The sequence below is a fragment of the Myotis myotis genome, unplaced genomic scaffold (genome assembly GCF_014108235.1).
Source record: "Myotis myotis isolate mMyoMyo1 unplaced genomic scaffold, mMyoMyo1.p scaffold_m19_p_19, whole genome shotgun sequence".
Taxonomy (NCBI): Eukaryota; Metazoa; Chordata; class Mammalia; order Chiroptera; family Vespertilionidae; genus Myotis; species Myotis myotis.
The window spans coordinates 4,664,736-4,733,325 of record NW_023416323.1 but is presented as its reverse complement, the minus strand read 5'-3'; the positions used below and the strand labels follow the sequence as shown (position 1 = coordinate 4,733,325).

Sequence of the window (68,590 nt, the reverse complement as noted above, 5' to 3'; positions counted from 1 at the left end):
TCTCACAGTTTTCTCACAAAAGAGAAAACCGAGGCTCAGAGAAGAGGAATAAACAGCCAAGGTCACACAATTGAAAAGTGGCAGAGCCATGATGGGAATCCAAAAGCCTTTAGCCATAAACCATGTTGCGTCTATAGCACCACAGGGGGCAGGTGTGCCGGAACTTCTCACTGCTGACCCAGCTGTTCCCAGGGTGAGGCAAAGGGCCAAGATCCACATGTCAAGGAAACAAAAGCAAGCCTGATACTACTCCCCTCCTCTGAAGCCCACAACTGGGTTTCCCTGAGTCCCTGCAGCATCTCCTTGGCTTCCTGGCATTAATCCTTCACCCTGTGCCAATTTAGGCAGCGGCCCCACTCTGACCCACAGGCAGCTTATCTGGGAGTCCTGATCCAATGGGTAAGACACCAGGAAATGAAATTCCTCTGAAGCTGAGCCAGAAAAATGATTCCTGAACAACTAACTGGCTCACTGGATGGGAGCCCCTCCCTACGGTCACTCAGTTTCAGCTCCTGTGTGTTCCTCTCGGGGCTTGTCAGGCAGCTTTGGGATTGGACAGACAAGGCTTTTGCCAATAAGGCCTCTCTGACAGAACTAGGATAGAAGAAGCCCTGGCACTGTGCAAACCCCAGGCCAGCAGGAGGGCCCATGTCTGTCCTGCATCGCCTGACCCAGGGCCACATTTCCACATGCCCACATGGAGGCAGATTTCTCAGCTCTGGTGGTAACAGCTACCATTTAGTGAGTACCTACTCTGTGCCAAGCACCATACCCAGTGCTTTAAGTGTTTATCTCAATCAATCCTTGTTCATATTCTGTGAATTATACAGTCTGGTGCAATAGTTAAAGACACAGGCTCTGGGGTTAGACTATCCAAATTCAGAATCCCAGCTCTACCACTTACAAGTTTACATTAACTTGAACTTGCTATTTAACTTCTCTGTATCCTAATTTCCTCATCTGAAAAATAGCCACTACACTAATACTTAATTCCTAGAAATGTTATGAAGATTAACTGAATTAATAAGTATGAAGTGTGAAGTGCATGTTAGCTAAACTATTATGTGGGCATTATCTCCATTTTACAGGTGCAGCAACTGAGTCTTAGAGAGCTTAAGTCACTTGCCAAGGTCACACAATTAATAAAGAACAAAGAGTGGATTTAAATCCAGATCTGATTTATCTGACTCCAAAGGTACATGGCCACCTGATACATTCCAGTGCTTGAAACCTCACTCCTCTCTCTCTCTCTCTCTCTCTCTCTCTCTCTCTCCCTCTCCTGTATTTAGGGAGCAGCTGGGATGGTAAAAGAACTATAATAGGACCAAAGTAAAAAAAATGTACAAAGTCCAGAGCCAACCCTAAAAATGTGGGATATGGAAAACTTTTACTCACTCTACCCCCAGTTATTTTACACAAGTAACCTCAGACTAAAATGAATATCGAAGGCAGTATTGAAAATGAAAATAAGTCACAAAAAGACATCACAAAACCTTAGTAGAAAGAGTTTTTAACAAAGAGGGGAGTCCCACCAGAGTCTGGTAGAGGAGACCTGGGTTAGTATGGCAGCCTCAGAAAAAGATTTGGCACCAGTTAATCTGGGCATTTTGCTCATCTTTCTCTCTACACCACCCTTAGCTATTGCCCAACGTCCTGGCCTGAATGAAGTAGTTTAGCTCCCTAGAGACAATTCTGGAAGGTCTCAAATTGTCTTGCTGCTAATAGTCTTAAGAGTAGCTAATGAATCCTGTTTCCAGGCCCCAAGGGACATACACTCATTCTCCATCATTGGGGATGCTTGAGGGCATGCTTTTGGTGAGGAGCTGAGAGACAAACTAAAGGACAATCAGAGTTGCCATCCTAAGGAGCCCAGTTTCCTACTTTAGTTTGTGCTCCTAAAAAGGAGAGTCAGAAAATACACAAGCCTGGACTCCTGCCCCACTCTCCTCATCAGCTAATCCAGCATCTGGCCTCCGTCTGACCTCACCTGCCGGTTCTGGGAGTCTGTCCCCAAAGGCTTACCAGTGAGACAGATTTGGGTATTGAGGGAATTAGGCCCAGAAAGCCTTGTTCAAGAAAAGACCAACTATTAGCTCTTGAGGACAGGAATTGAATTTCCTAGCACCTGACAGTTGGTAGGGAGGTGACAGTATCAGTGATATTAAATTGTTTTTAAAGGTCTGGAATGCCTACATGTTGGTTAGAAACAAGCCACAAATTTGACCTGTTTCCTGCTTGTCAACTTGTCTCTAACCTTCCCAGAAGAGGACAATACCTGTGCCACAGCAGCTCTCAAATCCCCTGGATATACTCACAAATCCAAGGGTGGAGATGGCTAAATAATAAACATCCAGTTTCGGAGAACTGACCTCACACTTTGTTTCATCCTCCACCTCCCCACACCCTCATATATTACACACCCAAAAATAAAACAAGGTGAATTTCAGACCGGATTAAGGAAATTTCTATCACCTTTCTAATCAGCTCTCTGACAACACAAGTTACCAGAACATTGCACAAAAAGCAGAAACTAAAGAGAGCAAAACCAGCTCCTGTACCTTAACCAATAAAGAAAAAAAAGATGGAAAAAAAAAAAAAACAGTTCCTGAATCTGCCACTTCCCCTCAGCAGTAACTGCCGTTGACTCCACACTTTGACCCACATGCACACACCCAGGCACATGTAATACACATTCATGCACATTCATAGCGCCCGCTCTAAATTCTTAAGGGACAGAAACATACAAGACATTGAGACACCTCTCCGATTCACATGTGTTATGCAGGCCCCTAGACAATATGGAGAACATAACCCCACCCCACCCTTCCCCATAGATGAATGCTGGGAGCATGCAATGTGTCTCTGTGTGCCTGTATGTTATGTCAGGTTTTATGGGGAAAGAGGAAAACATGAAGCAGAGATGCTGATGGTTGTGAAAACAATTTCCTGCTATTTGTTTCAGAGAATCACAGGCAGGAAACAGCCAGGAAAGTTATCAAAACAATGATAACCCATCCTGAAACTGAAGCTCAGGGGTAGGTTGTAGAGGAGGTAGAAGAACAGGAAGTCATATCACACCAAAACATGAGAAGTCCGTGCAAGGGCAGAGGGCAAGGTCCATGTTCCCCAGGGCCAAGGCGACTCCTGGCTCAGAGACTGTCCTCACCACACCCACACTGGGCATCTTCAAGCCACTGAAACACACAGCTGTGCAAGAGGAGGTACAAATAGAACTCAAAGCCTGCTTGTTTGGAGGGAGGGAGGACTAAGAGACACAAAAAACAGCAGCATGCAAGGTCCTGTCACACCTGCCCTGCCTCCTTGCTACTAATCATAGAATACGAACTAACAAGCAAAACAGAACAGGAAAGACTGTCTCACCCAACCCAACAATTTGCATATAAGAAAACTCAAGTCCAGAGTGGTCAAGTGACTTTCTCCTGGTAACAGAGGAAAATGGTTGCTTAGCTGACTCAGAACCAGGTCCCCTCACTCCCAGCCCAGGACTCTCCCCACCTCTGCATCTTCCAGAGGCCACAGTGTGTGAATAATCCTCCAAAGTGAACTGTGTAAAAACTCTCCATTATCCTTATTCAAGGTAGAGGGTGTAACTGGATCAGCCCTCCAAACTTGCTAGAAGACAGATTCCCATTTCCTACCGTTTATTGGCATTGCCTGGCTCAGAGCCTTAGGGAGATAAACCCTCTGTGTCAGAAAATATGTGGACACAGAAGACCACTAAATATGGGGATGCAGGATTTCCACTAAAATTCCCAGGCTGCAACTCCACTGTCCCCACTGCTACTCTCCGTTTGTCCCTGCTCTTGAACAGACTGAGGTGAAGGAGCTAAACTCCATGGGAAGCTCCATCTCCATGGGAGAGGATGGCCTGGTCGAAGAGGAACCACAGTGCAAATGCTCCCTCCCAGTGCACATCCCCCACTGGGCACCAAACCACACCCAGGCTCAGCTGGCCTCCTCCAGTCTCTGTACCAGCCAGGTGGTAAGCTACCCAGGGGACAGGCAGAGAAGTGAAACCCACCCCTGGGGAGGACTGTGTGTATGGGGGGAGGAGATATAAGAAAAGAGAAGCAAATGAAGGTGAATGGACAATGTGTATAAAAGACACTAACTAAAAATGCCTCCTCTAGCATAAATGTCAGCATGATCTCATCCATTCTCAGAATGAAATGCACCCTCCAATAGCCCAGAGAAAGAAAGAAAGCATAGACCACATTGTCAATTTCACAGAGAAACAAGACCCAAACTGGGGGCCATTAGAGAAGTCAAGATTCCATTGCCTTTGAGAAGCCAGGCATCCAGCCCCAACTCAGGAAGTTGCAAATATCAGTGTTTAAGAATTTCTGCTTTCAGTTGATCCCAGGTAAGATCTATAGTTCTTCAATGTTTAACAAACATACCAATCTGATACAGATGGTCTGAGTGAGACAGCCTAGGAAGCCAGGACTAGCAGAGTAGGGAAACTGAGACAGACAGCTAAACAGCAGTTTGCAGCCATCTAGGAAATCTAGATGCCAAACAGTTTGCAGGCATCTAGTAAATCCTATTTTCCCTAAACCAGGGGCATGAGGGTTTGTGCCAGCCAGTGTGGCTCAGTGGTTGAGTGTTGACCTATGAACCGGGCAGTCATGGTTCAATCCCTGGTCAGGGCACATACACGGGTTGTGGCATCAATCCCCAGTAGGGGGCATGCAGGAGACAACCAATCAATGATTCTCTCTCATCATTGATGTTTCTATCTCTCTCTCCCTCTTCCTTCCTCTCTAAAATCAATAAAAATATATTTAAGAGTAAATGGCTTGCACTTCTCCCCAACCAGAGAGTGAAAAGCTTAAATTACCCTAATCAAGGAGATAGACAGCAGAAATCCAATCAGTGCCATTTGCCAACCACACCCAAGGACAGATGAGGTTAAGAGAATAATTCCATTTTGGTACATCAGCATAAAACCTAGAATATTCTATTAAGATCTTCCCATAAGAATTCCCCTAAACACCCAACCTTTAAAACCCCTCAAAACTAAGGTCCCAGTGCACACTCTCCACACCCACAGGCATGCATCTCCTAAACTCTAATGGACCCTAAAAGGCTTGCAACCAGGGCAGCAATGGGTAGTTTATCCCAGGCAAACCTGTCCCCAAGTCCCCCTTTTCTCTGACTTCTTGGTGAGCCAAAGCAGACCAGCCTCGGCTCATTTCCCCAGCCCTTTCTTATTTCACGTCCCCAGCTTTAATAAACGTCCTCTAAAATTCACCTGGATTCGTGTGTGGAAATGTGCCTGCATGAAATCAAGCACCCACACACTACTGGCTGTCCTGAGGCAGACCTTCTCAGGGCCAAGTCCCCTTTCTGGTATCACATTCCCATTGGACTGCTCAGTGATTAAAGGCAGATGCTATGAAGTTCTCCAACTTCAAATTCTGGCTCTAGCACACCAGCTGCAAGGTTCTGGCAAATAACTACCCTTATTCCCATCATTTGTAAAATGGGGCTAATAAAAATTCCCACCTCCTGTGCTGTTATGAGGATCAAATGAGGTCACCTAGTTAGTGTTTACCACACTGCCTGGTAGGTAATAAGCACACAATATTTGTTGGCTATTAGTTATATTAATATACAATTAGTTGTACTAGTTGTCAATTGTACTATAATTAGTAACTACACCATATTTGTTGGCTATTAGTATTTTACATGCCATCCTATATAATAAAAGGCTAATATGCAATTAGACCAAACTGTGGAACAACTGTAACAACCGAACAATTGGTCACTATGACGTGCACTGATCACAAGGGTGCATCTGTGGAATATGGCTGGCATTAGCCTTGGCGGGATGGTGGAGCAGGTGAGCAGGGGCACCAGACCAAGGTGGGGCGCTGGTCGCTGTCATTAGGATGAGCCTCTGATGGTTACTGAAAATTCTTTGCTCCCATGAGCCACGGTCCCACCCAGCACTCACACCTGCTGCCAGTGCCGGAGCTGCTGCTCACACCTTCTGCCAGTGCCGGGCACCGTCCCGATCACTCGGCTCCATCAGTGGGTGCGAGTGGTGGCTGCCAGCCCTGATCACCCCTGAGGGCTTCTCTACATCCCCCTGCTCCTGAGGGGCAATCAGGGCAGCAGCTGCTGCTCACACCTGCTGACAGCACCAGCCCTGCTCACACCCGCTGCTGGCGCCAGGCCCCAATTGCTCCATGCCATCAGCAGGATGCCAGTGGGTCCAGCGCCATCAGCATGTGGGAGCGGTGGCAGCGGGAGCAGGGCTGCCAGCAAACAGGGGACTGGGGGCTGCAGTGGGAGGGGCCGGGCAGGGTTGCAGAGGATGGGCTGAGACCCGCCCCTGTGCCTACTGCAGCTTTGCGGTCCACAGCTCCTTTCAAGGTGCACGAATTCATGCACTGGGCCCCTAGTATGTTATAAAACTCATTACTTCCAAGAAATTGACAGATCAAGCAATTTTTAATCTATCAAAAGGCTTCCAAGAAGATTTCTAGACCTAGTAACCTAGTTATGAGCTTAATCCTTCTAAATTACTTCTTCCCCTTTGCCCTCCTAATTCACCCTTACTCCTCAGGGTGTTCTCAACAAAACTTTAAATTTTCATGTTAAAGTGTTTTATAGTGTGGGTTTTAGTTGCCTGCTCTTCTCTATTATCTTTCTCCAAACATCCCTCCTTTCCTCCTCCCCTTTCTACCTCACTCCTCATGGATTCACAGCCCCCATTTTCTAAAAGACTAGTAGGCAGCCTGGCCAGTGTTGCTCAGTGGTTGAGCATCAGCCCATGAACCAAGATGTCACTGGTTCGATTCCTGGTCAAGGCATATGCCCAGGTTGCAGACTTGATCCCTAGTAGGAGGCATGCAGGGGGCAGCCGATTGATGATGTTTCTCTCTTATCAATGTTTCTATCTCTTTATCCCTCTCCCTTCCTCTCTCTCTAAAATCAATAAAAACATTTTTTAAAAGACTTATAGGCAGTTAATATATGACATACCCACACATCCTCACAGGCTAAGAATGTCTTATCTGGCCAAAACCCTGAAAAGTCACTCTGATCAACAAAGAAAAGATTGATGAAGAGTAGAACACAGCCCTGGGCCTTGTGACAAGGAGAGGAAACCAGGTCCAGCAGACTGCATAGGCACAGGCTCTGGTCTTCCTCTACTTCCCTCACACAAGCCCAGCCTCCTTCTAGAGCTTCTTCCCACTACCTATATAGTATTTCCACCTGGATAGTCCACAGGCATTTTATCTCAACATCCAAAACTGAATTTAGCGTCCTTAGGCCTTTGAAGGGATGAAACAGGTTCTAGTGAGGAAGAGAGGGGAAATGCACAGCCAGGGCATTCCAGCTGTATGTAGGGCTTGAGTTTATCTAGTCAAATCTCGTTTGAAGCAGATAAGGCTACAGCCTAGAGAAACAAATCTACGAAGGGTCAGAGCTTAGTCACCAACACCAGGACCCAGGTCCCCTGGCCAACAACTCTGCTTTTTCTGCCAATAGACATAGAAGACTCTCCCAAGCTCAGTGAGATTCCCACAATCTTCCCCTTTCCTTGGACATAACTCAAGACCCCCTACCACACCCTACAAGCCTGCAGATTCCAAAGTGACATGGAAGGAACAGAACAGGAAGTTGTGAGCTTTGGCACCAGTTCAACTCTTGGGACAAAACACAAGGGCCTTTGACCATAGGGAAAAATAGGTTCATTGTCTTAGTGGGTGGAACAAAACCACAGCAGAAGCAAAGAAACCAGTTTTGTGCCAGAGATCAAGACGTGGCCCTAAAACATCAGGGTGGAGGTGGGGAAGGGAGAAAGGAACACATACTTTAAGAAAATAGAGGCAATTTTAAAAGTTCTTACTCACCACTGGGTTTGGATGTTTTGTTTCCCTCACATAGTGCTTTGTATAGCCTGTGAGTCCCCCTGGATCTAGGAGGGCCAGGAAAAGGCGTGGCTCCATAAAGGGTGGAGGAATTAAGATGAGATTTAGATGACTCCATTATGATACTGTTAGTAGAGAATGGAACCACTCTATCATTTCCCTAATTGGCGAAAGAAAAAAAAACAAAACTCAGAGCTACACATCCACCTTTCAACAAAGGAAACAAACCCTCCTACAAAGTACAGGGAACTGGGTTTGGGGACTGGGACCTTGCCCACCTTAGTGTTGCAAGAAACAGGGAGGGAGCCCTAACCAGTTTGGCTCAGTGGATAGAGCGTCGGCCTACAGACTGAAGGGTCCCAGGTTCGATTCTGGTCAGGGGCATGTACCTTGGTTGCAGGCACATCCCCAGTGGGGGGCGTGCGGGAGGCGGCTGATCGATGTTTCTCTCTCATCGATATTTTAGCTCTCTGTCCCTCTCCCTTTCTCTCTGTAAAAAATCAATAAAATATATTTTAAAAAAAGAAAAAGAAAGAAACAGGGAGGGAAAAAGCTGAAAAGGTTGGGCTTTCAATGACAAATTTCATGAGCACATTCTCCACAGCCTCAAAGTCTGAGCTACTCTATCTAATTCCAAATTGCCAGAAAGTTTATTGGTTTGCCCCATAAAAGATCTCTAACCAGCCCTAGCTGGTTTGGCTCGGTGCATAGAGAGTCAGTCCGTGGGCCAAAGGGTTCTGTGTTCGATTCCAGTCAAGGGCATGTAACTCGGTTGCAGGCGCCTCCCTGGCCTGGGCCCTGATTGGGGCTCATTCAGGAGACAACCAATCAATATTTCTCTCTGTCTTTCCCTCTCCCTTCTACTCTTTCAAAAAAAAAAAAAAAAATCTCTAACCATATTTCTTGATGCCTAAAGACTCATTTCTTTGGGTTTGATCCACTGAAGTGATGGACCATTTCTAACAAAAGACAAAGTCTCATGTTTACCCCCAGAACATGTTGTGTCTCCTTCCTATCCTTGCATAAGCTGTTCTCTAGCTATACATCCCCGTGCCCTTAGCAAACTCAATGGTATGCTTCTCAGAGATCTTGAAGGGGCTCCCCCAGGCAATGGAATGGTTCCCTCTTCTGTGTTCCCACAGTTCTTTGAACATACCACTGTTTAAAACATTATGATGTAATGTTATTTAATTTTTTTATCTTAAAAAAATTAAGATAAAGTATGAAAGAGAAAATAACTATTACCCAGATTACATTTCTCACCCACAATTTAGACTTACTCATTGTTTAACATTTGGGCATATTTCTTTCAGTCTCTTTTTCTGGGTGACAGACTATAACTCCTGGAAGGCAAAGATTATACACTTTCCCCCCTAGTTCTTATAGTTCTGGAAGTCAGAAATCCAAAATGGAGGTACTCCTTCTGGAGGTTCAGGGGCAAATCTGCTTCCTTACCTTATCGAGTTTCTAGGGACCACCCACATCCTTGGTTCATAGCCCCCTTCCTTCTTCAAAACCAGCATTGGCCCCAGGAGTCTTTCTCACGCTGCATCATTCTGACCCTGATTCCCCTGCCACCACCCTTGTGGTTACATTGATCCCGCCTTCTCAAAATCCTGCAAAATCCCTTTTGCCACATAAAGTAACATGCATAGGTTTCTGGGATTAGGATATGGACATTTTGGGGAGGCCGTTATCTGCCTACCCTACTTCCTTTTTAAAACTTTACTCACAATCCAGCCGGTGTGGCTCATGGCTGGGCATTGACCTATGAACCAGGAGGTCACAGTTTGATTCCTGGTTGGGGTACATGCCTGGGTGACAGACTCCATCCCCAGTGGGGGGGGGCGTGCAGGAAGCAGCCGATCAATGATTCTCTCTCATCATTGATGTTCTATCTCTCCCTCGCTCACCCTTTCTCTCTTAAATCAATAAAAATATTTTTAAAATAAAATTAAAAAATAAAACTTTACCCACAATAAAAGTTTGCTTTGCCTTCCTTCTCTTTCACTTTTTTTTCTGATACAGAGGCAGGAGCACAAGCTTTGAGGTGAAACACACAAGCTCTGTCACTAACTGGTTGGATGACCCCAGACCAGTCACTTCACCTCCCTTAGAGCCTTTTTTCCCATCTGTAACAAGGATAACTCTTTTTTTTTTTTTTTAATGTCTTTATTGATTTCAGAAAGGAAGGGAAAGAAAGAGAGAGATAGAAACATCAATGATGAGAGAGAATCATTGATCATTGATCGGTTGCCTCCTGCACACCCCACTGGGGACAGAGCCCAAAACCCGGGCATGTGCCCTTGACCGGAATCGAACCCGGGACCCTTGAGTCCGCAGGCCAATGCTCTATCCACTGAGCAAAACTGGTCAGGGCAAGGATAACTCTTACTGACAGTAAAAGAGTAAGTTTAAGATTTATAAGGCATGAAACATAGTGCCTGGTAAATGATGAACCCTCCATAAACATACCTTCCCTTTTGCCATCCCATTTTCTTTCAACCTTGTCCATTTCTCCTCCGTCTTCTTTCTCTTCAGTGACTTACTCAGTCTAACCATTCAGCAAAGAAGGCCTACTACCCACTTCCTGTGATTCTGCTTGAATACTTCTTGGGATGGAATGTGACATGTACTAAAGCAGTGATGGCGAACCTTTTGAGCTCGGCGTGTCAGCATTTTGAAAAACCCTAACTTAACTCTGGTGCCGTGTCACATATAGAAATTGTTTGATATTTGCAACCATAGTAAAACAAAGACTTATATTTTTTATATTTATTTTATATATTTAAATGCCATTTAACAAAGAAAAATCTACCAAAAAAATGAGTTCGCGTGTCACCTCTGACACGCGTGTCATAGGTTCGCCATCACTGTACTAAAGGAATATATATATATTTGGAGAGGTCAAAGTCTCTTTACATTCGCATAAAACTTATATACAGTTCCTTGTAACTTATACATGCCAGCCCCAATTCTGCCCTGTTAATTTATACATTCATTTTTCTTATTTCATCCTTCATCAGTCTTTCTCTTTACTCCTTATAAATAAGGATAGTACAGAGACAAAAGGAATGTCTGGGCCACAGTAGAGAATTCCGTTAGCAAGAATGCTATTTGCGGGAACTCTTTCCCCTCCCCACGAGGGAGTCTGTGCTGTGGGACTCTTTCCTCCTCCCACGTGGGAGTCTATACTTGCTCCTAAATTTCCATCTTTGCTAAACAAAACAAAACAAACAAACAAAAAGAATGCTATTTGCAAGACAGTCCCTGAAGCTTGTTTCTAGGCGTGGCTTTCAGCAAAACCATTTAACTCTAGGACACATTCACAGACCCACAGGAATATAACTGTGACAGAAGCTGCACACCCTCTGGTATTTCTGCTGTTAAATTAAGGCATGTTGAATTTTCCAGAATATTGTCCATGACTTAGTGCTACCTAATCCTTTCATTCCTGCAAGTTAAGCCTTCCTCTATCATCTTCATCTCCAGCTGGCCTTCCAGGACCCTGGCTAGAAAAGCCTCTCTACTCCAGATGACCAGGGTGGCACCTCTGCCTAGTCCCATAATTATAATAGTTCACACTTACTCAGCACTCACTATGTGCCAGGTACTATCCTAAGGGCTTTATATGTAGACTAGAGGTCCGATGCACGAAATTCATGCAAAAGTAGGCCTTCCTTCCTCCAGCTGCCGGCACCAGTTTCCCTCTGGCACCCTGGACCTGGGCTTCCTCCGCAGCCCCGGCTTCGTCCGGAGGGTCGTCCGGAAGGACATCCAGACTAATTAGCATATTACACTTTTATTATTATAGATACAGTTTTCACACACCAACACACAATGCCATGAGTATTATCATTCTGTTTTAACACATTAAAAAACTGAGACAGAAAAATTAAGTAATTTACCTAACATTGCACAACTCCATCATTTAACCTCATCTCTCACCCAAATAAATGTTGATAATTTAATCTGGGCAGAGAACACACTAAGATTTCTGAGATCTCCTGAATGAAATCCAACTTTCATTTTCAGGATTTAAAAAACAGTCAGTACTTTGTTTTCTGCCTTGCTCTTCACTTGTGCACCCATTCCCTAACACCAAACTCACAGTTACACATCCCATCACAAAAGCTTTTTTGAACCTCATAATTGTGTTTATGGGCCTCAATATCTTTTGATAAGAAACAGAATCTGGTTCCCGGTCACCATGAAATGTTGTTTTCACTAAATTGTCAACTATTTGCACAGCCATTCTCTGGCCATAAAAGGATTGTACTAGGGAAAGAACGCATCATGAAAAGGAAGCAGGAGGTGGGAGAGTCCCTGGAACAGTCACAAAGGGGAGGAGATTCCAAATCAGACACAGTCATAAAACATACCCAGCGTTTGTGGCCTTTGAACAATTGCAGCCCCACCTGTCTCTTTCCAGGCCTGTTGGCCTCTGACTTCCTTCTCAGTCTGCCCTTCCTGGTCCTGTGCTCTTAAACCAGTACTAACGGCCGGAGACCTGGAGCCAAACCACTGTGTGCTGTGTGGGTGGAGGTAGCAGAAAGGGGAGTAAAGTGTTCAACTCAAAAGGGACCTGACTCACCTATGTACATACCAATTGGGCAAGAAACAAGTTATTGGAGGGTTGCTATGCAGGACTCATGGTTTAAGGAGTTTTATTAAGGAGCCATACTTCCTCAAAGCCATCTGACTGAGAGCAAAGGACTGGGTGTGGGAGGCATCACAGCTTTTTCCCTTTAGAAACCCATTGGGTCTTCAGTCTACCTCTATTGGGTTACCTTCCTCTACCCATGGGTCACTTATTTATTGAGTTAGGTACTAGGGGGGAAAAAGCTTAGTTGAAGTCCTTAAAGCCCCAAGCACTCAATTCAATTCAAGAGTGTCTAATTATGATGACCAAACACAAATATCTTTTATAGGCTCTGCAGGAAATTTTGACAGAGCCTTTGGACCACCCACAATCCCTTTGGGGACCACTGAGCTACAAACAAGAGGAGGAAGAACATCCTGAATGTGGCACCTTTGTGTTTGTACCTCATCTAATGTGACCCTTTGAAGTAGGTACCATTATCCCTATTTTGCAAATGAGAAACCAAAACTCCAAGAAGTCAATTAACTTGTGCCTTATCTAAGAAGCTTTCTTTAACATATATATACTTTTTAAAAATTGATTTCAGAGAGGAAGAGAGAAGGATGGAGATAGAAACATCAATGATGAGAGAGAATCATTGATCGGCTGCCTCTGCATGTCCCACACTGGGAATCAAGCCCAAAACCTAGGTACGTGCCCTGACAAGGAATTGAACTGTGACCTCCTGGTTCATAGGTCAATGTACAAACACTGAGTCATGCCAGCCAGGCCAAGAAACTTTTTTAAACTACTAATGCCAGGATTGATTAAAGATGGAACCAGAATCCAAACTTACATGTTTCTGAATCTAAAGTTCATGTTTTCATGCCACACTATCCTACCTACCAGATTTCAAAAGAAAAGATGACTGCTTCTAACAGAAATACAAAAGATTTCAATAAAGAGACAGAATCTGAAATGGGCTTTAGAATGAAAAATAATTCAGGAAGCTGGGCAGGAAGGCAAGAGTTTTATAGGAAGAAGGGAAATAATTATGATAAACTCATACATGAGAAAGTAAAATGCAGTTCAGGTCGCATAGACAAAGGGAGCAGATTGGGGCCATGCTTTGGGTTTTTAATGGCAGCCTAAGGAATTTGAACATTATCCTACAGATGATAAGAGTCACTGAAACACTTTGAGAAAGCCGGAAATATGACAAAATAGCATTTCAAGAAGATTACTCTGACAATATTAGGCAAGATGACTTAGGGAAGTGGTTCTCAACTCTGGCAACTCATTAATTACCCAGAAGTTCCCTTTTCTCTTTTTTTAACTTTTCATTTTAACATAATTTTAGGCATTCAAAAATGTTCCAAAAATAGTCAAAGTTTCTATATATCCTTCATTCAACTTCCCCAAATATTAATGCTGCAGATAACCACGGAACAATTATCAAAATGAATAAATGAACATCAATGTAATATCATGAGCTAATCTACAGATCTTATTCAAATTCCTTTGACCTTCTCACTAACGTCCTTGTTCTAGACAAGGAGCCAATCTAGGCTCACACATTGCAGCTAGTTGTTTTGGCTTTTCAGTCTTCTTTAATCTGGGCCAGTTCCTCAGGATTTATTTTTCCTTCAGAACCTTAACATTTCTTTAATATATTGGTCAGTTATTTTGTAGAATGACCCTCAGGTTGGGCTCCTCTGATATTTCCTCATGATTAAACTTAGGTTATGTACTTTCTCGGCAAGAATACCACGGAAGGGAGGCTGTGCTTTCTCAGTCTGTCACATCAGGAGGCCTGTGATATCAGTATCTCTCATTACTGGTCATGTTAACTTTGAGCATTTGGCTAAGGTTTCTCCACTGTAAAGTGACTATTTTACCTGGAAGCTTTTTTAAACTACCAACACCTGGGCCACACCATAGGCCAATCAAATCAGGCTCTCTGGGGATAAGGCACAGGCCTTAAATGCCCAGCTGGTGACTCTAACCAGCATCCAAGGTTGGAAACCACCAGTTTAGACAATGGAGATTAAAATCCTGGAAAACTAAAAGGAACCCATTCCTTGGGCCTCCCTTAAAAAAAAAAACAACAGTTTGTTCCAGGCACAGATAAATATATCTGGACTTTGGCATGAGCCCGTGGTCAGGAAATAGAAAGGCCAAAAATCCCCTGATTGAGAAGACTGTTGTCCAATAAAAAGAGAAGGCAGGACCCTAAGTAAAGTGTCCAGCCCTCCTGGTCTGTTTCCGCTCCAGGCCTCAGAGAAACCTTTGCTTCAGTGAAAGCACGCACCATATAATTTTACTGTCATAAGCCTGACATGAGCTCCTAATAGCCACTGAGGGAGGGAATTATGGATCATGTGATAAAAATATATGCCATACATGCAAAGATAACCACTTCTGGGTACAGCTGAACGAGTAATTCACAGAATCTAGGTCAGAGGTATGTGATCTCCCTTAAATACTCTTTCCCTCCCCACTTAGTCTTTTTGTCCTTAATCTCTTCTGAAGTAAGAGAGTAAGGACCTTGCTATGAATGTTACAGAATAGGAAGGTGTACACGTTTCCTGTCCAGGCTGATAATATTGTGCTCAGCTTCCTTAGTGTTATTAACTTGGGGTTTCCATAAAGAGAGTTCATCAACCCCTCCCGGGGAGGAGCCATGTGATAACATGCACACCAATTTAACCAAAATGTGGAGGCAGGAAGGAGCCTGACGAGAACTAGCCCTAAGTATTCACCAACTACCAGGATCTGGGGTTGCTGGTGCAGGAGCTGCTGGAAGGCAGTAAGTGACAAAAGAGAAGGTAGCTCTAACACTCAGGGAGCACTAAAAAGACAATTAACTCAGTTATCCCTCAATTATTACACAGCCAATTATCCCTCAAGCCTCTCTAACGGTCTCACTGAGAGGGCTGCCGCATACTAGTAATTAAACACGAATGCATGGGTGAAATAATTTATAGAAGAGTGGGACCAACAGGTCAGGAGTGGCTGGGAAAGGTTTTGAGAAAGAGACAGGATTCAGGTTAGGCCTTTGAAAGGTTAAGTCTTAGGAAAACAGAGACAAGGAGAAACACAAGCACAGGGAGCCAGGTATCAGGCACCATTGTAGATGCTAATTTCGAAGGTGATTTCAGGAATAAGAGTGGGCCTGCATATGCCATTTGTTCCTCTCAACCACTGTATGGGGTTATTTCAGAGGAGGACGCTGATCTTTAAGAAGATGAATTAACTTGCCAAGCTGGGTTGTGGACCTAATGAGATTAGAAAGTAGGTATGTCTAACTCCAGAATCCTTGCCAGTACCGTTACCACTGAGAGAAGCCTGAACACAGTATGTTTAGGAAACAGGAAATAATGGGGGTAATTACAATGGAAGACAGGGCTAAGAAACAGGAAAGTTAGGTAACCTTTCTAAAGTGGGACCATTTGTTGCACAGTCATGAAAACAAGTCATAGACATTTGAACTTGATCTGTGGTTATAGAAAAGCAACAGAAGGTTCTGGGTAACCAAAGTGACAGCTTGAGCAAAGACCAAAGAGGATGACGGTAAAAATGGGAGTTCTGGGTTCCTAAGTTAAAAAGATACCAATAACAAGATTAAAGGAGGCTACATGATGTAGTGGAGTGAGAATCGGATTAAGTCAGAAGCTTGCGCTTAAATGCAAAAAGTTACACACTAAAGTCATGACTATGCCCTGACCAGTTTGGCTCAGTTGATAGAGTGTGAGCCTTTGGACTGAAGGGTCCCAAATTCTATTCCAGCCAAGGCCACATGCCTGGGTTGAGGGCTCAATCCCCAGTAGGGGCCATGCAGGAGGCAGCCAACCAATGATTCTCTCTCATCATTGATGTTTCTATCTCTCTCTCCTTCTCCCTTCCTCTCTGAAATCAATGAAAAAAAAGTTATGACTACGTTAGGCAAGTCACATTCTCCCTCTAGATTTCAGTTTTTCTTCATTCATTAATTGGGTGAAGTAAGAATTAATCTCTAAATGACCTCTAAACCTTTGCTATTCAAAGTGTGGCCCACCAACCAGCAGTGACAGCATCATCCAAAAGCTTATTAGAAATGCAAAATCTCAGACCCCAAAAGAAATCGGATTTGTGTTTAAACAAGATCCTCAGGTGATCAGTAAACACATCAAAGTTTGAGACACTTCTCTACAATGTCTTTCCGTTCTAAAATGCAATGGTTTCAGACTCATCTCAACTGTCATTTCACCAAGAAGGGGGGTAGAGGGGGAGAGGGGAGGACCTGTTCGTTTTCATTTGTGCCATTTTTCTAATTCCGGCTCTCAGATTTGCCCGCATCCAGGTGGAGTTCTTAGAAAATACCAGTGGGACAGCGCTGCCACCTTGTGGTTGTGATTAGTAAATGCACTTAATTTTCAAGTTCATACCAGTAAAGGAGAGTGGAGGAAGATTGGCAGAGAGGGTGAAGTCCATGTTACCAATTCACAGCCACCCGTAATGCCTGGAAGTAACTATCAGACAGAGTTCAGCCTGTATCCTGGAGTAATGTCACATTTCAAAGGTCAGTTCTTATAAAACCTAATGAAATGTAATATTAGTGGGAAACCAGGGTTCCAAACCAAGCTCTGCCCTTGTAACCTTCAAAACAAAAAAATCACTGTGACAGTTATTTTCAGACATCCAACCCCTGCCTGAACTCTGCCAGTAAACTTGTAATTTTCCAAGGAAAGTTACTTTACTGTGACAGTTCTTTCTCATCCTGAGCCAAAATGTGTCTAATGAATACTCACCAATCCTAGTCATACTCTCTGTAGGCACTGAAACAGGTCTGATACCTTTTCATACAACAGACCTTTACCAAACATACAAATATTTCTGAATAACCACCATGAATCCCTCCCCTTTTCTCTTAGCCATTTCCCAAATGAAATATTCTAAAGTCCCTACACTTTCTGCCACTTTATTGTGGGAAAGTGAGGTGTGTCAACCACAGGAAACTCCAAATTCTAAGAGTCTTCTAACCACAGCAGCAGAGCCACAGGACTACCCATTTCCCCATTCGGAGTACTGCATTTATATTTAGAAAGCCTAATGCCATATCAGCTGATTTGAGGATACTGGTTTTTCCTACTGTGCTCAGTCCCATACCTGTGTAGATGTATACATTTTATTTCATTTCATTTTAAAAAATATTTTTATTAGTTTCAGAGAGGAAGGGACAAGGAGAGAGATTAGAAACATTAATGATAAGAATTATTGAACAGCTGCCTCCTGCACACCCCCACCGGGGATCGAGCCCGAAACACCGGCATGTGCCCTTGACTGGAATCAAACCTGGGACCCTTCAGTCTTCAGGCTGACACTCTATCCACTGAGCCAAACCAACTAGGGCCATTTTATTTTTTAAGAAATATATAGCTTGCCCTGACCGGTTTGGCTCAGTGGATAGAGTCTTGGCCTGGGGACTGAAGGGTCCCAGATTCGATTCCAGTCAAGGGCATGTACCTTGGTTGTGGGCACATCCCCGGTGGGGGGTGTGCAGGAGGCAACTGATCAATGTTTCTCTCTCATCGATGTTTCTAACTCTCTATCCCTCTCCCTTCCTCTCTGTAAAAAAATCAATAAAAATATTTTTTTTAAAAAAAGAAATATACAGCTTGTACTGGAGAGACAAAGATGAATCAGACCTGGTTCCTGCCCTCACTAAGCTCTAGGTTATGGAGAGAACCAAATTCAAACCCAGACCATTATAGTTCAGTGAGAAACACCCTGATAGGGGTAAACACAGGCTTTTTGGCCCATCTGATAAACCTCTGTGAAAATGTCCATTTTGGGTTTTCTGGGCTCACTTTTCCTCATTTCAAGCTCAAAGGGGAATAAAGAATACAAATTCCCCGATGGTGCTTTTTGCAGTCGTGGTTGGATTGGACGTTTCCTTCTGGCTCCTCCAAGGTGTTTGTGGGCTGCCACCTCATTCTGAATGTCCCCTCTCTCCTGTTAGAGTTCACCACATTTGCACATGCAGAAGCCAGGCAGCTGCACACGAACAGAAATTCTAGCAAGTCAGGAAATGAGTTTGTCCTGTTGCTTTGAGGCTAACTGATGCTAGCCTGTGATATTGAACAAATCCTATCTTGTTCCATATGGGGATCCCTGTTCGTGGCGTCAGATATGGGAGAAATGGCCTTCTCTCTTCTTGCGACCAGCGCAGAGAGAGAGAACTCGGGGGTCGATGAAATCTTGAATAGAACGCGATGAGGTTTTAAGGAAAAATGAATAAAACAAGACTGAGACAGAAATAGAGGAAAGCTGGGACCAGGTGTGGCGTCTGCTCTCTGATAGATGAACAGGGCCCAGAGCCAGCGCAGCAACTTTTATTTATAGCCAAATACTAGGAAGTTTTACTAAGGGTAAATAGAAGGGGGAATGTGTGCATTCTTGTAGCTTCCTCCTAAATAGTCACTTCCGGATGGGTCCGAATCACATTCATTCCTGGTGCTTGACTAGATTTAAAAGAGAACCCATTTCCTGGCACCTGGTTTTGAAGGGCAACTGAGGCATTCCCACCTCTTGGTTAAATATGCCCCCAAGATAAGGCTCTGCCTTCATCATGGGTTCAGTTGACATGAATTTAAAAGAAAGCCAGCGCCTTCCCTGGCAGGGGGCCTTCCACAGTTCCCTGCACTTTAACTTCCATTTCTTTAAAATGGAGCTGTTGGATTAGCTGTCCATGGGTGTATGTGTATTGTGAGAACTCCTCAGAGGCAGTATCACACCTTCTTCCTTTGGTAGCCACCACCTGAAAAACACTGGGCACTCATGTTCCCTGAATGTATGTATGAATAAATGATTGTTACTAGAGCAACATGAGTAATGGACTCAATCAACAAATATTTCCAAATGTTTACTAAGTACACTGTAGAGGGGGAAAACCAAATAACCGTGGCAGAATGGTATTTTTCCCCCACTTTCCCCTTCTCTCCTTCCTGGAGGGAGGCCTTTGTAAATCAGACTGTGTTGACACAATGTTCTGGAGATGGGCTCTAAGTAGTTGTCAATATTAACAAGAGAACTTTGTCTTAGGTGTGTTTTATATTGTGAAACAAACAAGAAAAATACTTTAAATTCCATGTGTTAATGTAAAAAAACCCATTGAAACCTGTAAAGAATTTTTGTGAGTTTATTTGAGTCAAACTGTTGACATATGCTGGGAAGCAGAACCTCAACGAATAGAGATAATGCTCCGGAGAATGGCGGGGTTACATTTGTATTTATAGATTTGCAATCAAAGGAGGAACATAGGTGGGTTACATGAAATTCATTGGTGATAGATTAAGGAGGAGGGATAAAGCAAAGCAGGGAAACTCCTGGGATTGGATAAAAAGTAAAATGATGGACACATACTTAGGTGGGTGCAGGATCAATTAACATGATAATGAAGGAATTTGTGGCATCTGTCCTGGCACCCAGCACATTTGGTTGTGCCCCAGGGGCTCCAGAAAAAGGGAAGTTACAAGTTACGCAGACATTTCAAGAGTATGTTATCATAGATGCAAAAAGACAGATAGGCTCAGATAAGGTAAAGGTTGACCTTTTCAGTGAAGATACTGGCCTAGGACTTAACTGCCCACCATAACTGCTTTTAGTTAAAGTTTAATTTCAGACCATCCTTTGTGGTTACTTTAGGTCTCTGAGTTTGCAAGACTGCCATGCAGGCCTCCCCTGAGCTTGTCAGGTCAGCATGTGGCCCCTTTCGTCCACACATGGCTGAAAGTTTTATTATCTTATTTTAAAGAGAGGGTTTGCCATTGCTTGCAGGGAAGGAAGAAGAGAAGGAGAAAGAAGAGGAAACTGGTTTTGAGCCATGGAATCTAAACCACCAGCAGGTAGTTTTAAAAAGACATCATGTCCATCCCTGAGTTCTGCAAGCATTTTTTTTTTAATTGTTTTATTGCTTAAAGTATTACAAAGAGTATTATATACGTCTCCTTTTTTTTTTCCTCCCCTTGACCCTCCCCTAGCATTTTTATACACCAAGAAGGAAGAAGAAAGATGTAAAGATTTACATTAGCTACAAAGGGAAGGACTAGTTCTGGGGTAGGCTCGGCAGGGTCTGCAAGAAAGAAATGTCTGGCCCTGGCTGGTTTGGCTTAGTGGGATAGAGTGTCGGCCTGCGGACTGAGGGGTCCCGGGTTGCGGGCTCGATCCCCACTGTGGGGGCGTGCAGGAGGCAGCCGATCGGTGATTCTCTCTCATCATTTATGTTTCTATCATTCTCTCCTTCTCCCTTCCTCTCTGAAATCAATAAAAATATATTTAAGAAAGAAAGAAAGAAATGCCAAAACCGGTTTGGCTCAGTGGATAGAGCGTCGGCCTGCGGACTGAAAGGTCCCAGGTTCGATTCCGGTCAAGAGCATGTACCTGGGTTGCGGGCACATCCCCAGGGGGTGTGCAGGAGGCAGCTGATCGATGTTTCTAACTCTCTATCTCTCTCCCTTCCTCTCTGTAAGAAATCAATAAAATATATTTAAAAAAAAAAAAAGAAAGAAAGAAATGTCTGCTCTTGTGGATTGGCTCTGGGCAGCAGATTGAAAAATTCATATGCAAATAAGCAGAGGCCCTGAGGCTCTATGGTGCTGGCTATTCTCTCTTTTATATAATCTTAGAAATAGTCACCTGCAGATTAATCCCAAATTCCAATAGACGTACAGAAATGTGATCAGTCTTTTGTCAGAGCTGGTACACAGCTATTAACAGGCTAACTGTTCAGTCTCTCTCTCTTACTCTCTGGCTGCTGTAATTTTTATTTAGAACAGCGGTTCTCAACCTATGGGTTGCGACCCCTTTGGCGGTCGAACGACCCTTTCACAGGGGTCGCCTAAGACCATCCTGCATATCAGATATTTACATTATGATTCATAACAGTAGCAACATTACAGTTATGAAGTAGCAACGAAAATAATTTTATGGTTGGGTCACAACATGAGGAACTGTATTTAAAGGGCCAGAAGGTTGAGAACCACTCACTGATTTAGAACATCTCAACATTGTGTTCTTGTCAACATCAATGGGCTTGAGGGATCTCAAGCCCCCTCCTGTGGAACATAGGACCATACATCCCACCCCAAGTCCATGGAGAGGGAAATCAGCCAGAGTGAACTGACTGGGAGCCAGGACATGGGGAAAGCAGAGAGGTAAACAGATTGAGGGGAAAGGGAGGAAGGTCTGAGGAGCGCCCTGATCCTGCCGCTGCCTGGGAGTGGACCTATGGACAATTCAGTGAGAAAGTAGAGAACCCCCATCAGTTTCCTTGTGTATGCATAACCATTCATCACTAAAATTTTCTTCCTAGTAATGGATTGCACTTTCACATGCTTTTTAATGTATCAGGCCTAGTTAAAGTGTTACAAAAATATCTCTCAATTCAACAAACATTTATAGAGTACTCCCAGTGTATCAGGCTCCATATAAGTTCAGCAACACACACACACACACACACACACTATATTATATATGACACCCCTGCCCTCAAAGACCCATATCCAATTAGCTTCACGTTTCTTCTCTGCACTGCCCTTCTCTGCCCTCCATCAACCCAAATCCTACCCCACCCTGAGACCCAGCTCCAGTTCCACCTGACCCAGGCCACAGTGAATTCCTGCCACTTCTGAAATTTGGTTTCACTTATATCTCAGGTTTTATGAAGTGAATGCCATCTCCCTGGTTAGACTTTTGCCTCCTAAGGACAGAGACCATTGTTAGAATTTTCCAGAGAGAAATCACTTCAGCAGTTTATATCAGACCAAGCTCAGGCCAAGCCTTAACCAGGCAGGGATAATCTGAAAATTGAGACGTTAAGGATGATCAAACAAAAATCAAAAAGGATTTGACTCATGCCTTGCCTCTTCCCTCCTCTTAAGTGAAATAAAGTCACACTACCTTTTCTCACTCATGCCTGGGAGCTTCCTTGTTAACTTTCCCTGGGTCCCATAATTATCAACCAGCCTTCAACCCTGGCCTCTCCTCTTTCTTTGAGCACATTTCCTAAAGTCTCTGGAATGGCTCAAGGTAACTGCTAATGTTCTATAATCCTTAGTGTTTACTCTAAGTAGTAGTATCTTCTGGTTTTGCTTGTATTTCCAAACAAGGTCTGGAGCCAAGAGCTCCAGTGGTCTGGGCAAACACCTTCCCTCCTGTGGTTCCTGTTTCTCAAACCCTCTTGGACCTGAAGTCCTGAGGGTCTTCCATCAACCCAGCTCCCTCTCCTTTAAACTGGAGTAACTAAGCCACCTTCCTGACCAACAACAAGGAGGCCTGGTCTGACCCACTGCTCCAGGGTTTTTGGCAAGAGAGTATAGCCTCTCCTCCTTGATCATGTCTGCTTCCCACCTTATATAAATGGGAGGAAATTGTAAACAGTGAGGACAGGACAAGTTCCCAGGCAACACCACCACTATTGTGATATTGTGTGCCAAGGATGGGAGCGGGAACACACAGAGGAGAAACAAACGTTGTCATCCTCTCTTCTGCCAACCCTGCATACTCACTTTCCTACCAGATATTAAGCTAGTAGAGTCTCTGAAAGGTATAAGGAAGTTCACAGGAGCAAAAAGACTTAAGGAAGAAATCATAACACATTAAGAGGTATGGAGGTGGGAGGGAGGAGGGGAGGGAACAAGTATAGTTGCCAAGTTATCAGTTACTTCTTAAATTCTTAAGAATGTTTCATGTCTTTTGTTTGGCCAGTTTTACCTCCCAGATTCCCGTAAAGCACATGGTCCAACCTGTTACCTAACAAAGCCAGCGTCACTTACCTGTTCTCCTCAAATGGGAACACTGGCCTAGGATTAAAGCACAAACCAACAAGCCAAGTACGGTGGCCTGAGTCATCCCAAGAAGTCCGGAGCCTCTAAGTGGGAACCTTCCATACCCTCTTCAAGCAATTTACAGCAGCACCAACAGTCACAATGAAAGTTCTAATCTCTTTTCTCCTGTTGCTGCCATTAATGCTGATGTCCGTGGTCTCTAGCAACCCAAATCCAGGTAAATACAATTAATTTTCTATAAAAGGGGGAAGTGGGGGGGAGAATGTGGCAAACAAAAAAAGAAAATTTGACAAAAAACAACCTGCATTAAAATGTAGCTCCTTTTAGCTACAGGATTTGAGGTAAGTTAGCCTATCTCAATACCTATTTCCTCATTTACAAAAGGGAGAAAACTGTACTTACATCCAAAGGGTGTTGTGAGAGTCAAATGAGATAGTGTATATGAAAATGTCTGAAACTGTAGCTGGCAAAGAAAATTTTTAAAAATTGGCTCAGCAAAGATCTGATCTCCTACATCTCCCCCAAATCTCTCTTCCAGCGAAATAATGAATTTCCCCACAGCCAATCTTGGTGGCAGTGGTGTAAAGGTGTTGAGGGCAGTTGTACATTTGTAGAAAATAAGGAAGTGCTTGCTTATATTCTTTAGAGTGCACTAGACAACCCACCAACAATTATAATGCGATTTAATGGCAAAGTAATAAACCAGAAAAATCATAGCCATACCAACCCCTGTTCTGACAGCTCTTGATTAGGGTTATTTATTTATTTTTAAATATATTTTTATTGATTTCAGAGGAAAGGGAAGGGAGAGATAGAAAAATCAATGATGAGAAAGGATCATTGATTGGCTGCCTCCTACATGCCCCCTACTGGGGATCGAGCCTGCAACCCGGGCTTGTGCCCTTGACCAAAATGGATCCTGGGACCCTTCAGTCCAAAGGCCCATGATCTATCCACTGAGCCAAACCGGCTAGGTCTTGGTTAGGGTTTTTTAAACAGTTCCGGTCATTCAGCTCTTAGCAGAAAAACCATGCAGAAGAGAGCTCATCCTCATGGATGTTTATACTTGAGAGAATCATCTCCCCAGGGCTACTTTGAGTGAAATAGCTTTGTTACATACTCAGCATGAACTTGGTCCTAAAATCAAGAGTTCAACTCCAGCCCTGGCCAGTTTTTCTCAGTGGTTGGGGCCTCGGCTCACAGACCAAAGGGTCATGGTTTCAATTCCCAGTCAAGGTCAGGTACCTGGGCTGCTGGTTCCCCAACCCCAGTAGGGACAGGTGCAGGAGGCAATGAATCGATGTGTCTCTCTCGAGTCGATGTTTCTCTCTCTCTTTCCCCCTCCTCCATCCCTTCCACTTTCTCTAGAAATAAAGCAATGGAAAAAATATCCTCCAGTAAGGATTAACAAAATAAGAGTCCGACTCCACCCCAATTTTTTCTTCCTTATAGAGAGGAGCTTTCTGGAGGCTACTGGCCCCCATGGCTTAGCCCACCATTTTGGAAGAGGTTTTTCCATTACTATGGCAGACACCAAGGTTAGAGTCCTCAACCTAGAGTCCTCAGCCTGGATTCAAAGCTCCAGCCATGCCCTGGCCAGTTTTGCTCAGTGGACAGAGCGTCAGCATGAGGACTGAAGGGTCCTGGGTTCGATTCCAGTCAAGGGCACATGCCTGGATTGCAGGCTCGATCCTCAAGAGGGGGCGTGCAGAAGGCAGCCAATCAATGATTCTCTCTCATCATTGATGTTTCTAAATCTCTCTCCTTCTCCCTTCCTCTCTGAAATCAATAAAAATATATTCAAAAAAGGAAAAATAATTACAAAGCTCTAGCCACAACCTGCCTTTCCAGTCCACCCCCTCCAACTCACTACCAAATGCTCTATGCTCCACCTAAACTAGACTTTGTTCCCTAAAAAGGTCTTGTGCTGCTCTAGCTGATTTGGCTGAGTTGATAGAGCATTGGCCTGTGGACTGAAGGGTCCTGGGTTTGATTCCAGTCAAGGCACATGCCTGGGGTTGTGGGGTCGAACCCCAGTAGGGGGCATGCAGGAGGCATCCAATCAATGATTCCCTCTCAAAATTGATCTTTCTCTCTCTTTCCCTCTCCCTTCCTCTCTGAAATATATATATACTAAAGGCCTGGTGCACGGATTCATGCACCGGCGGGGGTCCCTCAGCCTGGCCTGCACTCTCTTGCAATCCAGGACCTTAGGGGATGTCGGACTGCTGGTTTGGGCCCAGTCTGCAGTCCGACATCCCCGAGGGATGTAGTAGTGCATGATCCTGGTCCCACTGCGCCTGCCACTTCTGCTGCTCGGTAGTGCTGCCACGAAGGTGGGAGAGGCTTGTGCCACCACAGCAGCGCTCACCAGCTGTGAGCCTCATTTCTGGCACCTGTTGGTCAGCTGAACAGCGCTCCTGCTGTGGGAGGACAATGACCACCAGGGGGCACCACCTGTGTTGAAGGTATGCCCCCTGGTGGTCAGTGCACATCATAGCTATCGGTCCACCAGTCACTTAGGCTTTTATATATAGAGATGCTAAGTGTCCTTCCCACCTTCCGACTGGTCACTATGATGCACACTGACCACCAGGGGGCAGATGCTCAATGCAGGAGCGGCCATGACGTGCACAGAAAAAAATGGCACCTCGGACCTGGCGCCCAGAAAGCAACACTTGGCTTCTCCCAAGTGGGACACAGGCCCCACCATCACCCTGGAGTGACAGCCCACTAAATTGCAGCCGACACTGCCTAGACCCCATGGTGCAAAATGCAGCCCACAGCCCAGCCCAGCCTGGAAACAGTTGCTGTGGATGCTGGTTAATGATGTCATGTAGCAACACCTGGCTTCCTCTCCCTAGCGACTAGCCTCCTTGGAGTTTCAGGAACACAGGTGAAAACATTTTACCCTTCAAACAAATGTCTGTGAAGTGTTTTCCCATGCCTCATCTCATTTGATCCTCACAGAAGTCCTGGAGTAGGTAGATAGGAGACTCAGTAGAATTCTATTTTCTTTTCATTAGCTGGAAAATGGAGATTTAGAAAGCTTAGAAACTTGACCCAACTAAAAAGAAGTAAGAAATGGTGGACCTTGAAATCACCTGAAAAAGTTGGGGTGCTTCACTGGGCTGGAAAAAGTTTAGCTAAATCAGAAAGCAGGTCTAATTAAGCAAGTTTATTCTATATATATAAAAGGCTAAGTTGACTCACACATGCACAATACAGTGGGGCCTTGATTTACGAGTGTCCCGACTAACGAGTTTTTTGAGATACCAGCTGTCTATCAGCTGATTTTTTGCATTGAGTTGACAGAGTAATTTGAGTTAACGAGCTCCTTAACAAGCTCAGTCTCCGATCAAATTAAAATCATAAGTCAAGGCCCCACTGTACATATAAAGCTCTCATTGGTGCCAATCTCACATGTGTGTTTCCATTTGTCATTGTCAATTGTGAATTTGGTTGACACTTCCATTATAGAGAAAGGGCAAATCGTGATATTAAAACATTTCTTCTAATTAATTTCCTTTCAATGTGCATAAATTCGTGCACCAGGCCACTAGTATCTTATCTAATAAAGAGGTAATATGCAAATTGACCATCACACTGTCACAAAGATGGCAGCACCCATAGCCACAAGATGGTGGCGCCCAGTCCCCTCAGCCCTGCCAGAGTCCCCCACTCCTTTCAGCCCCGCTGAAGGGATGGCAGGTGCATGGTGCGGCCGGAGTCCCACAGTCCTTTCAGCCCAGCTTGGGGCGGGGTGTGGGCAGCAGGCGCATGACACAGCCAGACATTCCCTCAGCTTCCAGCCGCCCAGGGCCGGCCCAAGGTGCAGGCAAACCTCAGATGTCAGCTGCCCAGCCGCCCAGGGCTGGCCCGAGGCACAGGAAAACCTTGGATGTCAGCTGCCCAGCTGCCCAGGGCAGGCCCAAGGCACAGGCAAGCCTCAGATGGCTCAGGTAACCAGGGCCAGTAGAGGCTTGCGCTACCGGCAGTGGCAGCAGCAGAGGTGTGATGGGGCATTGCCTTCCCCTGATTGTCAGGTCACCTCCTGCCCCTGAGGGCTCCCAGACTGTGAGAGGGGGCTGGCCCAGCTGAGGGACTCCCTGTCCAGTGCATGAATTTTCTAGTGTACACTAATAAAAGACAAACATGCAAACTGACCGTACCTTTGCTACACCTTAAGTCACGCCCGCCAGCCAATCAGAGCGACTATATGCAAATTAACCCAACCAAGATGGCGACTGGCAGCCACAGAGCTGGAGCAAGCAGGAGGCTTGGTTGCCCCGGTGATGGAGGAAGCCAAGCTTGCCGCCTGCTCTGGCCAGCTGTGGCCTCTGCAAAAGGCAACAAAGTTTCAATTATAGAAGCTAAATAAATCCCAGATACCTGCTTCCAGCCAGCCTCCACTGGGAGCTTGGGTGGCTGGGGGCTGTGGCCAGCCTGCAAACAGCCATCAGCCCCTCACCCAGAATGGCCACACCCTCATGGGGTGAGGGTCCCTGCCGGGGGGCTTGGCCAGCCTGCAGACAGCCATCAGCCCCTCATCAGGCTGGCCAGGCACCCCAGCAGGGACCCCCCACCCTGAAGGGGGTGTGGCCAGCCTGAAAATGGCCCTCAGCCCCTCACCCAGGCTGGCCAGGCACCCCAGCGGGGATCCCACCCTGAAGGGGGTGTGGCCAGTCTGAAAACGGCCCTCAGCCCCTCACCCAGGCTGGCAAGGCACCCAGTGGGACCTCCACCCTGATCCGGGACACCCTTCAGGGCAAACCAGCCGGCCCCTACCCATGCACCAGGCCTCTATCCTATATAATAAAAGGGAAATATGCAAATTGACCCTAACAGCAGAGCGACTGGGAATCACTGGTCACTATGACACACACTGACCACCAGGGGGCAGACGCTCAATGCAGAAGCTTCCCCCTGGTGGTCAGTGTGCTTCCACAGGGGGAGCTCTGCTCAGCCACAAGCCTGGCTGATGGCTGCCAGCACAGCAGTGGTGGTGGTGGGAGTCTCTCCCGCCTCCTCAGCAGTGCTAAGGATGTCTGACTGCCGCTAAGCCTGCTCCCCTCTTGCAAGTGGACATCCCCGGAGGGCTCCCGGGCTGCCAGAGGGATGTCTGACTGCCAGCTTAGGCCCAACCCCCCAGGGAGCAGGCCTAAGCCAGCAGGTGGTCATTCCCCAAGGGATCCCAGACTGTGAGAGGGCACATACCAGGCTGAGGGACCCTCCCGAGTACACAAATTTTTGTGCACCGGGCCTCTAGTATATATATAAAGATCTTGTACTTTTCCACCAGCTCAATTTTGCTCATACACCCAACTTCAAAACCACCTCCTCTCTACAGCCTCCCTTGATTCCTCCCATGACTAGAAGTGAGTTCTACCTCCTGTGTACATGCTTAGCCCTCAGTTGACTCTCTTTGCACTTATCATATTCTACCTTACACTAAAGGTGTTGATCTGCCTCTCATACCTTTATCTCCTCACCTTCTAGACTATAATCTCCTTGTAATCTAGTGTATTATTTCCATATCCCTCAGTAAATATTTGCTAAGTGAAAGAATAAATTCCCAGTTACCCTTGAACACACTACCCTAAGGTTTGATAGCAACTCTATTAACATTTGGAACTGGATAATACTTTGTTGTAGGGGACTATTCTGTGCATTGTAAGATGTTTAGCAGCATCCTTGTGACCTCTACCCACTAGATGCCAATAGCAGCCTCTCCACCCCTTAAGATAGCCAAAAATATCTCTAGACATTGCCGTGGCCCATGAAGGGTGAATTCACTCCCCAGTTGAGAACCACTTCTATATACAAATAGTTCTCAAGCCTGTTCCATGTTTAGACTTTTTTTTTGGAATTGTCCTTAATCTTTTTTTTTATTAAATCTTTATTGTTCAGATTATTACAGTTGTTCCTCTCCCCCCCCCCCCATAGCTCCCCTCCACCCGGTTCCCCTCCCACCCTCCGCCCTCACCTCCCCCTCCACTGTCCTCCTCCATAGGTGCACAATTTTTGTCCAGTCTCTTCCCGCATCCCCCACACCCCTTTCCCCCACCAAGAATAGTCACTCCACTCCCTTTCTATGCCCCTGATTATATTATAATCACCAGTTTATTCTGTTCATCAGATTATTTATTCACTTGATTTTTAGATTCACTTGTTGATAGATGTGTATTTGTTGTTCATAATTTGTATCTTTACCTTTTTCTTCTTCTTCCTCTTCTTAAAGGATACCTTTCAGCATTTCATATAATACTGGTTTAGTGGTGATGAACCCCTTTAGCTTTTCCTTATCTGTGAAGCTCTTTATCTGACCTTCAATTCTGAATGATAGCTTTGCTGAATAAAGTAATCTTGGTTGTAGGTTCTTGGTACTCATCACTTTGAATATTTCTTGCCACTCCCTTCTGGCCTGCATAGTTTCTGTTGAGAAATCAGCTGACAGTCGTATGGGTACTCCCTTGTAGGTAACTGACTGTCTTTCTCTTGCTGCTTGTAAGATTCTCTCTTTGTCTTTTGCTCTTGGCATTTTAATTATGATGTGTCTTGGTGTGATCCTCTTTGGATTCCTTTTGTTTGGGGTTCTCTGCACTTCCTGGACTTATAAGTCTATTTCTTTCACCAAGTAGGGGAAGTTTTCTGTCATTATTTCTTCAAATAGGTTTTCAATATCTTGCTCTCTCTCTTCTTCTGGCACCCCTATATTTCGGATGTTGGCACATTTGAAGTTGTCCCAGAGGCTCCTTATACTATCTTCATATTTTTGGATTCTTTTTTCATTTTGCTTTTCCATTTGGGTGTTTTTTGCTTCTTCATATTTCAAATCTTTGACTTGATTCTTGTGATCCTCTGGTCTGCTGTTGGGAGTCTGTATTATATTCTTTATTTCAGTCAGTGTATGCTTAATTTCTAGTTGGTCCTTTATCACAACCTCGAGGGTCTCACTAGATTTCTTGAGGGTCTCATTAAGTTTATCGGCAGTTTCTAGAAAATTCTTGAAAAACCTTAAAAGTGTGGTTTTGAACTCTATATCCAGTAGTTTGCTTTTCTCCGTTTCTGTCATTTGTGTCCTGTTTCTTTGTCTTGGCATTTTTTATGCTTCGCTGTGTTGATAGAGTGGCTTTCTGTGCTGGGTGTCCTATAGGACCCAGTGGCTCAGCCTCCCCAATTACCTGAGGTAGACACTCTTGGTGCACCCCCTTGTGGGCTTTGTGCACAGTCTTGTTGTAGTTAAGCCTTGATTGTTGTAGGTAACACTGGGAGGGATTGACCTCCAGGGCCAGTTGGCTGTGAGAATCAGCTGTTTCTGGAGTGGGAGAACTTCTGTGCTAGAGACACCCCTCCGGGACAAGACTTGCTTCAATGGGGCTTTGGTGCTCACTGAGTCTGCCCCCCAAGTGTGTCCTTTATGGATCCGAGGAGCTGCAATCTTGATGGTCCCACTCTGACCACCAGGCACACTGGCTCCTGGATCTCTAAGGAGATGCTAATCTAGCCTCTGCCTGAGGCTACCCAGCAGAAGCCAGCTGTGAAGCAATGCAAGTTGCCGTGGGGCCTTGGGCCAACTGCAGTTTGTTAAGTACTTTTCAGATTGCAAAGGGCCGGGCCTTTCATATGCAAAAGCCTCCTTGCACGGCTTGGGCGGGGAGGAGTCCCAGGGGATCAGCAGGGCGGAGAGAGCAGTTATGGCTGCTCTCAGTCCTGCCCTCAGAGGCCCCGCTTCTCAGTGTCCTGGCAATCGCTGCGAGCACCTTCAAGAGAAAGCTGCCCTTGAGTTCCGACCGATGCCAGACAGTCCAGTTTCTCCCGTGTGAGTCTAGGTCCCCAGAGACTCGCCTGGAACTGGAGCTCAGAGCTTGAGACTCCCCCCCGATTGAAAAAGACAATCATGTCCTCAGCCTCCAGCCCTCTCCGCATGCACCTCCACACCTTTTTATTTTACTTCCGCACCGCACCTCCTCTGAGTCTCGGTATGCTTTTCTCTTTCCTTCTAGTTGTAGAATTTCCACTCAGCCAGCCTTCCTGTGGTTCTGGATGATGTCCGTTCCGTCTTTTAGTTGTATTTTTGAAGTGGTTGTGCAAGGCAGCAGTCTCCGGTGTTTACCTATGCCACCATCTTGGTTTCTCCCTCCACGTTTAGACTTACCTACACTTCAGCCTTGAAGCCAGGGGAATCTAGATCCAAATCCTGGCTCTTCCACTTACTTTGAAACCCTGGACAAGTTGCTTCACTCTTTTGAGTTTCAGTTTTATTATATTAAAATGAATAAAAATGATGATAGCACATAGAATTTTCGTGAAGATTAAATAATCTATAATGTGTACCTAGAAAAAAGTGAATAAATGGATTGAGTAAAATTTCTAGCCCAGTCAGTGTGGCTCAGTGGTTGAGTGTCAACCCGTGAACCAAGAGGTCCCCGGTTAGATTCCAGGTCAGATTCTGGTCAGGGCACATGCCCAAGTTGTGGACTTGGTCCCCAGTAGCAGGGGCATGCAGGAGGCAGCCAATTGATGGCTTTTTCTCATCAATGTTTCTATCTCTCTATCTCTCTCCTTTCCTCTCTCTCTAAAATCAATAAAAACTTTTTTTGTTTAATTTATAAAGTAGCTCCTAAAGCACAAAGGCAATGAATCAAGAAAGCTCACTGTACTGCCAAGTGACGCTATTAAAAACCTTATTGCCGAACCGGTTTGGCTCAGTGGATAGAGCCTCAGCATGCGGACTGAAAGGTTCCGGGTTCAATTCCGGTCAAGGGCATGTACCTGGGTTGCGGGCACATCCCCAGTAGGAGGTCTGCAGGAGGCAGCTAATCGATGTTTCTCTCTCATCGATGTTTCTAACTCTCTATCTCTCTCCCTTCCTCTCTGTAAAAAATCAATAAAGTATATTTTAAAAAAAAAAACAAAAAACCTTATTGCCGAACCGGTTTAGCTCAGTGGATAGAGCCTCAGCATGCGGACTCAGGGGTCCCGGGTTCGATTCCGGTCAAGGGCATGTACCTTGGTTGCGGGCACATCCCCACTGGGGGGCGTGCAGGAGGCAGCTGATCGATCTCTCTCATCGATGTTTCTGGCTCTCTATCCCTCTCCCTTCTTCTCTGTGGAAAATCAATAAAATATATTATAAAAAAAAAACTTATTAAATCAGTGGAGGCCAGGCTCAAGGCTTGTTTCCCAGCCAAGCATAGTATTGCCAGAGCAGGCTAACTCTGGCTAGAGAAAATGATGCTCCACCATCCCCCCCAAAAAAAATTCTCAAAATAAAATTTCATACTTTATCTCTTAAAATAACCACATACAGGCAAAATATGCTTTTGACAGGAGGGGGTAAGATAAGTAAGAATATAGAGAATGTTAGGAAATAAATTACTTATTATAACAGTTTACTCATTATTTATAAAATTACTTATCTATAATAATAAAAGCATAATATGCTAATTAGACCAGATAGCTGAATGACCTTCCTGATGTCATTCTGGATGAAGCCACAGCAGCAGGGGCTGAGGCAGAGGCAGTTAGGGGCAATCAGGCAGGCAGGCAAGTGGTTAAGGGAGATCAGGCAGGCAGGCAGAGTGGTTAGGGGCTGTCAGGCAGACAGGCAGGTGAGTGGTTAGGAGTCAGTGGTCCAGGATTGCAAGAGGGATGTCTGACTGCCAGTTTAGGCCTGGTCCATCAGCAGTCAGACACCTCCCAAGGGGTCTCGGATTGCGGGAGGGTGCAGACTGGGCTGAGGGATGCCCTCCCCCCAACCCCGTGCATGAATTTCATGCACTGGGCCTCTAGTTAATTATAAAATTACTTATAATATTAGCTGACACTCCTATATGCAAGGCATAACCTATTTTGTAAATTCTTAACTTTTCACATTTCAGATTTTCAAAAATGTTGTAAAACTAATCAGAGTATATCCATCCAGTTTTTTTCAAATAACATCTTACATAACCATAATATGTTGACACAACACTATTAACTAATGTACAAATATTTAAAATTTTCTAATCATCCCATTAATGTCCTTTTCCTAGTCCAGAATCCACTCCAAGAGCCAACACTGAATAAAGTTATCATGTCTCCTTGGTCTCCTCTAATCTAGAGTTTTTTCAGCTTTCCTTGTCTTTCATGACCTTGACACTTTTAAAGACTACTAATCAGATATTTTGAAGAACTTCCCTCAGTTTGGGTTTGTCTGATGTTTCTTCATGATTAAGTTCAGATTATGCATTTTTAGCAAGAACACCACAAAAGTGATGTATGCCTTCTCAGTACACCACATCTGAAGGCCCATGATATCAATATCTCTCATTACTGGTGATGTTTACTTTGAACACTTGGTTAAGGTGGTGTCTGCCAGATTGCTCTACTGTGAAGTTACTATTTTTGCCATTGTATCTTGTAAAGAGATACTTTGAGACTCTGTAAATGCCTGTTTCTTTTCATCATACTTTTGACCATTAATTTTTTTAATATTCAAGAAATATTTGTTTTTTGTTTTTTTTTATTGCTTAAAGTATTACAAAGAGTATTACATATGTCTCCTCCCCCCCAACCCTGCTTGACATTCCCCCAGCCTCCCCTACCCCCCAGTGTCTTATGTCCATTTGACCATTAATTTTTTTTATTTTTTTTTTCGAGACCATTAATTTTTCAAATTCATTGATGATTCCTACCTACAACAAGTATTTCTATGCCATTAGTCAAATGGTGGTTTTCTATTTCCATCATTCCTTCTACATGTATTAATTGGAATTCTATAAGGAAGAACTTTTCCTTCTCTCCCATTTATTTATTCAATTATTTATTAATGTAAGTAAAGATTCATGAATATTTATGGTTATATAATCCATTACTATCATTCTTTATCATGTTGTTCATATTGTCCCAAAACTAGCCATTGAGAGCTCCTATAAATTGGTTTCTATGTCTTTTAATTTTTTTACTAGAGGCCCGATGCACGAAATTTGTGTAAGAGTAGGCCTTCCTTCCCCCAACTACTGGCACCGGCTTCCCTCTGGCACCCGGGACCCAGGCTTCCCTGGCAACCCCAGCTTCGCCTAGAAGGTCATCCAGTCTAATTAGCATATTACACTTTTATTATTATAGATATATTTTTATTGATTTTAGAGAGAGAAGAAGGAAGAGGGATAGCTAGATGGAAACATTGATGAGAGACATCATAGATCAGCTGTTTCCTGCATGCCCCCTACTGGGGATGGAGCCCACAACCAGGGCATGTGCCATGACAGGGAATCAAACCAGTGACCTCTTGGTTCATGGGTCGCCACTGAGCCACACAGGCTGAGCTGTCTTTTTAACATACCATTTTTTGGCAGTCCTGACACCACAAGATGTTTCAGGCTTATCTTATATTTACCTGCCCCAGGTCAGGAATCGGCCATTTCTCCAAGGAGCCCTGATTTCTTTCATAGGAGAATTGCCCATTGCTTCTAGGTGCTATTGCTTCTAGGCTCTCTAGTAGATAGAGCCAGGAAATAATTGTATCCATATACACACTAATGCTCTACTAGTCCCATTCTACAAATTCAGTACAGAAAAGTTAAGCAACTTGTCCAAAATTACAAAGCTAATATGTGGTGGAACTAAGGAATTAAAATAATGATAGATTTACCATGAGTCCTAACAAGTGGAATAGCTTCTTTACACATATAAGTCAGCAAAAAGTAACAAGCCTAATATTCCAGCATAGACCCTCTCTTTGGGCATTAACTAGAAGTCAGCAATTACCACCACAATAAAAATGATTGCCCTGGCCAGTTCCAGTTTTTCTCAGTGGTTAGAGTGTCGGCCTTCAGACAGAAGGGTCTCAGATTCAATTCTGGTCAAGATTGCAGGTTGCAGGTTCCCCAGCCCCAGTAGGGGCATGTGAGGGAGACAACCAATCTCTCTCTCTCCCAATCTCTCTCTCTCTCCCATCCTACCTACCTCCCTCCCTTCTTCCTTCCTCCATTTCACTCTTTCTAGAAATCAACGAAAAAATATCCTCAGGTGAGGACTTAAAAAAAACAAACTACCATGTACTGAACTCCTGCTTGAGCACTGGCACTCATAGTATCTCATTTATTCATTTTCCAAATCAGAAAACCAACAATCAAAGAAGCTAAGTGACTTGTCCAAGACTACATAGTTAAGTGGCAGAGCAAGCAGTTAACACCAGATCCAACTGGATATAAAGTCCATGCTTATTCCACTGTGTCAGTAATTTTCAAAACTAATTTTAGATTAAGCATAAAGTGGCTTTTATTTTAGTAGTTATGTTTAATTTAATGCATGTTAGAAAAAACCTAAGCACGTAATCAAACCCATAACCTCATAATTAATATTCCACAGTATAAGGTTGTTTTTAAATAAATTAAATTTAAAGAAAAAGTATGAAGTAAACAGTAGAGGTGGTACAAGCTATAGCAAAAATCATAAAGGTAGTCCATAAATGCTATAGCAAACATACAGTTTCATTTTTAGTCACACCATGATGTTACAGTCAAATAGGGCTGCAGAAAATACAACTCTTGGACCCGAATTTTAGCTCTAGATGTGTCTCCATTACCTTTATGAACATGGCCTTTTCGTTTGCTTTCTCTGGGCCTCTGAAAAATGAGAGATAGTGATTTCATTAGCAATTTGAGGCCCTTGCCGGGTAGCTCTGTTGGTTGGAGCATCACCCTGATACACCAAGGTTGAAAATTTGATCCCAAGTCCAGGCACATAAAAGAATCAACCACTCTAGCCAGTTTTTCCCAGTGGATAAAGCATTGACCTGCAGACCAAAGGGTCCCAGATTCGATTCTAGTCAAGGGCATGTACCTCAGTTGCAGGCTCCTCCCCGGCTGGGGCTTCTACAAGAGGCAACCAATCAATGTGCTTCTCTCACATCGATATTTCTGTCTGTCTTTCCCTCTCTCTTCCACTCTCTCTAAAAATCAATAGAAAAATATCTTCGGGTGAGGATTTTAAAAAATAATAATCTATAATAATAAAAGTGTAATATACAAATCAACCGAACAGCAGAACGATCCAGATGACCTTCCGGAGGACCACGCTATGACATGCACTGGCCTCAGGCCAGCCAAGGCAGGTGCAATGCGATTGGTCAGGGGGCCCCACCATCACCCCATCATCCCCCCCCGCAGAGGGAGGCCCAGGCCACCCTCTGCGGAACGATCGATGAGGGGGCTCCGGGATCAATCACCCCGCAGAGGGAGGCCCAGGGCACAAGCCAGTGATGCTGTGGCAGGTGTGCAGGGCCAGCCAGTGATTGCCCCGCAGAGGGAGGTCCAGGCCAGCCAAGCAATCGCACCCCACACCTGTTGCCTACAGAGGGAGGCAACTGGTGGGGGGGGAGGGAGGACAGTGCCACACAGATGGCAAGTAGTGGCAACGGCAGGGGCAGAGCCAGCTTCTGGCAGCTGGAGGAAGGAAAGCCCCAATAGGTCTGATCGCCGGCCAGGCCTAGGGACCCTACCCGAGGGCTCCCGGATTGTGAGAGGGTGAAGGCCAGGCTGAGGGACACCCCTTTCCCACCCCCCTGCACGAATTTCATGCACTGGGCCTCTACAATAATGTATAAATGTATTTATACATTTACACAATAAATGTATAAATAAGTAGAACAATAGATATGTTTTCTCTCCCCTCTCTCTTAAAATCAATAAATGTTTTAAAAAATAAAAGCAATTTAGTAATGATACCAAGAAACATAGATCTGTTCTTAACTTTGATCCAGAAATTTCATTTTAGGAAATTTTGCCCAAGACAATAATACAAAATTTAGAAAATAGTTACAAGCACACAAATTTATCAATATTCAAAAATAAAGCAATCTAAATATTCTGCAATGGAAGAACAGTTAAATAAGTTGGAGCACATATACTTGTTGGGAGTGTTATGCCATCATTAAAAACAAAGATGTCATCCTAGCCGGTTGCTCAGTAGTTAGAGCATCAGCCCAAGGACCGAAAAGTTGTGGGTTTGATTCCTGGTTAAGGGCGCAAAGCTGGATTGCAGGCTTGATCCCCATCCCCAGTCAAGGCACATGAGTGAGGCAGCCAATTGATGTGTCTCTCACATTGGTGTTTCTCTCCCCCCCCCCCCCATCTCCTCCCTCCCCTCCACTCTCTCTAAAAACAAAAACAAAAAAAATCAATGAAAAAATATCCTCAGGTGACATTGCAACATGCTTACAAAGTAAACAAAAAAAAATTTGTTCACATACCGGTACTATGGTTATCACTATATAAAGAAAATTATATATGCAAGAAACATACCAAAATACCAACAGTTGGTTAGAATAAAAATTTTTTTATTTGTACTTTCCAAATTTTCTCTAATGTAGTTATATTACATTTAGAATGAAAAAACAAAAAAATTTTCAATGAAGAGATCCAAACAAGATTCCTCTGGCGCTAATATTCGGGGGCTTTTCCCTGGAACTAGGAGAAGTCAGGAGAGAATAAAGTGTTAGAAAAGTTTACATGGCAGGGGCTATGTCTGTTTAAATTACTTTTAACAGCACATAAAAACATTTAAAAACCAGCACTTGAGGAAATGATGCAACACCCTCCATCTTGGTGGTAGAAAGGGCACAAGTCTGGGAAACAGGAGACCTGAACTGAACCAGATGATCTCTAAGGGCCCTCTCTATACAACTTATCCACTCACTATTGAACAAATATTTACCAAGTGCCTACCATGTGTCAGGAACATGCAACTGAATGACTACTTAGCTACTGGTTCAGAGTCTAGAAGGGAAAAAGATTTTTAGTTTGCTAGGGCTGCCGTAGCAAAATACTGTCTCACAGTTCTAGAAGCTAGGAGTTTGTTTGGTTTCTTATGAAGCCTCTCTCCTAGGCTTACAAATGGACCTCTTCTTGGTCATTCCTCTGTACACATACATCCATAGTGTTTCTTTATGTGTTCAGAAATCTTCTTGTAAGAACTCCAGTCAGATTGGATTAGGGCCCACCAAAACAACTTCATTTTAACTCAGTCCCCTCTTTAATGGCCCTATCTCCAAATACAGTCATTCTGAGGTATTGAGGGTTAGGGTTTCAACAAGAATTTTGAAAGGGACACAATTCAATTCACAACAGATTTCAAACAAAAAACTATAATGGTGCAAAAATAGAGCTGCACTCAAATATGATGGTGAACCATGTGAAGGAATAATTAATTCTGACAGGAATAGCCAAAACAACTATACAGAGGATAATCACCTTGGCCTGGTTCTAGCTCCAGAACCTCAAGTCTATATATAAACCATCATCCTTGATTATCATGAAAATATTTTAGTTATCACAAAATGGGAATAAAAAAGCATCAGGTGATAAGACATACCTGAATAGAGGCCAAAAGAGGAATGGCTTTTGTTCCAGGAGAGCAAAGGTAAATATCATATTTTTATATTTGGGCTGGGATTAGGGATTCAAATACACCAAACTTAGAGGTCAGGTGACGATCCTGACGGGTTTATGGAATAATCTGCTTGTTCCTTAAGTTATGAAGATTTTATTGTGTGTGTTGAGGCGGGGTGGGGGGGTTGGGGGGGGTCTTGATTAAGCCCCATCTCTGTCCTCTCTTCCATCCAGAAGTCATTCTTTCTCTACTTACCTCCAGCTAAACTTTTCTCTAGGCTGGATTTTCAACCTCAATTCCTTATCCATTTAAAATACTCTTCAGTACTTGAGTTAAAATACTCCTAGATCCCTAAGTGAAAAAAAGGAAAAGAAATGGAACTGAGCTAAAACTAGGTAGCACAATGCTGGGGGATCATTTCTGTTGGCCCTTTTCCTTTCAGTGTCTGGAAGTGACCTGTTTACTTTCAATAGGAGTCGCCAGAGGCCACAAGGACAAACGCCAGGCTTCTGGGAGGTGGCTCCAGGAAGGTGGCCAAGAATGTGAGTGCAAAGGTCAGTAACTCAGTCTCAACAACAGTGATACACCATTGATACCCCAATCCTCTCCCTTGAGTCCCTGAGACCAGTGCAGAAGTTAGCTGAGCTGACTTACCCATTCCTATCTGCACCAGCCCACCACATGCAGCAACACTTGTTTTATTCTGGAGTCTCCTAAGAAGGCCTGACTCCTCCAAGGTCTAAATCTCTGCCTGCCAACTCCCCCTTATTTTTTCCCTAAGAACCCAGGGCCACCTTCCAAAAGCTTCCTGGATCTTATTTTCAACCTTATTTTACTCACAGGTAAGACTGAAATCAGGCAAAATGGCTTGCTCCAGGTAAAGCAGCTACTGGAAGGCTGACACCTATGTCTTATTCTTCATTTTCTAGTCTCCCTAATGATATCCTGCTGCCTTCTCCACACCTGCCACTAAATTCTTGCTAACACACATCAGGAAAAAAATGCTCAGAAATCCTATATAATAAAAGCTTAATATGCAAAGCCTAATATGCCAGGAGTTCACCCGAGAACTCGACTGGAGGGAAGGGGGGCAGTGCAGGGCCAGCTGACCAACCACCCGAGGCCCCTCCCCCCGGCCAGCCCTGTCCCTGATCACCGCCCCCCTACCCTGATCAGGGGCAGGACCAGCCAGCCAACCTCCCGCATCCCCTTCCCACTCTCCCCCTCCGCCAGCCTGGCCCAATCAGCCGGACCCCACCCATGCACAAATTCATGCACCAGGCCACTAGTATATTTATAACTGGATACTTCCACTGTTCCATGTTGACCCTTTTCCCCATCCCATTGCAGTATAAAAAAAAAAGCAAAGATGGCAAGTAAAGTCCTACCCTACTCCCTACTCTCAAACATGCTAATCCTCCCATCAAAGCACCAACCCTGTTATTTCAGATTGGTTCCTGAGAGCTCCTAAAAGAAAACTCATGGCAGTGCCCAGGCTTCCAAAAAAGCAGTGTCCCTGTGATCATTTGAAGGGCAACATGAAGAAAAACAGTAAGTTTCAAAAGAATGAAACTTCTTAAACCAGTCACTCAGTGTAATCAACTAGGAATGAAGCAGGGGCTGAGAACAGACAATAGAGGTGAAATGAAGACCAGGATAAACATCTCAGTGCTTTCTACTAGTGTCAACTTGTGGAGAAACAGGAAGAGGAAGAAAAGCAGGATACAATTCTACTAATACTAGAGAGGTTTAACCAAGTCTTAGTTTTAGAACCCCATTGCTTATCAAAGTGGAGGGAGATTGGGGACCTGATCATTGATCTCTAAAAATGACACCGGTGTCACCCAACCAGTATGGCTTAGTGGTTGAATGTTGACCTATGAGCCAGAAGGTCACAGTTGGATTCCCGGTCAATGCCCGGATTGCCGGCTCAATCCCCATTAGGAGGGCGTGTAGGAGGCAGCCAATTAATGATTCTTATCATTGATGTTTCTATCTCTCTCTCCCTCTCTCTTCCTTTCTGAAATCAATTAAAAATATATTTTAAAATAGGCAAAATTAAACTAAATTATTTAGGAATATATATATATTGAGGAAAATTTCACATTGAGGGAAACATCAATGTGAGAGAGACACATAGATTGGTTGCCTCCCACATGCGCCCCTACCTGACACTCTATCCACTGAGCCAAACTGGCTAGGGCTCATTATTATTTTTTAAAGTAAACTTAATAGTTTACATACAAAAAGATATGGGAAACTATATTAACAGTAGTTTGTTCTTGGGAATGGGAAGTGGGAATTGGGGGAGAGCTGTCCTTCTACATTTTTTACTGCATATATGTTTTTATTTTAATTATTTTCCACTGGATGAGTCTTACTTTTATAATTTTAAAAGCTCTCATAAAAATAAATTTAAAAAATTTTTAACACTGGTGTCTCCCCTTTATTTTCACCCTAGGGCACCAAAGCCACCACAGGAAGCCAAACAAGCACTCCAGAGCCTGCCAGCAATTTATCAAACGCTGTCAGCTAGCAAGCTTTACTCTGCCTCTATAGGAACTCTGAGAGCCTGCTCTCCCAATGAAACATTCTTAGTCAAAAGAGAATGTTCTTCTCCCACCTCAACTCCCTCTCCTTGTCCCCACCCTCTAAATCATTTCAGGGTTCTCAAAAAGCATTTTTCCCAAGATTATTTTGATTATTGTTCCCTCTAGTGCTTTTTCTTGTCAGTCTTTTCCTGTACCCTCTCATTACTCAGGCTTCATTTAAACTTAATTACCTGAAAGAAACCAGGAATCCTGGCTCCCTAGCTGGTTCCATCTGACCTTAAATACAACCAGGCAAGTAGCAAACATAAGTCAATAAATAATTTTAGATGTAATAGGGCCCAGTGAATGTGGCTCATGGTTGAGGGTCAACCTATGTATGAATCAGGAGGTCATGGTTCTATCTGGGTCAGGGCACATGACCAGGTTCCAGGCTAGATCCCCAGTGGGGGGCATGCAGGAGTCAGCCGATCAATGATTCTCTGTCATCATTGATGTTTCTCTCTCTCCCTCTCCCCTCCTCTCTGAAATCAATAAAAATATATTTTGAAAAGAGTATAATAGGTCAAAATCATTTCTTTCAAAAGGGGCCTAGCAACTCGCATTCAATCCAGATGACCCACTTTTCCCTGTTAGCTACAAATTCAACCCAGAATCTACATCTACACATACTTCTTCACACCAAATAGCGCTGTGTGTGTGTGTGTGTGTGTGTGTCTTTCCTGTCAAATTTTTTATTATTTTACTCTTTCAACCAACCTTTCCGAGTAAGAGGTAAGTGGGACAAAGAAAACAGGTATACCAATGAATCAGACACGGTCTTATCTATAATAATAAAAGTATGCACCTGTGAATGAGGACAGAGGATGGGTAGGTGGGGTGGGAACTGGGAGGAGGGGAGTTATGGGGGGGAAAAAGAGGAACAAATGTAATAATCTGAACAATAAAGATTTAATTAAAAAAAAAGAAAAAATAAATAAATAAAGTATAATATGCTAATTAGACCGGACAGCCAAACGACCTTCTGGACGTCATTCCGGATGAAGTGGCGGGGGCTGAGGCAGAGGCGGTTAGGGGAGATCAGGCAGGCAAGTGGTTAGGGGCGATCAGGCAAACAGGCAGGTAAGCAGTTAGGAGCCAGCAGTCCCGGATTGTGCAAGGGTGCAGGCCAGGCTGAGGGACCCCTCCGCCCCCGTGCATGAATTTCGTGCACCAGGCCTCTAGTTAAAGATAATATAGGTCTAAAAAACTATATACTAGGTAATTTTCTAGTATATAGAACACCTCTAGGATTTGTGGTTGTTATCATCATCATCATCTTCATCAAGGGTCATTGTACTCTGTGAGTTTCCAAACTAGTACAGAAGACATATATGCAGAACCATAGATTCAGAGCTAGAGAGATAGTGTGGAAGATCTCAAATACCATTGAAAAGGGCTTCAAGCTGTACAAATGAGAGGACATCATTCATTTTTTTAACATGGGAGTGAAATTATAGAGTAACAATATAAGGAAATTAAACTGGCAACCATTTGAAAGTATAAATAAAGAGGAAAAGATTATTACTGCAGTACAAAGACAGCTTCCCCCTCTGATCCTTTCCTCAAACATCAGAAGGGAAGAAAAAAAAAAGGAACACTCATCCAGAATCTGGCTTCTGCCATCCCAGAGGACTAAGTTGGATGCTGCCTTATAAGAAAACAAAAACAAAAGCATTTTAACTGAGTGGTGAGTAGGGTGGGGCCCTATTTATGACACAAGAGGGCAAGCCCCTCCCCTCTGGTAGAAGAGTGGTGGGCAACCAGCCTCCTCCTGTTTCTAATCCACAGGAGTTGGGGCCAGCAGTGGTCAGCCCACTTGCCAACTGCCTAAAAAAGACCAGAAATGCCAGGATAAAGGAGTGGAACCCAAAGAGAGGTGTCATCATGAGGAATCAATGAGGCATCTGTAACAAAGGAGGCCTGGTGGGGGCCAGAAGGATGAAGCCTGGGAGAGCAACATCTCCCATGAGGGAATTAACAACAGTGGACCCAGGTTCTAAGTCAGTATCTAGTCCTGACTGGGAACCTGAGCCACACCAGATACCTATCACCCAGCCAGAGCCTGGCCCAGAAAAGACACCCACAGCACAGCCAGCATCTACGACTCAGCAGGGACCCAATACCCAACAGGAGCCTGCTTCCCAGCAAAGACCCCTCACTCAGCAGGAGTCCCTTGCCCAACCTGAAGCTGAATCCCAGCAAGAAACTAGAGCCCAACAAAAATCCACTTTACACCAGGAACTCCTTGCCCCACAGGAGCCTGCACCACAGCAATCACCTCCCATCCAAAGGGTGCCCTTCACTCCAGAGGGAGCTCCCTCACAGCAAGGACCTGGGACGGAAAAAGAATCTAGAACTCAACAGGAGTCAGAAGTGGAAGAGGAACAAGTGGCTCAGCCAGGACCTGGCCCAGTAGAGCCACCTCTAGCTCAACAAGAAGCTGGATCAACACCTCCTTCCCAAACTGAACCTATGTCCCAAGAGAAAGCAGGACAGTCAGACCCTATAGGCCAGCAAACAGCTCCAGACAAGTCCCAGCGGGGATCTTTGAGCGAGTGGGGATTTCTATCAAAACTTCACGAACTATCCATACAGCGGCCAGCCTCGGAGTGGAAGACATTTCTTGAGTGGATCACAGATTTTGACTCAGAATCAGATCCGGGGTATCCGTTCAAGACGGACTCACCAGCCATGAAGGATGGAACCACGGTCCAGGGGATGAAGCTGGACCTCAAGGAGAAGCCTGGTGATGAAGAGATGTCAGGCTCTGGTGGGACATCAGCCCAAGAGACGAAAACCAGCAACCAGAACCACAGGCACTCCTGGGACACGGGTGAGTTGCGCTTGGAGAACGGGGTCTCCCAGGGATGGTTATTCATTCATCACGAAGTACTGAGACCCTCCATCCCGGGAGCAAGCCAGTACCTCTCCCTTCCCTGGTCCCTTCCCCAGGCACGTCACCATTAGCTTCCTCACTCCCAAGCTCCACGCGTCCTTCCTTTACCCTTTAACTTAAATTTTTTTTAAATAGAAGAAGTACTGAGAGCTGTCTCTCAGGTCAGGTCAGGTGATCCCTCAAAGGTTCTGTGAAACAAAGATCAACAGCCCCATTTGATAGATGAGGAAGCCGAGGCCTTGAGATGTAAAGGATCTGACACGAGGGGGGCAGTGGGAAGTGGCCCGCCCAGGATTCAAAGCCAACGAGGTTGCCTTCCTTCCAAGGATTTGGGGTAAATCGAAGTGTGAAAAGTTCTGAGCCAGGGGCCAGAACAACAGGGAAGCCTGGTGTATTCATCCATCCCTCCCCAAACCCACTGAAGCACAATCCGGAGACAGACGCTGGAGTGTGCTCCAGAGACACAGGCCGAAGGGGCCCCTTACTAACCTCCGGGAGTGTCCATCCCGACTCGGCGACGTCTGTGCCTTAGCCATCCTTGAGCTGCCCGGGTCTTCCCTCCGCAGCAGGACACCTGCTCTCCTCCCAGGCTGGCCCCCCACATAAGTCCCAGTCCGGCCAGGCCTGAAGGCCTTATGGGGTGTGCTCTGGAAGGGAGAGCCTAGGAGAGGAGCTGGGGTCTGCCAAGTCCCAGACAAGGGCGGGTCTAGAGGAAGGCAGAGCTGGGGGAGCGGGAGGGGGAGTGATGGCTGCCTGCCCTCCCTCCCCTCCTCTGAAGCAGTGGGGGAGGGCGGGGACGGGTCTAGCTCCCATCCCCATTCTCTAGGCTCCAAAGCCCTGCCAGGCAGAAGCAGGCATCAAGTGTTCTCCCTGGAATGAGGGGTTTGCTTGTTGAAGTAGCCGGAAGCGGGGAAACGGGCAGCCCCACTCCAGAAGCTAAGTGCCGGCACCGGCGGCCCAGCCTAGAGGCCTCCCCGCCGAGGGGCTGGCCCGTCCCCTCAGGGATGAGAAGGTCATTGGTGTCGGTGCCAAGGCTGGCGGTAGGCCTTGGGAGGGGGGGACGGAGGGGTGGATGGAGCGGGAGAGAGGGTGCCAGGCGTTTTTCCGGTGCTGAGGGTGAAGGGTTGTGTCTCTAGGCCCCCAAAGCCCCGGAGCGACCAGGCCGCCTCTCCTGAAGCGCCCAAGCGCCGTTGAACGTGTGCGCATGCGCGAGCCTCGAGCCTCCACCGTTTCCCGCCTTTTCCCGGGCGCGCGCCTCTCCTACCGCCGCCCCTCTCTGCCCCTGGACAGCGTCTTGGGGCTACTACGCAGGCGCCTAGTATTCTCCTTGCCTCTCCGTGTCATTCTTGAGGGAGAAGGTAGAGAAAGGAGCCGCGAGAAACCCAGCAATGAGAGAACTAGGAGGCAGGGGGCGGGGAGAAGGGCTTCCTCCTCCAATGGCTCGCAGGCAGAGCCCGCCTCCAGCGCTGGCGCCGGCCCCGACTTTGAATCGCCCGAGGACCTGGCCCGCCCCCTGTCCTCAAGGGGAGGCTCCGCGGCGCCTCGCTCTCCCCGCCAGCGGGCGGGCCGGGTGGCGTTCTAAGGGATCCCCACATGGGAAGGTGAGTGGGCGGGCAAGGCTGAGAACCAGCAAGTGATCCGACCGAGGCTTCCGCGCTAGGGAGAAACCGTGCGACTCCCCACTAGTCCCAACTGAAGAAGGACGCTCTGCGCCGCCTCCAGGGCTGCATTTTTTGTCGGTCGCGGGTCCTTGATGCGTATGAGGGGGCGGGGCCAGTCCTTAGGCCCCGGCAGCTGGGGGCGGGGCCCGGCGGTGGGGTGAGGCCCGGATAGTCCAGGGGGCGGGACCCCGAGCGGAGCAAGGCCAGGATTGGGTGGTATGGGGGCCCGGCGGTGTTGTGTAAACAGGATTGGCACTCGGGGCGGGGCGTGGGGCTTGGAATTGGTCCCCGTGGGGACCTGAGGAGAATTGATGGAGTCAGCCGGGAAAGAGGGACCCGCCGGGGCCCCTGGGGACCGGGCCTCGAAGAAAGACAAAGAGAGATCCAAGAGGCAAAGCCGCCGGCGATGGCGAAAAATCAAGGCCAAAGGTGAGCACGCGGGGGCCGGCAACAGCCCGGAAGGAACCTTGGACATCCTGCGGGGGACTGGGGACTGAGTGGACTGACCCACCGGCTCGAGAAGTAGGGGAGTCCGTGGACTGGCCCATGGCCTCTCTGCGGGGGAACGCGGCGATGCTGAGAGCGGACTGTACCCCCAGCGTAGAGACTGCCGGACGCTCCGCTGCTGTCATGGGAGGAGAGTCCTGAATGCGAGTCTTCTGGGCCAGAGTTCCCGCTCTGGCTCCGCACTCGCTGTGTGGCCGTGGGCAACTCCTGCCCTCAGTGTTTCCCACCTGGGAAATGGTCGGAGCGCCCGGTTCTCAGGTCTCAGGCACTCCTGAGAGGATAGTAGGGAAGAAGTTTATAAGCTGTTGCCCAAAGAGGAAGTTGAGGAGTGAGTCAGAGAAAGGTAGGAGGAAAGGTGCCCCAGAGAGGGAAATGCCAGACCGGTACTCCCAGCCTTCATTCAGCCCCTCCATTTCCTGTCAGGTCACCTGCTTGCTTCAGCCCCCCTTCCCTGGGGCCTGACATCCGGGCCCCCACTCCTTCTAGGACGAGGGGTTCCTGGGTTGGTTTCTGACTGCCGCGCTCTCCCTCAGGAGAAGGGAGGTCTGTCACCCGGGTTCCTAGGGTGCCACATTATTAACTGAAAGACAGTCCAATGGAGATGGGCAGGGGCTGGCAGTAATTCCTTGCTCAGTTTTTGAATATTTGTCAATCCAAATGAGGGCCTGTGGAAAGTTTCCTGTGCAGACAAGAAACTGGCTTAGCCCCTGGGCCCCAGAGACCCCAAACTCTGCATTGCTCATCCCTGTCAAGGATAGAACTGGAATTGGCTCCAGCTGCACATGCAGGCTCAGACAGGCTCAGACTGTTGCCCAAGGGCATTGACTGTCAGATAGCAAAACAGCATCACAAGCAGGACAGAGTGCCCAGAGGCAGTCAGTACAGACCTTGGTTAAGTACATGGGCACTGGAGACCTGGTTCTTCAGGCTATAACCTGTGGTACACTGGGCAACAGACTCCTTCCTTCCCTGCCTCAACTCTTTGAACTATAAAATGGATATGATAAGAGTGCCTGACTTGTAGGGCTGTTGTGAAGTTTGAATGAATACAGTTACCCCCCATTAGACAGCAGGCTCCCTAAGAGTGGGGTTGTGTCTGCCTTGTTTACCCTGCATTTCCAGAGCCTGCTATGCCAGGCACATAGACACTTAAATATTTATTGAATTAATAAGTAAAGGAATGCGTGAACTGTAACACTGGGACAATAATCATCGTGTTGCACTTGGGATTGTCATGAGGAGTCAGAATCCTCTTGGGCAGGACTTCCTGCTCAGGGCTGAGCCAGTCCTCACAAATCCATGGGCCCGCCCACTCACAAAGGTTCATTCCCCCAAGCTCTGAGATTTGCCTCTCATTTCCTGAGGTCCTGCCCTGGTGCCAGGTCTCAGTTGGGTGAATCATTTCCCCACCCCTTGCCCCAAGGGCATCCAGGCTGGCTGGTGCAGTCCTAGTCATCAATTTGATCTTGCCAGTAACCTGATGACAATAGTGTCATTATGATCACCTTATTTCCCAAATGATGACACTGAGACTCTGAGGGAACAAGGTCACCTGGGTTTTCTTACCTGGCCAGTGAGGGCAAAGAGATAGCTGCCCCCAGCCTCCTGAGGGCAGGGAGTGTGTGAGCTCAAAATTGCTGTGTCCCAACCTTAATTCACACAAATTCGTTCATCAGACATTCACTGAACACTTATTTAGGCCAGGGCTGGGCTCTTGGTGGCAAGGACAGACACATTGGAGCTGTAGATGCAGACATTAATCAAATAATCTCACAAACCAGATATAATTATAAACTACGATGTATACAAGAGGGAAATTCCTCAGATAATGTATGAGGGAGGCTTCCCAAGAAGGTGACTTTGGACCCATGGATGGCTGCTTGGGCAAGGGGGGCAGGGAGGACAGAGAGGACAGAATGGGCAGAAACCCTGAGGCCCAAGAAAGCAGCACATTACAGCACAGAGGTCGCTCATCGAGGGAGGGGAAGAAGAAAGGCTGGGTGGACATGGGTCCCAGAGGGTCTCTACTTTAGGAGACCGTGTCCAGGATGTGGGGCTTTTTCCTGAGAGGAGGGGTTGGGCTGTTGAGAGTTGGGAGTGTGTTTTAGAAAGAGCCTCTGGCTGCTATGTGGAGCAAAGATTGAAACGGGCAAAATCAGAGACTGTAATGAGTTACAGTTATCCAGATATGGGAGCAGGGGGTTGGGAAAAGGATCAGGTTCCAGAGGTTTCTAGGGGGCAGAGTGGACAGGACTTCATGATGGATTAGATGGGGAGAGGAGATGGCCAGGATGATTCCCTGGGTTCTGGCTTGAGCAAATGGGGAGTGATGCTTACACCACACACACACACACACACACACATGCACGCACAAATATCTATATATATCCATACTCATACATACACATGCCCACACAGTCTCTCTTACAGGCTGAGAAAAACACACGCAGACTATGACACGTGCATAAAAACATGCCTTCAGATATGCCAAGAAACAGAAAAACGCACAGATTGAGAAAAAATGTCAACACACCCACCCACACACACAGGCCAGGACAAATAATGGCCATGACTCGAACCTATGTACGTACATACAAACATGTGAACCTCAGACACACTCACACCTGACCACCCAGAAAGCACACAGCTGAGACATGACAGAGAGAAGGAACAACACTCAGATCCACCATCCTTGCTGGTTCTGTGACCTTGGGCAGCACGTCACCTCTCTGGGTCTGGCTTCTCATCTGCCAAAAGGGGTGATAATAGTCCTTATTCATGCATCCTGGGGAGGATAAGATGAGTTACTTCACATAAAGCACATAAAGAGATCAGTGCCTGGCACACTACAGTCAGTCCTTCGGGTACAGTTTACTCTGGTGGGAACACTCAGGGAACTGGCTACACTCACTGGCCCCCCTTCTTCACCTGTACCCAGGCATCTCCCGTGCAGAAGCCCTTACTCTTCCCAGGCCCCAGACCTCACCCTTCCTCCATCCTCCCCCCAACTTCTTTCCTCCATTGCCCTGCTCAGTCCCCAGGGGCCAAAATCCAGGCCTGATTCAGCTGCCCAGTGGCTCTCTAGGGCAAAGGGCTGGTGCCCAGACAACGGGACCCTTCAGCCCTACCTCTGTCCCAGTCCTCGCCCATGGCCCTGGTGGGCCTGCCCCTGCCCCAGTGCCCTCTGCCTGGGATTCTTGGCAAGTTTCTGGCAATCTCAACATCCCTTCCTGCCAGCTCCACCCAGCCTAGCCCCCAGGGAGCTGCCTAGACCAGGGCGAAGGGCAGAGCCCTAGAATCACGAAGGCCTATTCCCCAATGCTTTGTGCAAGTCACTGTTCTGTCCAGTCTCCTCTGTCCTCATCTTCAATAAAGAGCCCTACCGCATGGAGGGCAGTAAATAACAGTGGGTTTATAAAGTCGGAAACCACAGTCTATTAGGCAATAAATACCACATGCTGGCCATGCTCCAGGCACTGTGCAAGGGGTTCAGGTTCAGCAATAAAACGAAGCCCCTGCCATCAGGGAGCCTATAAACTGATGAGGGAGACAAAAAGCAAACACATAAATAGTCAGTTGATTAGCATGCTAGCATTTGGTACCACAGAGGAAAATGACCCAGTACACACCTTGGTGAGGCCACGTGTGAACCACCAAACAGACAGCTGTAGAAAAGGCTGCCCAGGGGCAGGCAGGATGGCCAAGTGCAGTTTCCAGATGAGGAAACCAGGCTCATCCGGGATCACCTGGTGAGTGGTTTGGGCCAGTGTTCCATTGTCACAGCCACCAAGCTTAGAGTTGCCTCCAGAGGCCTCTTTCTGTCCATCTTTTGTCTGCCCTGGGGAGGGGTGGTCATCTCCCAAGCTCCCATCCAGCCCCTCTCCATTCCACTGTGACTCTTCGGGCTTTTCTTCCTTCTTCAAATATTTGCTGGGCACCTACTATGTGTTAGGCCCCCTGATGGGCCTGCCCTCATGGGGATGGGTATTTAAGGGGGAGAGACAGGATTCACCTCCAGCCAAGCAAATGACACTGAGACTTCAGGGCCTCATTTGCACTATTCCCTTCTAAGATCCTGTAACTGATTTTGTATTTGTGATTTTATATTCCTTTACCTAAATAGCCCCACTTCCACACATGTAAGCTTCATAGTTCTTATAAACTTCACGGCTCTAAATCCCAGTTCTGCCCCTGGGGAGAGACAAATAATACACATGTAAACAAACAAATGTATAATTGCAAATGTGTAAAGTTCTAGGAAGAACAATTTAAGTATGTTGGCAGAAAATAGCTGGGTGGCTTATCTCCTTTAGAGATGAGCAGTTAGGGAATGCTTCTTCAAGGAGATGACAAGCTCTTTCTTGAAGGGCAAGAAAGAAAGAGCTGGCCAGGCAAGGAGCATGTGTCCCTCAGCCTTGCTTTCCCCACATGTGAGGTAGACAGCACAGTCACAGCAGGATGTGCTGTGAAGGCTGTGGCAGGTACAGGATGCCAGTGTGAGAACACCACACAATAGGACCTGTGGCTCAGGCCCCTAGCTGGGCTTGGAAATACCTATAATCTGCTTTTGTCCTCCCAGGAGGGTCAGGCAGGGCTGGCTACCCTCTCTTTCCCCAGCAGCTGGGGCTGGCTCTGCCAGGGCCAGCCTGGGGGGATGGGAATGGCAGGAGCTGAGATCATGGGGCCTTTGCTCCCTGAATCCACCCTGGAGAGGAGGGAGGGCAGCCTGGCTGGGTGAGAGGGGACAGTTTGTTCAGGACTAGGGCTAAGACAACTGGGTCCAAAGGGGACTGGGGGCCTGGATTCCTGGTCTGAGGGAGGAGGGAGCTAGGGGCCTGAACTCCTGGGTCTGAGGGAGGAGGGGCCTGGGTACTCCTGGAGGTTCTAAAGCAGAATTAAACTGGAGCTGGGAGCTGACAGGGGGGCAGGGAGTTGGACTCCATGCTCTGTTTACAGCACGTGGTTCTCACTGTCCCTTGTGGGTTGGGAGGTGGATCGGTGGCCACACCCTGGGCAGGCTGGGCCCCTCCCCGGGTTTATCGCCTCAGGCTGCTACTGGCACAAGCCACAGTCCCACAGTCCAGCAGTCCTACTCTCGGAGAAGCTCTGAAGAGGCCTAGAAGGGTGAGTGCACAGCCAGCTGAGAGACAGGAATGGCCCTGAGAGACTGGAATGGCCACTGGCAAACCCGAGGGCCTGGAAGGGAGAGGAGACACCTGGGAGGAGCAGGGGGCCATCAACCCAGGAGCCAGGCAAGGTGCTGGGTGGGCTGCAGGAGGGAAGAGTCTCTGGAACAGAGGGCATCCCCATCAAGGGGGACCCTCCATTGTGAGGAGGGTCAGTTTCTGCGGGCCAGAGCTAGAGGCCCAGCCTCCAGAGCACCGGGAGGGAGACATGGCTCTGGATCTGGGTTTGAATTCTGCTCCACTCCTTTTATGTATGTCTGTTTTTTGTTTGGTTGGTTGGGTTTTGTTTGTTTTTTAGAGAGAAAGGAAGGGAGAGATAGAAATTCGATTGGTTGCTTCTTGTGTGTGCCCTGACCAGGGACTCAAACCTGCAGTCGTGGCATATTGGGATGATGCTCTAAACCAGTGGTCGGCAAACTGCGGCTCGCAAGCCACATGTAGCTCTTTGGCCCCTTGAGTGTGGCTCTTTCACAAAATACTGACTTCTGTGCATGGCCACGAAGTTTCAATTCCACTGTACATGCGCATCCACACGTGCTATTTTGTGAAAGAGCCGCATGTGGCTCGTGAGCCGCAGTTTGCCGACCACTGCTCTAAACCAACTGAGCTATCTGGCCAGGGTGCTCCACCATTTTTTTTTATGTTAAAGACTGCTTTATTGGTTGCAGTTAGTACAAGTCAATAAATATTGATCCCTAAAGGAAAACTCAATTATTTCTCAGCTTACTGAATGAAATTGAACCACCCGATTGCTAGGAGGATAACTAAAGTCAACCCCGCTTCTTGGGAAGTGAAGCCATAGCCAGCTGCTATATGGCATAAGCTGTTCCACCAACTGTAAGAATCATGGTAGCTCTATACAGGAAGGCATCAGCTACCCCATCCTTTAGATGCACTGGAATTCCATTGTCCTCCTGAAATAGCTTTTGTTTCTCTGGAACTTTATTTTCAAACAGCCTGCGTGAAGCAGTTCTTATGGTCCTCTGAGTGCCCTTGACTGAGAATTGAACCCTGGACCCTCAGTCCACAAGCCAACACTCAAACCACTAAGCAAAACCGGCCAGGGATCTACCATTTTTTAAAAAATATATTTTTATTGGTTTCAGAGAGGAAGAGAGAGGAACATCAATGATGAGAGTGAATCATTGATTGGCTGCCTCCTGCACGCCCCCTACTGGGGATTGAGCCCGCAACAGGGACATGTGCCCTTGACCGGAATTGAACCTGGGACCCTTCAGTCCGCAGGCCGATGCTCTATCCATTGAGCCAAACCAGCTGGGGCTCTATCATTTTTAATGCAACCTTCAGCTCCTTAACACCTCTGAGCCTCAGTTTCCTCTCCTGTATAATGGGATGCTACCACTAATAGCTGAAATGTAAACTGAGGCTGTCTGTGTCTCAGAGAGTTAACAAGAGCAAATGAACAAAAACACACACAATGCTCTTAACACAGGATCTGGCACAGAGTGAACTCAAGGTCAATGACAGCGATGAGTGTGAGTACTATTATTCCAGGCAGAAGAGCAGAGCGGGCCCATTCAATCTAAGCGGAGTGGACAGGCCCAAAGGCCAGAGCGTCCAAGCTGGGAGAGGAGTGAGATAGAGTTTTGGAACTGCACAGAGGAACAGGAAGGGAGCTGGAGTTTGGAGGGGGTTCCACAGCCAGACTTAAGGGGCCAGGAAGGGGCAAGAATGACTCTTCAGTTTTAAGTAAGGCTAGAATGCTGAACTCCTTGGTTCAGGAAGAGAATTGGGCTTGGGACCAGAGTCCTGGAACACCACCAGGTGAATGGGAATGGGTGGGCTGAGAGAGAAACTCTCCAAAATACTAGTGGAGGGGAAGAGCCTGTGGGCAATGCCTTGGGCCTGAGGAGGTAGGACGAGGGCCTAAAATCTTGGTCCTAAGAGAGGACCAGCTGGAGTCCAGACAACCTAGAAGGAGTCCTGGGCCAAGAACAGTAAATGGAGACAGATGCCTGAACTCTTAGGTCCTTGAAAGAAAAAAAGGGGTAGGAAGGCTCTAGGATGTAGGAGATACTGGAGCTAAGGAACCAGTAGGAGAGAGCAGGGACACCTGAGGAAGGACAGGCCGAGAGTCTGCACTCCTGGCTCCTGAGGAGGAAAAGATCTGGGTACCGAGGCTCCACTGTTGGGCCTAAAGGAGGAGGTTGGATTCTGATGTGTGAATCTGAGGGAGGAAGGGAATAGAGCCTGGACTCCTGGAGCCCAGGGCCCAGCTGAGCAAGGTGTGATCCAACCCTGCTTAATGAGCCTCTCCACTGCCCCCAGCCTTGCAGCTCATACACAACATGGACTTACGCACGATGACACAGTCGCTGGTGACTCTGGCAGAGGACAACATGGCCTTCTTCTCCAGCCAGGGCCCTGGGGAAACAGCACGGCGGCTGTCAAGTGTCTTTGCAGGTGTTCGGGAGCAGGCGCTGGGGCTGGAGCCAGCCCTGGGCCGCCTGCTGGGTGTGGCACACCTCTTTGACCTGGATGCAGAAACACCGGCCAATGGGTACCGCAGCCTGGTGCACACAGCCCGCTGCTGCATGGCGCACCTGCTGCACAAATCACGCTACGTGGCCTCCAACCGCCGCAGCATCTTCTTCCGTACCAGCCACAACCTGGCTGAACTCGAGGCCTACCTGGCCGCCCTCACCCAGCTCCGAGCTCTGACCTACTACGCCCAGCGCCTGCTGGCCACCAACCGGCCAGGGGGACTCTTCTTCGAGGGCGACGAAGGACTCACCACAGACTTCCTGCGCGAGTATGTCACCCTGCACAAGGGCTGTTTCTACGGCCGCTGCCTGGGCTTCCAGGTGAGCCCCCTGCCCTACCCTGGACCCACAGTGAAGGCATCTGGTGGCCCCTCATCTGGCCCAATAGTTTAGAATAAGCACAGGGGACATGGGTTCAGAAAACTGCGGAAACAGAAAGGGAAGCTGTCTGGGGCCTAGACAGAGCTACACCAGGACCTCAAACATGTGGCCCCCAGGCTGCATCCACCATGTCGCAAGAAATCTTTCATTTGCATAGCTTTTCCACCAAGTTCCCCACTGTTCTCCATGGTCCTATACTCAGGAGATCCATTCACTCTTTTATGTTACCTCTCCGGCCCCTGAGATCATTTGAGACCCCCAAGAGGATAGTCAGTATTGTTCTCAAAGGCCCATTTGTAAGTGCATCACTGGATGCCTGGAAGGGAGGAGGAGGGGTATGAGCCCCATTTTACAGAGGTTCAACTGTACCCAGGTCTGCCTGGACTCTTGGACTCACCTAAGGAGCTGTAGAATCGGGATTTTCAGGCTTAGGATAGGGCCAAGGAGCAGATCTAAGTTGGTGACAGGAAAACCTGGTCTCAACCCCTCTCCTCCCTGAACTAGGACCTTGACTTCTGCCCGCTGCAGGCCTTCTACCTCTGCTCACCCCAAACCACTCTCAGGGAGACAGCTCATCTCAGCACTAAGAGGGAGGCAACAAGGAGGCCTTCCAATTCATAGGAAAAGTAGTTTGTGGACTCAGAGAATCGGGGGACCCTTGGGGCACCAGGCTCAGAGCAGAGACCCAATTGCCCCTCGCTGGGGTCAGTGCCAGTCCCCTAATCCCCCAGCCACATCAGGGAACCTCACCAGGAGTATCTATAGCCCCTTTCAGACCTTCTCATGGCCTCCCCCCACTTAGGTGATAGCTGAGGTTAGCAGCTTCTCAGCCTGTATCCCACCCACCATTCCCCATTTCCCTGTGGGGCAGCCCGTCTTCAGTGACCCAGCCTGGGTGTTCCTGGAAACTCCCCCTCACCTAAGCTGAACCCACAAATATCGATCAGCCCAGCTGGGCCAGCCAGCTCCTCCCTATGTACTGGCCATGACCTTCAAGTCACGGGAGAGAGATCCTAGGGCCACTTGAGCCAGCAACCAGCCACAGTGGCCAGGCACCCCTGTGCTCTCTGGCCTACTGGGCCCCCGGCCAGGGGGAGGGCCAAGCCTGGCAGCTACTCTGAGGGCCCAACTGTTGCAGGATAGCCTCCCCCTGTAAAATGTCAGCCCCAAGAGAGCAGAGGTCTCCCTTGTCTGGGTCTTGCTCAGCCCCTGCTCCAGCCCAGTGCCTAGTGCTCAGTATTTGCTGAATGAACAGAAGAACCCTGCTGGCCCTGTGCCCACCTTCTGTGGCTTTTTTCCCTCTGATCTTGTCTCCCCATCCTCTGTCTTCCCTAAGCTGCCTGGCTTCTCTCTCAGGTACTGTCTCCCCTTTGGCTGTCTTTCTGCCTCAAGATCTCTGGCCCTATCTTTGACCATCTCCCATCTGTCTTCCTGTTGACCTGTAACTGATCCCCATTGCTATCTATGCCTCATCTCTGTCCTCGCTGACTTTCAGGAAATCCCTACATCACCTTACTCCCAGCTCACAATTCTCCAGTGGCTCCACCCCACATCTGGAATAAATCTAAATTTCTCAGGCCCTGTGTGAACCCACTTTGCTTCTCTGACCTCACCCTGACCCTCCCCACCCCCAGTCATCCTGCTCCAGCCACAATGGCCTCAGGTTTCCTTATCCACGCTGAGCAAGGCCCGCCTCAAAGCCTTTGCACTTTCCGTGCTCTCTGCAAGGAACAGCCTTCCCTCACTTCATTTGGGTCCCTCCTCAAGTCCCCTCCTGGAGACCAGCTAAGTAGCCTAACCCCTAGTCATCATTCTATGTCCCCTCCACCTATTGTCTTTAAAAGCATTAGTCATTACTTGACATTATATGGCATGTGCCTAGAGCAGTGCCTGGCACACAGTAGGAGCTCAGTAAATGTTTGTTGAATGACTGCCCCTCACTCCTGCCTGCCCCTAGTCCCTCTCCTGGGCAGTGGGTGACAGCAACATCTCTCCACAGTTCACGCCCGCCATCAGGCCATTCCTGCAGACCCTCTCCATCGGGCTGGTGTCCTTTGGGGAGCACTACAAACGCAACGAAACCGGCCTCAGTGAGTCCTGGCCAGCCGGGCTCTGCCTGCACCACCCCTGCCCTCCCGTCCCCCTCCCTGTCCCTGCCCCTACAGCCTGACCTGCCTGGGCCTCCTGACACCCTCCCGACCCCCAGGTGTGGCCGCCAGCTCCCTCTTCACCGGTGGCCGCTTTGCTATCGACCCAGAGCTGCGTGGGGCTGAGTTTGAGCGCATCACTCAGAACCTGGACGTGCATTTCTGGAAAGCCTTTTGGAATATCACTGAGATCGAGGTGCTATCGGTGAGCATGGGGCCTGATAGGGCCCTAACCCATTACAAAAAGGGGACACAAGGGCCCAGAGACCACATCAGGTCTCTGCAGGGCTCCAGGCCCAGGGATGGCACATGAGGGAATAACTGGGGGCTCAAGCTGCCCATCCCCAGTGCCCTTTCTGTTTCCTCCCACCAGTCTCTAGCAAACATGGCATCAGCCACCGTGAGGGTAAGCCGCCTGCTCAGCCTGCCACCGGAGGCCTTTGAAATGCCACTGACCACTGACCCCAAACTTACAGTCACCATCCCACCCCCCTTGGCCCACATGGGCCCTGCACCAGTCCTCGTCAGGCTCATCTCCTATGACCTTCGTGAAGGACAGGTAGGGCCCCTGCCTCAGCCAGGAACAGGTACAGAGCAAGGGGCGCCCTCACCCAGATGCCCTTCTTTTTTCCCCTCCATGCTGTCTCAACTCTCAGTGCTCACGCCTGCTCCCCTCTGTCTCTCTGAGTACATCCCCTTGGTGGGGGGAGGCCTAGGCAGGCTGCCCCAGCTTCACCCTCCTCCTCCTCCCTCACCCCCAGGACAGTGAGGAGCTCAGCAGCCTGGTGAAGTCTGAGGGTCCTCGGACCCTGGAGCTTTGGCCACGCCCACAGCAGGCACCCCGCTCTCGGTACCTGGTTGTGCATATCCACGGTGGTGGCTTTGTGGCCCAGACTTCCAAGTCCCATGAGCCCTACCTCAAGACCTGGGCCCAGGAGCTGGGTGTCCCCATCCTCTCCATCGACTACTCCCTGGCCCCAGAGGCCCCCTTCCCCCGCGCGCTGGAGGAGTGCTTCTACGCCTACTGCTGGGCCATCAAGAACTGCGCCCTGCTCGGTGAGCCCAGCCCTTACTGCCATTCACTCTGTTCCTGCCCCAGCCCACACTGCAGGGGAGTGAGCCATCTTGTTTCTCAAGCCTCAATCTTCACCCCCTGCCTCCCCTTCCATCTGTGCCACCTGGCCGCCCGCCACTGCCCACTCCTCCATCTCTGCCTCAGCGCTGTCCCCATTGCTGCTCACCCAACTTTCCATCAACCACTTCCTCCTCCCCACTCCAGCCCTGACACTCCATCCCCCCAGCTCCCCCGTGGTAATCTCCTCCGACCTTTTCTTTCCTGTTTCCCCATGTCTCCAGCCCACTGTTCCAGCTCCGCTGACATTCCACTTCCGACATTTTGGGAGGCACAGAGCAGGATGGGACTGTGCCCATGCCACAGAGCCCATGGCCCCTTGTCAGCCTGAACCCTGGCTTCCATTTCCTGGCCTCAGATGCCCCTCCCTCCCTCCCTCTCCTCTCACCCCCACCCCCACCTTGCTTCCAGCCTCCCAAGCTTCCTCACAGCCTCCTGATCTCCAGGCCTCTCCATGTCCTGAGTCAGCCTGATTCTCTGGTCACTGTCCTCCAAATAGGTCCAAATCCCTGCCTCTGTTTACCAGTCTCTGACCTTAGGGTTGCACAGCCCTGCTCTGAGAGCCCAATGCTCCTGGACCAGAGCTGTATTCCTCCCTGCCAGGCTTGACCAAGCCCCTCTCCAAACCAGGCTCAACAGGCGAGCGGATATGCCTCGCAGGGGACAGTGCAGGCGGGAACCTCTGCTTCACCGTCTCCCTTCGGGCAGCAGCCTACGGGGTGCGGGTGCCAGACGGCATCATGGCAGCCTACCCAGCCACAATGCTGCAGCCCACCGCCTCTCCCTCCCGCCTTCTGAGCCTCATGGACCCCCTGCTGCCCCTCAGCGTGCTTTCCAAGTGTGTCAGTGCCTATGCTGGTAAGGCCCAGCGCTGGGACCTGGGGGGCCAGGATGCCCAGGGCCTACAGGGGCAGGGGCTAGAGCCCGGTCTCCCGGGTCTGAGGAGGGGCTGACGACAAAAATCTAAGACTCCTACTGAAGCCATCAGCTATTCCTGTGTTCCCAGGGGCATAGATTCCTGAAGCTCTGGGGTTGAGACTGGGTCCAGAAAGAGAAGAGACCAACCCAGCCCCCACATACACTCCGCAGGTGGGGAGACAGAGGAGCCCTCCAACTCAGACCAGAAGGCACTGGGCATGATGGGGCTGGTTCAGCGGGACACAGCCCTGCTCTTCCGGGACCTCCGCCTGGGAGCTTCCTCGTGGCTCAACTCCTTCCTGGAGCTGAGTGGGCGCAAGTCGCCCCGAGACTCAGTGCCCATAGCAGGTAAATGAAGCCTCCCCACACGCCCATCCAGCATGCCCAGGAGGGACAGCCTGGCACACCACAAGATCTGAGGGTGGAAGAGGCTGTGCCCTGAGGCCCTCAAGGAAGCAGAGATCACCTTCCTGGTTCTGCCCCATATCTGTCCTGGTCCCTACCACAAAGCCTTGATTTTCCACAACAGTCCACAGCCTGGGAATTCAAGGATTTCTGGCCCCAGGTCATCTCAGTCCCAGGAACTATATGATTTAACTTTCCAAACAGCCTTTCCCAGAAAGGGCCCTCAGTAAATGCTCAGAAGGCATGTCCCAGGAGGGCCCTCAGGTGGAGGTCAGCCCTCTTAGATTCTTTCCAGACTTTAAACAGAGGCACATGGGGGTAATGTCCCTGTTGCAGAAGCTAACCTGGGAGGCTAGGGCAGGGAGATCGGCAAACTGGATGGACCTCGGAAGAGGAGGAGATTCCCAGCCTTGGGTGGGTGACAGGACACTCAGGCAGCCCAAAGTCACTTCCATCCAGAAATCCATGTTGTCTCACCTTTAACATTTTAAGGATTTTAAAGCATAACCAACTCAACTTATTTTCTGTCTCTCACAAATCAACAGTATTTTCTGGGTAATAGGAATGCATATTCAAAAGTATATGAATACTCAGAAAATTATTCCAGTTAGTTGTTTTATTTTAAATTAAGTTTTGGTTTTTAAGATAGTCAAATGGATGCAAATAAATATACACAAAATCAAAAGGGATTTTCATTTTAGGCACATGGACCATTGAGCACTGGAGTTTTTCTTATAGGATAAAGGTAACAGGTACAGCCCCTAGAGCCCCCTGCAGACACACCACCAGTCTAACTCCCTACTATACCAGGTACTTGCTGGGTGATGTGAGCCTTGCTTTGTTCCTTGTGAAATGGCTACAGTAGAAGTGCCTGCCTCATAAGGACTGCATGCACCATTCATTCCAAGCACCCAGCAAAATACCTACTGGTACACAGTAGGTGCTCTTAGAGCAGCGGTTCTCAATCTGTGGGTCGCGACCCCTTTGGGGGTCAAACGACCCTTTCACAGGGGTCGCCTAAGACCATCGGAAAACACATATATAATTACATATTGTTTTTGTGATAAATCACTATGCTTTAATTATGTTCCATTTGTAACAATGAAAATACATCCTGCATATCAGATATTTACATTACGATTCAAAACAATAGCAAAATTACAGTTATGAAGTAGCAACGAAAATAATGTTATGGTTGGGGGTCACCACAACATGAGGAACAGTATTAAAGGGTCGCAGCATTAGGAAGGTTGAGAACCACTGTCTTAGAGGATGCCAGCACCCCTGACTAGCTGGACTCTATGATTCTAGTAGTCAATAGTTCTGTTCCAGTGACCCTTGGGTCACAGAGCACTTATGCAGTTATTTTTATATCTTGCATTTTGCCTCCATGGATTTATAAAGACTGAAAAATATAGGTCTTGGCCCTAGTGATAAATAGCATCCTGGGTCTGATAAAATTAAGGGACCAGAGGCCAAGGTGGGCACACAGGATAGGCCAGGGGCACATCTGTAGTATCATTTGGGTACTTGCTGCATGGTCACTCAAAGGCAAGGGATAAAACTGAAGAACATAATGGACGTTTTGGCAGTAGGTCTATGTGGCTACAGGTGTGGGATCCCTGGGAATCTAATATGCCCCCAAGATTCTTTTTAGCTTCCTCTTTAGCCTCCTTTAAAGCCATGTGGACCTGCGGGCCTTATTGCACTTTGATCCATTCATACCCTCAGTGTCAAACAGCCATAAAAAGATTGCTGGGCCAGGAGGCTGCTGGAATAGGGTGTCAGGCCTGTAATAAAACAGAAGAACTTAATCCAATATCTTATCCCACTGAATCCTCAGCACCTCCTATGAGGTAAAGATTATTTTTATCCACTTTGTACAAATGAGGAAACTGAAACTCCCAGAGTAAAAGTAGAAACCTTCCCAGTCACCACACACACACACACACACACACACACACACACACACACACTACTGGAACAAGGCTCCACTTCCAGGACCACACAACTCTTCCCGCCTCTCCCTTGAAGTTGCAGCCTGGGCACCTGAGTACCCACCCCCCACCCTAAGGAGGGTGTCTGGGGGAACACTCCAGGTCTCCACAGCCCTAGGATGCAACTCCTCCTCCAGAGGTCTCTGCCTTTCCTGTGACCTTCCCTGCCAGCCTCCCACACACCCAGCCTACACAGCTGGCCAACCTGCAGCCCCAGCCGGCCCTGACCCTGCTCCTCTCACAGAGTCTATGCGGCGTAGTGTGTCTGAAGCAGCGCTGGACCAGCCTGAGGACCCACAGGGCACGGACTCCCTCAAGAACCTGACACTGCATGACCTGAGTCTCAAGAGCAGCTCTGAAACATCAGGCACCTCTGAGCTGTCCCTGTCGGCGGAGACACTTGGTCCTTCCAAGTCCTCAGACGTCAACTTCTTACTCCGGTGTGAGGATACATCAGAGGAGGCTGAGGCCCAAGATGAGCTGAGCCCCGAGGACAGAGGCCGGGGAATTCGTGCCACTTTCCCTAAGGGCTTCCGCCCGAGGCGCTCCAGCCAAGGCCCCACTCAGATGCCCATCTACTCATCGCCCATCGCCAAGAACCCCTTCATGTCACCACTGCTGGCACCTGAGAGCATGCTGCAGACCCTACCGCCTGTACACATCGTGGTGAGTGCCAGACGGAGCAGCGAGGAGGGTGGGTGGGATGAGAGCTCCCGGGAGGGGGGAGGTCAGTAGCCTGGCCCCAAGGGACAGCTATGCCCCCAGGAAGGAACCCCTGGCAATGGAAGAATGGAAGGGAGTCAGGGCTGCGGTTTTCTTTTGCAATCTGGCTCGGCACCATGGGGCCGTGGGGCAGCCACAGGGCTTGGAGCGTCAGGGGAAGGGAACAGTGGTCCTGGGGGAAAGAGGAGCCGGCAGAGGTCAGGGAGCCCAGTTAAACTCATTCTGCAACTCCCCACCATCCCTCCACCTCTCCCTCCTCTGGCCTCGCATGTCTCCCTCCTCTGTCTGCCCCCTTGTCCACGTGTTTCACACACACACACACACACACACACACACACCCTTGGTTCACGCACGCGTCCCTGTCCTCGCCCCCACTGTCCCGCAGGCATGTGCGCTGGACCCCATGCTGGACGACTCCGTCATGTTCGCGCGGCGGCTGCGCAGCCTGGGCAAGCCTGTGACGCTGCGCGTGGTGGAGGACCTGCCGCACGGCTTCCTGAGCCTGGCGGCGCTGTGCCGGGAGACGCGGCAGGCCGCCGCGCTGTGTGTGGAGCGCATCCGCCTGGTCCTCACTCCGCCCGGCACCACCGCGCCCGCCGCAGCGGTCTGAGCCTGGGACCAGCCGGGCCGCGCGGTACGGGGGGGTCGGGAGTGGGGGCGGCACTAAAGGCCTCTTGTTCCCACCTGCCTCGGCAGCCTTAGTGAATACTGTACTGCATCCGCCCCAGGGGGGCCGCGGGCGGGGTGGGCTGTGCCTTAAGTCGGACGGTGCGGGAGGGCCGGGAGTGAAACCCTGGCCGGGAGGAAGGGGCGCACGCAGACCAGTCACAGCCGGACCTGCACTCCACCACGGCCTTCCACCGCTGCTGCCACCGCTGCTGGGGCGGGGCCTGGCCCTACCTGCGGGTGGGTTTGTTTTTGTTTGTAAATAAAAGTACTTAATTGGTTTGGCCTCTTGCAAATAGGGGCGGTGTTGTCCATCAGGGGGCAGCATCGGACTCAGCTGCTGGGAATGAGAAACCTAGGACTGGAGAGTTGAAGGCCGCGGGACCAACTTCTGGATTCTGAAGGGAGGGCCTGTGGGCCTGGGTTCTCGGGTGCAGGGAGATCCACCGCCCCACAGATTTAATCCAGGTGGAGCCCAGAGGACTCTGGGTTCTTAGCTACTTCCCTTTCTCAACCCAACCCCAGCGCCCACCAGGAGAAGGAAACCCACACCCCAGAGAGAAGTGGAACAAAGCTAACAAGACACCAGACACAAAATGGTCACCCAAAATTCTGGAGGCCCCAGCTCTGCCCAGCTGTGACAGTCACTCAGTCCCTCAGCCAAGACTCTGTGACCTCACCCTTTTGAAGGCTCTGGGTTTGGAGCAGGGATGGTTTCAATCCACAGCCTACACTCAAGGGACTCAGGGAGGATGGAGGATGGAGAATGGATGCAAACACAGGCTGTCGCAGCCCCCATCAAGGACTCCACCTGTAGTAGTCAGGGAGGGCTTCACTGAGGAGGTGATCCATGATTGGCCTTAAAGGATGAACACAAGTTTGTTTGTTTTTAATACATTTTTATTGATTTCAGAGAGGAAGGGAGAGAGAGAGAGAAATATCAATGATAAGAGAGAATCATTGATCACGCCCCCTTCTGGGGATCGAGCCCACAACCCAGGCATGTGCCCTTACTGGAATCAAACTTGGGACTCTTCAGTCCTCAGGCCAATGCTCTATTCTCTGAGCCAAACCAGGTAGGGCAGTACAAGTTTGCTAAGCAGATGAAACATGCAAGGTTGTCAGAGCCAGTGGACAGTGATCAAGGCCTCTGCCCGACAGGAGGTCTGGTGCAAAGTGGGGAGTGGCCTGAGGGACATGGCATGGTCAACCGGAGCAATCCTGAAGGACCTGGCATGCAATTTGGACTATAACCGGAGGGCAGTGCGAGGCTTTGAGCAGGGGAGGACGGGATCAGCTTGTGGCACTGAAAAGGGCAAGAATGGAGCCCTGGAGGCCAAGGAGGATGGAGCCAGGGAAGACAAGACCTGAGCAGGGGCAGAGGGTATGGAGGGTAGGGCGTGGGAGTAGGGGTGGAGCAGATACCAGAGCCAGCCGTAACTTAGGTTGGATGAACAGGACTTAAGTGTAGAACAGAGGTGACAGGAGAATAAGGGGACTGCAGTGAAACTCAGGTCTGGCCAGAGCAGTAGGTGGACAGTTAGGCTGTCTCTACTGGGAGGAGACTCAATTGTGTGTGAGGGGGTTGGAGGGACTGGAGGGCTATTTTGCACACAAAAAGATCAAAAAGGTCTTACTGAGCCAAGCCAGTAGCTCAGTGATTGAGCATTGACCCATGAACCAGGAGGTCATGGTTCAATTCCCAGTCAGGGCACATGCCCAGGTTTTGGGCTCCATGCCCAGTGGGGGTGGGGGCATGCAGGAGGCAGCCAATCAATGATTCTCTCTCATCATTGATGTTTCTATCTCTTCCTCTCCCTTCCTCTCTGAAATCAATAAAAATAAATAATTAAAATGTTGGGTTTTTTTTAAAAGAGAAGGAATAAAAGTGGGGAATGTCTTTTTTAAAAAGTCTTAATGAGACTATCCAGAGGGACATGCAGGAGAGTAGGCTAGCTGCTCGCTTCTGACTAAAGCTGAGGGACTGAAAACTTTCTAGGAAAAAGGGGCAGGTGGGATGAGCAGAAGCTGGAACAGACAGACAGAGCCCTGAGGACCATGGCCCTCAGTAAAGGGCAGGCAGTGCAGGGAGAACCCTGGAGGGCCCTAAGTAGCTGGAGAGGGAAGAAGCTGACCAGGAAAGAAGAGGATATAGAGCAAAGGGGAATGTTAGGGGTGGGAGTGATCTATGTCGGATGAGAGCCCAAATGTTACCCTCAGGCCTCAGCAATGGGTGGTGGGTCCTTGATGACCTTGTACAGAGCTGCTGCAGGGCCATGGGAGGTGGGCAGCCCCATGTGGAGGGGTGAGGATGGAGTAGAAGGTAAGATATTGAGCTGGTGGGTACAAGTCTTTAGCTATAAAAGGGATGAAAGCTAATTCATGGTGTGTGTGTGTGTGTGTGTGTGTGTGTGTGTGTGTGTGTGTGTTTAGAGGTGATGGAATATGTTTTCATGCTGCCAGGGAAGGGAGGGAGGGAGGGAGGGAGGGAGGGAGGGAGGGAGGGAGGGAGGGAGGGAGGGAAGATGCAGAAACACAAGAAAGCAGTTTCCTGAAGAGATGGGGAGAGGAGGACCCTCACATCACAGAGACCCTCATTCATCCAAGTGATTTCTGATTCAGGTCCTGCGATGGGGGAGGGAGCCATAGCCCAGAACTCTCTCTGCAGATCCAGACCCACTGGCCTGAGCCACAGATCCTCTTGTCCAGCTCATTGGACCCCTTGCTCATCTCTGCCCAGTCATCACCACCAACCTGCTCTTCTTTCCTGTCCCTATCTCATCCTCCCCCAGCCCACCAGGCCAGAGGACTGTTCTTGTCCTGGACAACCCCTCCACCCCTTAGCCCATCAAGCCTCATCTACTCTTTCTGCCTCCTGCCTTTTCCCTTCAGCCTCTGGCCTAATCCAGGCTCCCATCTCTCCCACCTGAGTCCCTCCACAATCCACCTTCTGGGCTACTGGCTTCCAGTCTTATTCCTCCAGTTCTGGCTCTAGCTCTGACTCAGTCCTCCCATGCTCTAAACCAGGGGTGGGCAAACTTTTTGACTCGAGGGCCACAATGGGTTCTTAAACTGGACCGGAGGGCCGGAACAAAAGCATGGATGGAGTGTTTGTGTGAACTAATATAAATTCAAAGTAAACATCATTACGTAAAAGGGTACGGTCTTTTTTTTTTTTTTTTAGTTTTATTCATTTCAAACGGGCCGGATTCGGCCCGCGGGCCGTAGTTTGCCCACGGCTGCTCTAAACCCTCCATGGCATCCTAATCCCTGCTCCTGGCCCCCCAAACAAAGTCAAGCTCCTCAGCATGGCCTCTGTCCACCTCTTCATCCTCTTCAGTCTGACTGGCCTTCTGCCTGGGCACCTACAGACAGTAATGCTATATATTGTATATTATTGATTTCAGAGAGGAAGGGAGAGGGAGAGAGAAACATCACTGATGAGAGAGAATCATTGATCAACTGCCTCCTGCACACCCCCTACTGGGGTTTGAGCCTGCAACCCGGGCATGTACCCTGACCCAGAACCCAACCATGACCTCCTGGTTCATAGGTCCACCCTGAACCAACGAACCCCCAGCTGGGCCAGGCAGTACTACTCTTGCATGCCTCCCTGTCTTTGCTCATGCCGAAATGCCCTCCCCACTGGCTGTCCTGCACCCTTGCTTGGCACCTCCTGCTCCTCCAAGATCCAGCTGCAATGGCCCCTCTGGAAACCCTTTCCTGACTCACCAAACCCCAAAGACCCTAACCTCTGCACCTTCCTGCACTTCACTGTGTGGCTCTGCCCTGCCGTCTGGCCCAGGCCTGACTCATCTTGGTCGCCACCACTGCCCAGCATGAAGGCGGCACGCCGGAAGCCTCGGAAATATTTAAGTGGGTGGGTGAGAGTGTGAATGGGTGGTGTGGGGCTATATGAGGAAATCAGTGAGAGAATCAACGAAGGTAGGAAGGACTGAACGGACCGGTGGGCAGGGCAGAGAGGTGCAGACAAGAAGAATCAGATTTAGGGTGGGAGAGATGGAATGGATGGGCGAATATCTGAGATTCAGTTTCTCTAACAAAGCAAAATGGGCGAGGGCCCACCTAAACTCCACTCCAAGCCTCACCACGCCCACTGCTTCCCCCGGAGCTAAGTCCGGAATCCCAACACGGGGCACCCGGCCGGACCCCCAGAGCCTGCTCTCTCCTCCTGCTCCAGTTCCCGCGGAGCCCCCGGGACTCCCCCCCACCCCCACCCCCACCCCCACCCCCACCCCGGGTGCCCCGGGATTGGCAGACTGGCAGGACGCGCGAGGCCCCGCCCACTAAGGAGCGCGCTCTGAGTGGCCCAGGCTAGCCGGAGATGAGTGTCTATCGGCCGGATAATAGTGAATGATGTCACGAGTAGCTTATCACAGCGGGGCTCCGTGTCAGACCCGCCTCTGGCAAAACCACCCGGGAGGTAGCTGAGAGCGTGTTTGGCTGCAGAAGAGCGAAGTCAGTGGGGTTTCTGGCTGCATGAACCTCGACTGTTCGCTGGCATGACCCTGGGTCCTAAGGAAGGATGGAGACTGAGAGCCCTCGTTCGGGTCCCTCCTCCCCCTTCCCCCTCCCCCCCAATCCCCGTCCCCCCCCCCCCAGTGAGGAGGCTGGGGACCCGAGGGAGGAGGGGATGCGGAGGAGTAACTAGGGGCCTAGACTTCTGGGTCTGGGAGGAGGAGAAGACTGAGAGCCTGAACTCCTGGATTTTGAGGGAGGAGGGAACTGGGAACCTGAAAGGTTGGGGTCTAGGGATGGGGACTCCTTGGTCCCAAGAGTCACTGGCCTGCCCACGGATGACAGATTCGAAGTTCAGTATTTTATGTGGCTCCTATGGGATTGGAGCCAGACAAGTGTTGTGGGTTGTGAGGTGGGGCTTGACTAGAGATGATGTAGAGGCTTAGGAGAAGCTCTGACCTCAATATGCCCTTTCCTCGTCCCTGAAAGGGAAGTCAGGGGCAGGGTGCTGTCTGTGAAAGGAACCCACGGAGTGGGAGGAGACTTGAAACTCACGTGGAGACGAAAAGAAAAGCACAGACAGGAATGGAGAGATTAGGATTTTGAAATTAATGGAGTTCTTGAATGGAGTTTACTGTGGCCCAGGTTCTGTGCTAAGCATTTTACACAATTATCTCATATCTTCTTCATAACAGATCTAAGAGATTGGATTATTATTATAATCCCCATTTACAAGTGAGGAAATTGACACCCAGGGAGAGAGAATCAAAACGTAAAGAGACAGGAGAGACACAAAACACAGATGGTGATAAACAGATAAACACAGACCCAGAGAGGGAAGAAAAGATAAACAAGGGGGGGGGGGGGGAGAGGAGCTGAGAGCCAGGACACTGCGGGGGGGGGGGGGGCAAAGGGGGTTGGGGGGGGCCTTGAGGGGACAAGGCTCCTGGGTCCTGGAGGAGGAAAGACCAAGATGGGGACCCTCGGTATTTCCTACCCTGACTCCCACATACCATGCCGTCCAGCCCTTCTTGCTCTGGGCATTTGGCCTGGTTGGGGTCAAAAATAGTGATTACAGGGAGCAGCTGTGTCATTATCCTATTAGGAGATGATAAGAAAATGATTCATGGGGGTGCCCTGGGCCTGGGAGGAGCCTTTCCCCCACAGCCTCTTTGATCTGGACAGATCAGACCTCAGAGAGGACTCGGGAGGGGCAGGGCCCTCTCTGTCCCTCTCCATCGCTGAGTCTCCATCACTCAGAACTATTGCCAAGTTCCTCGTGGAGACAGATGAGGCACCCGGAGCAGCAACAACTTCGCTGATGGGTCTTCACTCTCTGGGTCTCTCTACTTTCCCCCAGACCTTGAACCAGTGCCCACCGGAGTCCTGGCTCAGCCAGGGGGCTCAGCCAATGCTAACGGAGTGGATGGACAACATCCACATCACTCTATGCATCTCTTCTTCTGGCCCCATCCTGCCATCTCTCGTGTCCCCAACATGTTTCACTCTTCAGCTGCCCTCTGGTCTCCCTCACCTCCTCCCACCTTCCCTTTCACCGGTGTTTCTCCCAAAGCCATTGGACCCCCATCCCATAGGGAGAAACTGAGGCTCACTTTGGAAGGTGCCGACCTCGCAGGGCCCCAGATAAGACACAGTACTAGCACCTCAGAGTCAGAAATGCAAGAGCACACAGAACACGTGCCC

At 48.3% G+C, this 68,590-nt stretch overlaps 2 protein-coding genes and 1 long non-coding RNA gene across 7 annotated transcripts; 2 read left to right on the top strand and 1 right to left on the bottom strand.

The window, feature by feature from the left end:
* The first annotated feature begins 23,259 nt into the window (after window positions 1-23,259).
* CXCL17 (C-X-C motif chemokine ligand 17) lies at window positions 23,260-41,708 on the top strand. Its single transcript, XM_036346119.1, has 4 exons — window positions 23,260-23,532; window positions 39,167-39,247; window positions 40,143-40,244; window positions 41,155-41,708. The coding sequence occupies exons 1-4, from the start codon at window positions 23,457-23,459 to the stop codon at window positions 41,250-41,252; spliced, it is 357 nt and encodes a 118-aa protein (XP_036202012.1). The 5' UTR covers window positions 23,260-23,456; the 3' UTR covers window positions 41,253-41,708.
* On the bottom strand, window positions 37,621-45,788 carry LOC118674386. The gene is made up of 2 exons (XR_004973628.1): window positions 44,670-45,788; window positions 37,621-37,771 (listed from the first exon to the last, which is right to left on the bottom strand). It is a non-coding gene; the product is annotated as an uncharacterized LOC118674386 (long non-coding RNA).
* Window positions 45,674-62,688, top strand: LIPE (lipase E, hormone sensitive type). 5 transcript variants are annotated; one of them, XM_036346118.1, is made up of 10 exons: window positions 45,674-45,781; window positions 53,824-54,359; window positions 56,419-56,509; window positions 56,626-56,771; window positions 56,940-57,125; window positions 57,328-57,622; window positions 58,329-58,556; window positions 58,788-58,964; window positions 61,263-61,684; window positions 62,127-62,351. In XM_036346118.1, the coding sequence occupies exons 2-10, from the start codon at window positions 53,844-53,846 to the stop codon at window positions 62,349-62,351; spliced, it is 2,286 nt and encodes a 761-aa protein (XP_036202011.1). In that variant the 5' UTR covers window positions 45,674-45,781; window positions 53,824-53,843. The 5 variants fall into 5 exon arrangements, with proteins under 5 accessions (XP_036202011.1, XP_036202008.1, XP_036202007.1 ...); XM_036346115.1 differs by lacking the exon at window positions 45,674-45,781 and adding an exon at window positions 46,024-46,270; XM_036346114.1 differs by lacking the exon at window positions 45,674-45,781 and adding an exon at window positions 46,312-46,691 and having other exon boundaries at window positions 62,127-62,688.
* Window positions 62,689-68,590: the final 5,902 nt, after the last annotated feature.

Excerpts from the sequence above, each read along its gene's own strand:
- CXCL17 (XM_036346119.1), top strand. The coding sequence starts at position 23,457 with ATGAAAGTTCTAATCTCTTTTCTCCTGTTGCTGCCATTAATGCTGATG. Across the intron at positions 23,533-39,166 it reads CTCTAGCAACCCAAATCCAG|GAGTCGCCAGAGGCCACAAG; the intron begins GTAAATACAATT and ends TACTTTCAATAG. Across the intron at positions 39,248-40,142 it reads CCAAGAATGTGAGTGCAAAG|ATTGGTTCCTGAGAGCTCCT; the intron begins GTCAGTAACTCA and ends CTGTTATTTCAG.
- LIPE (XM_036346114.1), top strand. The coding sequence starts at position 46,490 with ATGCGAGTCTTCTGGGCCAGAGTTCCCGCTCTGGCTCCGCACTCGCTG. Across the intron at positions 54,360-56,418 it reads GCCGCTGCCTGGGCTTCCAG|TTCACGCCCGCCATCAGGCC; the intron begins GTGAGCCCCCTG and ends ATCTCTCCACAG. Across the intron at positions 61,685-62,126 it reads TACCGCCTGTACACATCGTG|GCATGTGCGCTGGACCCCAT; the intron begins GTGAGTGCCAGA and ends ACTGTCCCGCAG.